This window comes from Camelina sativa, chromosome 3 (genome assembly GCF_000633955.1).
Source record: "Camelina sativa cultivar DH55 chromosome 3, Cs, whole genome shotgun sequence".
In the NCBI taxonomy this organism is placed as follows: Eukaryota; Viridiplantae; Streptophyta; class Magnoliopsida; order Brassicales; family Brassicaceae; genus Camelina; species Camelina sativa.
The window spans coordinates 24,622,349-24,692,597 of NC_025687.1; the positions used below are offsets into that span (position 1 = coordinate 24,622,349).

The 70,249-nt window shown below is 36.8% G+C and overlaps 11 protein-coding genes across 16 annotated transcripts in view; 4 read left to right on the forward strand and 7 right to left on the reverse strand.

Annotated features, from left to right (window-relative positions):
• On the reverse strand, positions 62 to 840 carry LOC104777992 (stigma-specific STIG1-like protein 4). The gene has a single exon (XM_010502340.2). The coding sequence runs from the start codon at positions 810 to 812 to the stop codon at positions 282 to 284; it is 531 nt and encodes a 176-aa protein (XP_010500642.1). The 5' UTR covers positions 813 to 840; the 3' UTR covers positions 62 to 281.
• On the forward strand, positions 10,761 to 14,666 carry LOC104777993. Its single transcript, XM_010502341.2, has 3 exons — positions 10,761 to 11,523; positions 12,040 to 12,168; positions 12,751 to 14,666. Exons 1-3 carry the CDS (start codon positions 11,053 to 11,055, stop codon positions 14,356 to 14,358), a joined length of 2,208 nt encoding a protein of 735 aa, XP_010500643.1. The 5' UTR covers positions 10,761 to 11,052; the 3' UTR covers positions 14,359 to 14,666.
• LOC104777994 (ubiquitin thioesterase OTU1) lies at positions 14,755 to 17,132 on the reverse strand. 3 transcript variants are annotated; one of them, XM_010502342.2, is made up of 9 exons: positions 17,020 to 17,132; positions 16,418 to 16,504; positions 16,279 to 16,324; positions 15,866 to 15,974; positions 15,668 to 15,759; positions 15,525 to 15,587; positions 15,322 to 15,440; positions 15,153 to 15,228; positions 14,755 to 15,059 (listed from the first exon to the last, which is right to left on the reverse strand). In XM_010502342.2, the coding sequence occupies exons 2-9, from the start codon at positions 16,480 to 16,482 to the stop codon at positions 15,003 to 15,005; spliced, it is 627 nt and encodes a 208-aa protein (XP_010500644.1). In that variant the 5' UTR covers positions 16,483 to 16,504; positions 17,020 to 17,132; the 3' UTR covers positions 14,755 to 15,002. The 3 variants fall into 3 exon arrangements, with proteins under 3 accessions (XP_010500644.1, XP_010500645.1, XP_010500646.1); XM_010502343.2 differs by lacking the exon at positions 17,020 to 17,132 and adding an exon at positions 16,825 to 16,947; XM_010502344.2 differs by lacking the exon at positions 17,020 to 17,132 and adding an exon at positions 16,667 to 16,805.
• On the reverse strand, positions 21,251 to 22,213 carry LOC104779278 (AP2/ERF and B3 domain-containing transcription factor At1g50680-like). The gene has a single exon (XM_010503638.1). The coding sequence runs from the start codon at positions 22,211 to 22,213 to the stop codon at positions 21,251 to 21,253; it is 963 nt and encodes a 320-aa protein (XP_010501940.1).
• Positions 30,935 to 31,930, reverse strand: LOC104779279 (AP2/ERF and B3 domain-containing transcription factor At1g50680-like). Its single transcript, XM_010503639.1, has one exon. It carries the CDS (start codon positions 31,928 to 31,930, stop codon positions 30,935 to 30,937), a length of 996 nt encoding a protein of 331 aa, XP_010501941.1.
• On the reverse strand, positions 32,641 to 33,778 carry LOC104779280. Its single transcript, XM_019240877.1, has 4 exons — positions 33,710 to 33,778; positions 33,405 to 33,633; positions 32,838 to 32,994; positions 32,641 to 32,737 (listed from the first exon to the last, which is right to left on the reverse strand). The coding sequence occupies exons 1-4, from the start codon at positions 33,776 to 33,778 to the stop codon at positions 32,641 to 32,643; spliced, it is 552 nt and encodes a 183-aa protein (XP_019096422.1).
• LOC104779281 lies at positions 39,998 to 46,073 on the forward strand. The gene is made up of 3 exons (XM_010503641.1): positions 39,998 to 40,112; positions 45,582 to 45,628; positions 45,735 to 46,073. Exons 1-3 carry the CDS (start codon positions 39,998 to 40,000, stop codon positions 46,071 to 46,073), a joined length of 501 nt encoding a protein of 166 aa, XP_010501943.1.
• Positions 53,055 to 57,080, forward strand: LOC104779284 (calcium-dependent protein kinase 33-like). The gene is made up of 6 exons (XM_019243914.1): positions 53,055 to 54,104; positions 54,192 to 54,335; positions 55,323 to 55,475; positions 56,498 to 56,613; positions 56,702 to 56,869; positions 56,949 to 57,080. The coding sequence occupies exons 1-6, from the start codon at positions 53,423 to 53,425 to the stop codon at positions 57,078 to 57,080; spliced, it is 1,395 nt and encodes a 464-aa protein (XP_019099459.1). The 5' UTR covers positions 53,055 to 53,422.
• Positions 57,659 to 60,812, reverse strand: LOC104777995 (AUGMIN subunit 4). The gene is made up of 12 exons (XM_010502345.2): positions 60,549 to 60,812; positions 60,393 to 60,440; positions 59,796 to 60,254; positions 59,538 to 59,634; positions 59,357 to 59,402; positions 58,912 to 59,005; positions 58,654 to 58,725; positions 58,520 to 58,578; positions 58,368 to 58,436; positions 58,222 to 58,273; positions 58,035 to 58,112; positions 57,659 to 57,931 (listed from the first exon to the last, which is right to left on the reverse strand). The coding sequence occupies exons 1-12, from the start codon at positions 60,681 to 60,683 to the stop codon at positions 57,869 to 57,871; spliced, it is 1,272 nt and encodes a 423-aa protein (XP_010500647.1). The 5' UTR covers positions 60,684 to 60,812; the 3' UTR covers positions 57,659 to 57,868.
• LOC104777996 (stigma-specific STIG1-like protein 3) lies at positions 63,155 to 63,761 on the reverse strand. The gene has a single exon (XM_010502346.2). The coding sequence runs from the start codon at positions 63,741 to 63,743 to the stop codon at positions 63,279 to 63,281; it is 465 nt and encodes a 154-aa protein (XP_010500648.1). The 5' UTR covers positions 63,744 to 63,761; the 3' UTR covers positions 63,155 to 63,278.
• Positions 68,971 to 70,249, forward strand: part of LOC104777998 (UPF0505 protein-like) — a 7,857-nt gene continuing 6,578 nt past the window's right edge. For all 4 annotated transcript variants that reach the window (XM_010502347.2, XM_010502348.2, XM_010502349.2 and 1 more), the window contains exons 1-3: positions 68,971 to 69,161; positions 69,912 to 70,112; positions 70,227 to 70,249. The exon at positions 70,227 to 70,249 is cut by the window's right edge and continues 8 nt beyond it. In XM_010502347.2, coding sequence (XP_010500649.1) covers positions 69,045 to 69,161; positions 69,912 to 70,112; positions 70,227 to 70,249 — 341 coding nt within the window. In that variant the 5' untranslated portion in view covers positions 68,971 to 69,044. The remainder of the gene's footprint in view (positions 69,162 to 69,911; positions 70,113 to 70,226) is intronic.

Genomic DNA, 70,249 nt, shown 5'->3' on the forward strand with positions numbered 1-70,249 from the left:
ACGAAACAGTAAATTCAACACTTGATATTATAATATATGACTGTTATAATTGGACCGACGAGGCGACGACTTAACATTACAAATTAAATGACACCATACAAAATACCGCGAATCCTAAGCATAAACCACTCATATAACCAAAATTATTATCATTACAAAATAAATTTCATCAAAAAAAAAAAATGAACTCGAAATTACACGATATGATCAATCAACGCAGAACAACAAATGTTAAACTCAAAGACTCGATCTCATCAGTATCTAACCACGTTATGAACGATTCATTCATCATCACGATCATCGTAAAGTTTACTGTCCGGAGAAGAAGGAGGACATGGCCTATGAAACTTAGGACGATGATGACGTTTTCTAGTTCCAGGCTGTGACGACGGAGCAGCATAACCACACATACCAAACTCACACGGCGCACCCGACTCACACTCGTTCCCGCACTGTCCGCAATTAGACGGATCATCGTTTGTGTCCACACAATCTCCACCACAACATGATAACCCGAACCGACAACTCCGGAAACAGAACCGACAATGGTTTGGATCGGACAAGACATCGACGCATTGGTTACGACAACATTTCATCCGAGCCATTGGTGGTCCGGATAGTTTGCAAGTCCTTGGTTTACACATCGGTGGCTTTGCCCTACCACAATTTGTTGTTGTAGCTGCTTTGGTGTGGCTCTTAAGCCATGAAGAGGTTGTGTTAAGTTGGTAACTTTGACCCCGTACTTGATGAAGAAGAGAGTTTAAGAGGACGAAGAATACGGCACATAATAATTGCTTAACGGTGATCATCATCGAGGAGAGTTTGGGATGAGATTAGTTATCTAGATCGCTAATTCAGATGTGTAATTAATGAAAGGTTTATATTAGTCTGAAGAAAGAGGGAGAAAGATTGAGGAGTGCTCATGATTTTCGTGCATGGATGATGATATTTTATTATGCATGTTACTCATTCATCATTTTATTCATTAGTTAGAAACTTTAATATATTGTTTTCTCTAATGAAATCACCTTTGGACCGCGAGGGGTACGTACATTTATATAAATTAGTGTGAAGAAAAGAAAAGGGAATCACATGGCAAAGTAGTTAAAAGAACAAAAAGTGGGTTTACAAAGCCCACATGAATTTTGCTAAGTTTTATTTTCTTTGGGAGTTACAAAAGGTTGTTAAGAAAATATTGGGGTTACAATTTTCTCTAATAAAAAAGTTACGTTGGTCTGTCCTAATGGCATGCGAACACATGCATATTTCTATGGAGTTATTTTTTGGTCTTCTTATTCTTTCTTATAAAGTTAACAAATAACAACAAGGTAATGAGACTAGCTAGCTAGTTGGATCTCCTTGAGCACAATTGCACAAACCTTTCAAGCGTACAGAGAGAGAGAGAGAGAGAGAGGAGTTCAACATAATGTCTGCATGTTTTCTAGTTCGAAAAAAAAAAACGAAAGTCAAAAGTGTGTCTGCAAATAACATTCCATGCCAAGAACAAGAAGAACTAAAAAGAAAAGAAAAAAGAAAGCAAAAAAACAAACCAGAAGTGGCATAACAAAATTGTATGGGTAAACTTTAATTGGGCCACAAGGCCTGTAACGTGAAGGCTTGTTTCTGAGGCAAGAAACACACATGGAAAATACATATACGTGTGCTTTTTTGTTCATTACAGTATGTGGAAATTGGAACAGGTGGATTCGTTGACTCATGGACACTACAGTAACCTCTGTTCTACTTTATTCTGCTTCTCTTTCATTACTTGTCCTCAGCAACCTCTCTCTCTTCTCCTTTTTTAAAAAAACTGTAGCAACTAGTTTGCTGTGGAAGTTCTTACGTGTTGGATATGGGCTTTGCCCCATCTGCCAACTCGGTCCAACAAATACTCACTAAAGATAACAAGAAATGGGCCAATCTCGAAAGACAATCTCGGGATTTCTCGCAAAAACCCTAGAGTGCCCTAACTCCACACTCACCTATAAATAGCATCACATTTATTGAGAAGAGGATTCTGACTCCCGGACAATACCTAGAGAGCAATACTTTGCATCGAAAACTGTTATTGTCTTTTGTATAATCCTTTCTAGCTTCCGAGCTCGTCATTATTGACTTGTTAGTTCTCCTGTGAACTGACGAGCTCAATCTTGATTCGTGTTAGTGACGACCTCACGCTTTCATCGTTAATAAATAACTAGCTTCATTCTTTCTCCGTAAATCTTGTTTATTTAGTGTTGTGCAATCCCCAGTACAAACAATTGGCGCCCACTGTGGGACAAGAGTATAGCGCTTCTTTTTGACGAATCAAGACTAACGGTCGCCGTTTCCACGAAGACTCCAGATCAAGACATGGCGAACTCAGGAAACTCCAGCGAAGAATTCAACACAACTTACGAACAACCATCGCCTTCAAAACAACGATGGGGACGCATAAGAAAATGCACTCTCCCACCTCCACCTTCCCCGACAACCACAGTCGAAGGCACTGCGCCGAACAACACAACCTCTCTACCAGCGCCCGACGTGTCCTCGGAACCTCTCGCTGCCATGCATGCCGAGCACGAGCCTGCCACTGACCAGACCGTCGTCAACATGCCGCCCTTCCAAATGCTTTGCCCAAAGCACAAAGGAGCAGACTCGACGAACTGATGCATACCGTACTCGACGCGCCAATCCCACCTCTTGCTACCGCACATGACGAGCATCGTCAAACCATGGCTCCAGCTGTCACTGATGGTGCCGTGCTCCCAGCTCCATTGCTTGCTGGACAGACGAACAACTTCGACGATATGATGCAGACTATCCTTGACAAGCTCAATAGTCGGGACAGATGAACAACTGAGCAGCTCGACGCACTCGTTGAAACACAAGAAGGATTGCAAGACCAAATTAACAGACTCCAGCAAAGAAGGCACGATCGTCGACACACAAGTTACCCTGCCGACCTCGACACACTACCACCCATGTCACCGCCAGTCGAGGAACGCTCAGAGAGTCACAGACGCCAACCGTCGTCCATCACAAATGACGACCACACCACGGATGGGGTGCCCACCGCAAGACCAGACGCACCGTCGTAGCAACCGTAGTAGGAGCCAACCGACTCCAACATTGTCGAACCACCATCCGCAAGACGACCTGAAAGATTATAAGGATTTAAAAATCCAGCGACTCGAAGCGATCGTAAAAGACATCTCGGCCAAGATACATCGAGCAACAAGCGCTGCCCCCAAATTGGAGAAGGTGCTCGAAGAGGCTCAACGCTCACCCTTCACGACAAGAATCTCTAGCGTTCGCGTTTGTTACATCAACAAGTTCAAGTTCATCTCGTACAACGGGCTAACCGACCCAAAACCTTTCTTAACATCGATGAGTGTTGCAATCAACCGAGCACACTTTAGTCCTGAAGAATACGATGTCGGATGCTGTTAGATGTTTGTGGAAAACTTAGCCCTTGACGCACTAAGTTGGTTTTCTCGTCTTGAAGCCAATTCGATAGATAGCTACTACAAGCTCACCGCTGCTTTCCTGCAACACCACTCAACCTTTATGATAAAGTGGGCATCTAGCGCCGATCTCCGGACGATGTACCAAGAAGACGACGAATCGCTCAGAGTGTTCATGGCACGATTCAAGAAAGTTGTTTCAAAGCTCGCCATTGAAGACGATACTGAGATCTCCGCTCTCCGAAATGCTCTCGCATATGGGTCTAGATTTAGGGACGATATTATCATATATGAGCCTCTGACTCTCAACGATGCACTGCACCGGGCTAACAAGTATATCGAGGTAGAAAAAGAGAAAGACGCAAGGTCAAACCATCCATCAAGATAACCGGTCGTGGAACTCAACCAAATCGAAAAATAACAAGACGCCTTGGGTCAAAAAAAAAAAAAAAAAAACAGAACGCTCGTCATACCAATCTTTTTCTTCACAAAATGAACTACGAATGGCTTGATCCCTTTTCAAGGGTACGTAGGCAGCTTTTTACAAGACACAACTATAACAAAACATAAAAATAAAAATTACACTCGCAAGAATACATTTGATCACAAACAAGCTCTCTCGAACGAGTAATCACACACAAGCTCTCTCGAACGAGTCCGTTTTAACGAGTGTCCAGCATCTACATTGTCGCCCTGGCCAGGTGTACGATTTAAAACGCGTTCCACATGGATGCAGCGGTGAAATAATCCGCACAAAAAAAAGCCGAGCCTAGTCTCACATTCAGCTAGCAGGCGGTCAAGTTTGAATAAGCCAAGTTCTTACTTGTACACTCTTGCCGACCTCGGGGCACCCACAGGGTAAGCCAAACACCAGTGCCGCACCTAAAAGGTACGACGAGCACATCTCAACTACCAACCTAAAACTTGGTATTCGAAACACGTAACAAGATAAGCCGAGAGACGTCTCGCCCCGTAAAATACATCTCAAAACTAAGCAAAAAACCGAGCAAGCCTCGCACTAGCTTGAGGGCGCCTGAACTAATAAGCCAAGCTCAGGCTTGCAAGTTCTTGCCAACCCCAAACACCCATATGATAAGCCAGACACAAAAGCCGCACCTAAAGGTACGGCGAGTCCGTCTCGCCTACCACTTTACTCCGGTAAAGCACAAAGCCTTGTTGCATATCAAACATACGCTCACATGCATGTCGCCCTCATGCTCGACGCCCTCACAGTCGACTCACTCGCGCTTGCCACTCTCACACACTCACTCACGCTTGCCACTCTCATGCTCGCAGCCCTCACAGTCAACACTCTCACGCTCGACTCTCTCGCGCTTGTCGCCCTCACAATCAACGCTCTCATGCTTGCCGCCCTCACAATTGATGCTCTCACGCTCGACGCTCTCACGCTCGACACTCTTACGTTCGACGCTCTCACGCTCGACGCTATTACACTCGAGTCTCTTGGCGCCAATCTACAGCTTGGTGCCGACTTCAAACTTAGTGCCTACCTCAATATTGGTGTCGACCTCTAGCTTGGCGCCTACCTCAAGCTTGATGCCAACCTCCAGCTTTGTGCCTACCTCCAGCTTGGTGCCGACCTCAAGTTTGGTGCCGACCTCAAGCTTGATATCAACCTCTAGCTAGGTGCACACCTCAAGTTTGGTGCCTACCTCTCCCTTGGTGCCTACGTTCACTCTTCTACCCGATGCCGACCTCCAGCTTGGTGCTGACCTCTAAACTTTCTCCCGCACTATCACAAGTGCCGACCTCAAATTGAAAATTAAACCTCTTCTTACCGCTCCCATGAGAGGATTTGTCGAACTCTAGGGCATCGCGCAGCGTCCCGCCAACCTCAATCCGCTGATCTCGCGAGAACCAACCTCAACACTCATCAATTCTTGTCCGCCGACCTCTCTTCACCTCTCGACCCCGCTCGACGACGACGATCTCACTCTTGCCGACCTCAGTCTCACTCTCGGTGGCGACCTCAGTCTCATTCTCGATGGCGAACTCAATCTCACTCTCGGTGGCGACCTCAATCTCACTCGCCGATCTCAATCTCAACCTTGATGACGACGATCTCACTCTCGCCAACCTCAATCTCACTCTCGGTGGTGACCTCAATCTCACTCTCGGTGGCGACCTCAATTTCACACGCCAATTTCAATCTCAACCTCGACGAAAACGATCTCACTCTCGCCGACCTCAATCTCACTCTCGCCGACCTCAATCTCACTCTCGCCGACCTCAATCTCACTCTCGGTGGCGACCTCAATCTCACTCGCCGATCTCAATCTCAACATCGACGACGACAATCTCACTCTCGCCGACCTCAATCTCACTCTCGGCGCCGACCTTAATCTCATTCTCGATGGCGATACCCACTCTTCTACCCGGTGCCGATCTCCACTCCAAGCTTGGCGCCTACCTTTGCTCTCAAGCTTGGCACTGCCATCCACCCTCCTTCTCAGTGTCGATCTTCACTCTCATTCTCGGTGTCAACCTCATAACTTTCTCCCACACTTTCACAAGTGCCAACCTCAGGAAGTGTAGACAAGCCACCCTTGCAAAAATTGACCTCGCCTTGCTGAGCTGTTTCCCAAAGCATCAAGCCGACCTTGTCTTGCCAATCAGCATTTCTCCTTTTTTGCCGCCCTTGCTGGAAGTAAGCAAGCCGACCTCTATCTTGATGAGGGTCGACCAAGCTTGTGCCGCTTTCATGAGAACCAAGCTCTTTGGCACCTTGCTTGCTCTCACAAAGCCTCACTTCATCCTCTCGATTCTTCGCTCTAACCTGGTGCCGACCTCACTGCAACATCACTTAATCGGTACGTCGACCAGTTTCTCTTTCTACCATTTTCATGAGAGCGACCTCACGGAAGCCGATCTTGCGAGCCTCTTAGGTGTGAAACCTCGCAATCAATGACAACTTCCATAGGACCACTAATTTGTGGAGACCATGGAAATCACCGACCTTGGAACTATCAAGAGGAAGCTCCACCAATCTAACTCTCTCACAGCGACCCACCGTTAGCGCCGATCTCTTCTTGCCGACCTCCTCCCTTGCCCGCAAGGCTGGTCTCAGTCACTTTCAACGGGCAAGTACCGACCTAGCTAACAGGCGCCCTCACAAGGACGAAAGTTTACTCTCATTGATCCATACTCGCTGACCTCCTCGTGATGCGCTGCTCTCGATGTCGAACCAAGATGTGCGATCTTGCATGATGTTAGCTCAGATCTACGCCGACCAACCATGTTGCAAGTAAGAGACGAGCTGACTATGCCGATCTCAACCTCTCTCACCAGGCCGACCTCGTCAACCCTCTCCTTTCCTAGGCCAGTAACGCGCACCTGCCGACCGTCGACCTTACAATATCTCGCCTTGATCTCGTTCGACGATCAACATCCAACTTCGCGGATCTCAGTTACCACTCCGATCTCGATCTCACCGGCTGGTCGCCAAGCTCCGCCTGAGCCATCGAGTCTGCCGACCTCACTTGTGCCGCCCTCTCTGCCGACATCTTTCGATATCGTGCGATTGCCGACCTTAGCTTCGCCGCCCTCATGAGGGTGAGAATCCACTCATCAATCCTTCCTCGCCGACCTCGACCTTGCTCATCGGCGACCACCGACAAGAACATATGGACGAGCTCCATACTCCATGAAGACGTGCTCAAGACACGTAACATGTTTAACGTATACAACATCTTAACGATCTCTGAGCTTAGCAGAAACTATCGCTTTAAACATCACCATACAAAGGTAGATCATCCCGAGGCAGTCCAAAACGCCCAACGCCGAGCAGGCATATGTGAAGACTCGAAATACGCCCGCCGATCATAGAAATACCTCACTCGCCGGACTAAGGGGGGGAACTATTGTTGGATATTGGCTTTGCCCCATCTGCCAACTCCGCCCAACAAAGACTTACTAGAGATAACAAGAAATGGGCCAACCTCGGAGGACAATCTTGGGATTTCGCGCAGAAACCCTAGAGTGCCCTAATTCCACACTCACCTATAAATAGCATCATACATTTATTGAGAAGAGGATTCTGACTCCCGAGCAATACCTAGAGAGCAATACTTTGCATCGAAAACTGTTATTGTCTTTTGTATAATCCTTTTTAGCTTCTGAGCTCGTCATTATTGACTTGTTAGTTCTCCTGTAAACTGACGAGCTCAATCTTGATTCGTGTTAGTGACGACCTCACGCTTTCATCGTTAATAAAGAACTAGCTTCATTCTTTCCCCGTAAATCTTGTTTATTTAGTGTTGTGCAATCCCCAATACAAACATTACATTCTCAAAGAGAAAGTAGTAATACTAGGAAACTAAGTTTTATCTATTTGCCAACATTTGAGAGAACTAACTAAATCACTAGAGAAGGAGGAATCAACTAATTTGGTTGTTAAAGATTTAACCAAACATTGGATTTTATTATGATACACAATAGGGTGATAGTACGTACACATTAAATATATACTTATTCGGATTATGACAACTGAGAAGTCTATAGTACAGGTTGTGAATGAACCTGACAAATGATTCAATTTTATTTATGAGGTGTGAATTGGAGGAACAAATTTTAACAAAGTTTATCGATGTGGCGACTGATATACATGGATGTGGTTTATATTGGTCTTTACGTGCATGTTTGCCGATTGCTATTATTAACCACGTTTATACGTTATGGTTAAAAAAAATGTTGGTAAGAAATACAAAGTTATTTATGAGCGTTTACATTGAAGGATTATAAAATAAATAAATATTAAAATTGTTGCGATACAAACCAAGTCCCACATCTGATGTTTAAAGAGACTACCATTAATATATAAAGTGTTAGGGTTAATCCACTAATTGTTAATTGGTTTTTAGTTAGAAGCCCAAGATAAACCTAAATTTAACATGGTATCAGAGCCCAAAGTTAAAATTCTGGTGGATCTAGAAAAGTGGATATGGACATGCCTCTTGTTAACCCGAGTAATGGGGGTCCAAAAAGGGGTTTATTATCGGTCCAAGTGAGATCGGTTCAAGATGAAGTTATCATCTCGAGAAGGCATGTTAAAATCCCATATGTGGTTCTTAGTTTGAAGGGGAGATTGTTGGGATACAAACCAAGTTCCACATCTGATGTTTAAAGAGACTATCATTAATATATAAAGTGTTAGAATTAATCTATTAATTACGAATTAGTTTTTAGTTGGAAGCCCAAGATAAACTTAAATTTAACAAAAATAAATGTGTTTGCATTTGAAACAGTTTTGCCATAGTGATGATACAAATAATAGATCTACAAGAATACAACAGTTTTGGGTAAAATAATAATATACACATACAAAAGTACAAACAAAAAAACTTGCAGATCTATAGGTCTGAAAACCAAAAAAGAAAAAGAAAAGAAACAGGTAATCTACTATAATTGAACCATGCAGATTGCAGTGATCAACAAATAGAGCCAAGATCTGTTGCGCAGGATCTAAGTATCTATATACATTTTTACATGAATTACAAAATAAGTTAACTTTGTTTTACAAAAAGATAAACTGATCATTGATTTCTGTTTACATTTTCCATCTTTTTGATCAAATTTTAAAGAAGACTGTTTTCATACTTGACTGCCGAGTTTGTGTTGAGTAGAAATAGCTGAAAACAATAATATAAAAACAGTATTTTGTTTTAAGAAAATACTAACATAAGTAGGAGATATCACAACAATTTTTCTAAAAATTATAATATAATAATAAAAATTATTGTTATATTTTTTTAAAAAGTTATTTTGTTTGAGATAATATTTAATTTTAATATTGCAATTGTTCTATAAATTTATATATATATATATAAATATATATGTTTGAATACTAATTATTTTAGAATATTATAGTATTTTAATTTGTTTGATGTATATTATACTTTTATATTGTTTGTTGTATTTGCATCATTATTTTATAAAATATTTTGAAGTAGTAATTACAATATTGTAACTGTATGTAAATAAAATTTATTAATTTATCAACCACATAAATTTAGTTTTACCAACCCGCCAATGTGTAAAATTAAAACAACATTTTTTCATAAATTGTGTAATATATCTTTGTTTTTAAAAAATCAAATCACAACATATGCAGAAAATTTCTACATATTTATTAATCATAAATATCATATGATAATTCAAAACAATTTGTAAAAAAAAAAAAGATGATAGGAGAATCATAATTTAAAATCATAACAAAATCTTTAAAATTTAGTTAACAAAAAAAGAAATCATATTGTCTACTTGGATATAATCTTAGTTTTTGAAATTCTGATTGGTTTTTATTTTTTTTTAAAAATTATTTATATTTTATAAAATTAGTTTCATATTTGTATTTTTTTTTTGAAAAAGCTTCATATTTGTACTTTTCAATTAGTATAGTAGGATACAATTACAAAAGTATCATATAAAAGTTTCCAATTTCCATAAATACTTCAGAAAATATTTATTAAATGCATTCTCAAAGTATATATTTTTATATAACATATCTAACTTTACTTTAACAGAAAAATAAAAATATCAGACCAGATAGAGAAATCCGTAATTAATCAAGAATTAAAAAACCTAAATCTATATTTAGAAACGCCATGTATCATATTTTTTGGAACACGGTATATTTAATCTCGAATCAGTCAAATGTAGTAAAAAATTGAAACTATTATGGTATACTGTATTCTTATAATTAAGTTTTGTTGAAAGGAAAAAAAAGAAACATATATATAGATCATGTGTATGTAGTAAGGCTGGCTTGATGAATCCAATGAGCCGACAATATTCACTTAGGATACCCTTTTGATGTCTTCGTCGTCTCTTTTGTTTGTTTTTTAGTCATAACCCCATAAAATAAAAAAAGAAATCGAGATCTATTTGACTTAAATTATAAAGCTTTATGCATTGCATGTTCAATTCAATACATTTTCTCATTAAAAAAAGAATTAAACTGCTATGTTAACATCAGACAATACAATATCCCCATTCCACTCTTTTCTTGATACTTATACATACATAAATTTATTTAGTAGAATAAATAATAAACACGTACAACTTTATTCAATTATTCATTTATTGAAACAAAATGTTTTTTTTTATATTAATAAAATCATATATTCCCAACGTCTCTCTGCAACACGCACCACCAAGCTACTGACTAGAGAGGACCTCTCCCCCCCCATGTAGTTTAGGGATACGCTCCCACACGCGCTACAACGCGAGTGTATTTTTTGTCATACGACATCGTTTTAGTCTTATACCGTTGACTAATAATACGCTTGGGTTTTAACAAATACATACGTATTCATCTCTCTTACTCATCTTCTTCTCTTCTTCTCTTCTTCTCTCTCTCTCTCTCTCGTTTCCACTCACAAGACTCTCGGATACATACAACAAAGCGAACTCAGAGCTCTCTCTCCCTATCTCTCTCTTTCTCTGAGTCACGCATTTTTTCGTCTGTGATTCTCGAGCTTTTCTTATTTGCCCCCCGAGGTTTTTGGTCGGTTCTTCACGGTTGGTCTGGAGATACTTTTTTTTGTGTGTGTATGGCGTTGATTGAGTGGTTGAGGAGGAACAGATGAAAGTCACCGGAAAGCCGTATCCGACGGCGACATTACCGCCCTCTGAGCTACAGTCGAAGCTATTCACTAACCCTCCAGATCTCAGGGCTATTCAAAGAGTCACTAAACGCAGAGCAAGGAACCCGAGTTTGACTCGTCACCGAAGATCCGGCGCTTCTGGTGGTAGACGAAGCAGACCTGAGACTCCTCTTTTGAAATGGAAGGTTGAGGATCGGAATAAGGATAGAGGCGGCGGCGTTGTTGAGGACGATGATTACGAGGATGCTGGATGTAATAATCATGATAATAATAATAACCAGGTTGAGAGGTCTGAGACTATTGCTCCTACTACTCGCCGCAACGATCGGAGGAAAATCTCACGGCCTGTCTCTGTTAGGAAACTCGCCGCCGGTCTATGGAGGTTACAAGTACCTGACGCGAGTTCCAGCGGCGGAGAGAGGAAGGGGAAAGAGGGGTTAGGGTTTCAGGTACCCTTTTTTTTTTTGGAATCTTATGGTTTTCTTGAGATCCAGTAGTAGCTTTTTGTGGCTCTTTACTTAGGAATTGAAGTGCATTGAGGTAGTTGTTGTTGTGGATTTAATGGAAGTATTGAGAGAGATGATGATCTCAATTTATTACTCAATTGGTGATTGCTTCACTTTGAAGTTCAAGTTCAACAACCACTGCTCTGTGATTACCTTATATCATCTTTTGTTTCCCTTTCATAATTATATCATCATTAAGCCTACATATGTACAACTCTTAGTCAGTGGATTGATCATTAGAAATTCATTGACTTAGTAATTATGATTTAGTCCAAACTCGAGCTGATTATAACCATATACAGTATGCAGTTAGAATACTGAGAGCGTTTCCTATTGTTTGTTTGTTTCTCAAACTGCTGGATTTAGTGAAAGATCTGATGGGTGCTGCTCATATGGAGAAAGAAACTTTATGATCATTTAGCTTTCTGTTTTAAGCTATATTGTTGTTCCCCCCTGCAGGGAAATGCTGGGTACATGGGTGTTCCGTATCTTTATCACCATAGTGACAAATCTTCTGGTGGTCAAAGCAACAAGATTAGGCAGAATCCTAGCACTATTGCTACGACGAAAAATGGCTTCTTGTGTAAGGTGTGTTTATCTTCTCATTCTTCGTAGTGTATATGATACTAGCTAAACAATAGATGTATGTTTACTCTTCCAAAGACTTAACGTGCTCTTTTACCATAATTGTGGTTGAGATTATATTTTCTCCTCCCTATAGGAATTACCAAAAAGGGGTATTCTTGTCGATTGGCGTACTTGATTGTGTATTTTTGCTGGTATTATGGTTTCTTTTCATTTTCAAATCAGATTAATATTCAAATGTAGTATTATAGAAGAGGTCCCAAAAGTTTCTCTTATATCCCCAAGCTGCAGAAAAGAAAAACTTGAATGAGATTGAGAGTAATAATCTGAGAGTCCGAGTTGGTTCTTATCTAGTTTATGAGGTCTTGGTCATTCTTACCTTTTTGGGAAATGGGTTTGATAAAAGCTACGAAGCTTTAATGTATAACTTTTAACTTGGGCATCCTAATGCATGGAACCCTATACATTCTTCTGTTGGGCTTTTCTTGTTTGATTCCTAGAAGGTTTTTATTGTGATTAACTGATCATTTTGTGTAAATTCTTTATGGTTTCTTGACCTCAAGTCTTATATTGTTTTCTTGTCAGCTCGAGCCTTCAATGCCATTTCCCCACTCGGCGATGGAGGGGGCAACAAAATGGGATCCTGTCTGCATGGATACAATGGATGAAGTACATCAAATTTATAGCAACATGAAGCGTATTGATCAACAAGTGAATGCTGTTTCATTGGTTTCTTCCCTTGAAGTAGAGCTGGAGGAAGCACATGCTCGCATTGATGATCTTGAGAGCGAGAAGCGATCTCACAAAAAGAAGCTTGAGCAGTTCTTGAGAAAAGTTAGCGAGGAGAGGGCTGCTTGGCGGAGCAGAGAACATGAGAAGGTCCGAGCAATCATCGATGATATGAAAACTGATATGAACAGGGAGAAGAAAACCCGTCAGAGATTAGAAATCGTGAATCATAAATTAGTCAACGAGCTTGCAGATTCAAAGTTGGCCGTGAAGCGTTACATGCAGGACTATGAAAAGGAAAGGAAGGCAAGAGAATTGATTGAGGAAGTTTGCGATGAACTTGCCAAGGAAATAGGAGAAGATAAAGCTGAGATTGAAGCATTGAAGAGAGAATCCATGAGCCTCAGAGAAGAAGTAGACGATGAAAGAAGAATGCTGCAGATGGCTGAGGTCTGGCGTGAGGAACGTGTCCAGATGAAGCTTATTGACGCCAAAGTAGCACTCGAGGAAAGGTACTCACAAATGAACAAGCTTGTAGGAGATTTGGAATCTTTCCTCAGGTCCAGGGATATCGTTACAGATGTCAAAGAAGTGAGAGAGGCGGAGTTGTTAAGAGAAACTGCTGCATCAGTTAGTATCCAAGAAATCAAGGAGTTTACATATGAGCCTGCAAATCCAGATGATATCTACGCTGTATTTGAAGAAATGAATGGCGGTGAAGCTCATGATAGAGAGATGGAGAAATCTGTTGCTTACAGTCCAATCAGCCACGGTTCTAAAGTTCACACCGTAAGTCCAGATGCCAATTTGAACAACAAGAAAGGTAGACACTCGGATGCTTTTACTCACCAGAATGGCGACATTGAAGAAGATGATAGCGGTTGGGAAACAGTGAGCCACCTCGAAGAACAAGGATCAAGTTACTCACCAGATGGGAGCATTCCTTCTGTGAACAACAACAATCACCATCACCGAGACAGCAACGCCTCGAGTGGTGGTACAGAGTCCTTAGGCAAAGTTTGGGATGAGACAATGACTCCAACCACAGAGATAAGTGAAGTGTGTTCCATTCCAAGACGCTCATCCAAAAAGGTTTCATCAATAGCAAAGCTTTGGAGATCATCAGGTGCAAGCAATGGAGACAGAGATAGCAACTACAAGGTAATATCAATGGAAGGTATGAATGGAGGAAGGGTTTCAAATGGGAGGAAATCATGCGCGGGAATGGTGTCACCGGACAGAGTCTCGAGTAAAGGCGGATTCAGCCCAATGATGGATTTGGTTGGACAATGGAACTCTTCACCTGAATCAGCGAATCATCCTCATGTAAACCGAGGAGGAATGAAAGGTTGCATAGAATGGCCTAGAGGTGCACAGAAGAATAGTCTGAAGTCAAAACTCATTGAAGCACGAATCGAAAGCCAAAAGGTTCAGTTGAAGCATGTTCTTAAACAGAAGATTTAAAAGCCGAACCGGTTTTGGTCACAGCTGAACCATATTTTAATACCCGGGGGCACTGCGTGGGGTTCTCTGATCTTTCACCGGTTTCTGATTCTGTATGAAGTAATAATGTTCCGGGGAAGCAGTCAGAGCCAACGAGCAGTTTAGACCGGAGTTTGGATTACGCATGTCATTTGGTCATTAGCAATTAAGCAATGTGTACTCTAATATTATTATCTCCTCTCATGGATGAAAAACCTGTAGCAGAGTAAGAGACGCTAATGTTCCGTAAGAGACTTTGTTCATCAATTTATATGATATAGTTCTTAGTTTCCTGCAAACTCACCAAATTTGCGAAGATGCGCATTTCATTTCGTTATGATTTGCTTTGATTTTTGTTTTCGTTTTGTTATGGTCAAAGGCTAAAAGCAGCTCTGAACTATTATGTATAGTGGAAATTTTCGTTTTCAAATATTCATGACATTATAGAACAATTGTCCTCTTAGAGGGGATGTAACCAAAGAAAGAAGACAACGTAAGATAATAGTACAACAGACTGGATTTGAATTGTTGACAACAGAAAAAACAAAACTAAGCACAGCACATCATTTTTTTATAATATACTTTTCCCCTTTCTTGGAATTGTATGAATCAAATCAATCATTCTCTTATTTGTATTCTTGAAAGTTAACGTGACCAGTTGCTTGAGCATGCTCCACCGCTTCCTGTTACAGTTTCGATTATATGTTTCACTATCAAGCTCTATGGTTGATAAAAAGCATACCAAATGAAGAACTTAAGGAGACAAAGCAAATGACCTTTTGTCCAATAACTCCAATTTGGCATACACCGCAACGCAGAGTGAAGTTTGCAGTATCTGTGTAACTCCTTTTCCTGAATCAAATAAACCAAATCACAGGGTTTATTCTTTTTTGCTTAAGCAGTTAAGCCACATATAACAAACTATAGTTAACACATATATATTACCTTTGTTGGTCCTTTACTAAATTTAGTACAAGCCCTTCGATTGACCCGATGGATCTATCTTTACCAACTGGAAATATAGTCATATCGAAATCTTCCTCAGCTCCTTCAAATGGAGACAACTGGAAAATTCATAGCAACGAAGTATTTGAGCCACCAGTTTTGTAATTCAGTTCAATTTTTCAATGCAGAATATATCAACTTACAGCGAGTGCATCGTAGTGAAGACCGTCATAGATTAGCATAACTCTTTCGTTGTAGTTTCTCGTCTGCAAAAGAGAAAACTACTGTTTGATACTTTTGAAGTTTTGTTTCTTTCAGAATTTGTATAGTTTGATTTTGATGATACCTGTCCATACAAGTCACATCGACTAGTTTGAATATCGTAAGCTGCAATTTCTCGACCATAATAATCTGCTAATATAGAAAGCTCAATCGCACCTACACAAAAGAAAACAGAAAGACACTTATCAATACAAGATGATGAAACCTACAAGCATCGAGGACATGATAGTATGGAGATATTGAACAAATTAGGCAAAGATACCTCCCCACTTCTCCGGATTGAGAATCCAAGCACAATACTCTTCATTTAGCTTCCCTAGAAATGCTTCGTTATATTTCTCCTTGTTGCTTGCAACTGCTGCTGCTATCACCTTTGCAAAATAGTACCCAGCTAATGTCTCAGAACTATTTAATAATGATTGGATAATTCACTAAACGGTTACTGGAAATACTCAATTCATTTGGTAACATTCTCTTCCATAAACCTACCCCAAGTATTGCTACTTTTCGACTGTTAGGAATTGGATATTAACCATATCAAGAATGATTAAAGAACGGTATCAGTAACCTCTAAGCTTAATGAAGCTGATAACTACAAGGTAAAAGAAGCTAAACATAGAATGCAGCTGAACTAACTCTTAACAGATCAAAGAAGCTTAAGATAAATGAGCAAACCTGTCTCAGCTCAGGAGCTTTTTTTTGGTCCTTGTCCATGACATAGCTGTAGAAGAGAAAGAAACCTCAAAGATAAGAACACAAGGCTCAAAGGCAAATAACTCTATAAACTTCTTATTAACTCAAAAGAGCTGATTACCCAATTGCGTTGAAGAGACAACTGTTGTCAGATGGTATAACTCTTCTCACAATGATTCCTTCCATGTTAATAATAACCTCAAACTATCTGCATTCCAATTTCCAAAATCAGCCAAAAGACATTTTCATATTCCCAATCTTAAGCTGCTCGTTTAACCAAGAAACATATCAAGAGAGAAACATAAAACAAGATCTTTACACAAAGAAGAGACATAATTGGATAAAACAAACGACTTGAGCTAGTAAAGACCTATGCAACCAAATCCGATCTAATCAAACGTAGCACCAACAATTGCAACCAAATCAGATATATGAATCACAAGAAGGAACCCAACCCAATCGAAAGCAAAAGGGTTCTACAAATTTCGAAACTTTTTAAGATATAAAGTTATGATTTTTGAGAAATACCCAGATGAAGATTAAACACCAAACGGAATGAAAGCACCAAATAAAGAAAGAGTTGGTTGAAGAAAGAACTAAAGATTTTAAAGAAAGCAATAGTTTTTAATAAAAAAATTGGATCCACCGAAAGAAGCATAAACACGTAACGTGTGGTGGGCATTTTCATGGGTCAGTTCGATTACTAAGGAAGGAAGAACTCACCGGTTGGGCAAACAAAAAGATGTTGTGATTCTGAGAATTGAAACAAATAAAAATGCAAAGGTGTAAAGGTGTCTGATGTCTCGCCATTATTATAAGCCAATGACTTGGATTTTTTTGCTTTGACGGCGTCATCCTCCTCCTTACCGAAGACAACACAACCAAGACCAAATTATTAGGTTTTGAACCCATGCTACGCATGAGTTTATTTAATATATTTTGATAAAAATTATATATGATTAGTTACGGTAATAAAATATTATCTCTTAAAAAAATTAAAATTAGTACTAAGGGAAAAATTAAATTTCAGATACACAATTTTTTAAAATATAAAAATCAATTGTGTTATAAAATCAAATCTGATTAAAAAAATTATAAATTTAACTTGATGTCCAGGCGAGGCAAATCAAAATGATGACCTCACATATCCTAAACCATTTTATTTGACCACCAAAAAAACGAAACAATTTTATAATCATGAATTTAACTCGTTTTCATATTTAATTGATCGCTACCACCTATGTTTTTGTGTTTTTGTTCAATATTTTCTTATTCTTCATATTCTTTCTTGTCATTTTCATTGTCAAATTTTGTGTTAATTGTCATCATAACTTTTACCGTTTGGTTATTCGGTATACTCTTTTTCTTCTTCTTCCTCGTCAACTTCTTCACATTCTTCCACTGAAAATATTTTTTTAGACTACCACACAACTTGTTAATTCATCAAACTCCAAGAACAAAATCATTTCTTTTCTCATAAAATTTGCAAAATTCATGATTAACTGCATAGTCAACACATGCACCCAATTATTGACAATTTTATCCATATACTTATTTGGTTTTAGATCCACCCGTTTAGAAACTTCTCAAACCAAAATCCTTACTTGGTTTATAATATTTTAAAAACATAATAAAATATACTAATAACTATTTATTTAATATGAATCATATGATATATAGAAATATGAGTACACTATAAGAACATATTAATTATAAATAAATAATATCAATTATATTATATCATCAAATAATATCAACTGTATCATATTATCAAACAACCGTAACCGTAAATAACAGTAACCGCTTGAACTGTAACCGTATTTAAACGTAACTGTTTAACCGTTTGTTAAACGGTTCTGGTTAAGGTTACAAAAATTTCTAACCATAACCGATGGTTAATAAACCTTAACCGTGACAACCAGAACCCTGGTCATGCCTATGTATAGCTAATAAAACGTGTGTGTTTGTCGTCCATCTTTCTTCTTTAAACCTCAAAATATGACTCAAACATCAAATTAAGGTCTTGCGATGTCAATCCTTCTTCCTTAGACCCAAAAATAAAAAACTAATGAAAGAATATCAACTCATCTATAAAATCATACACAAAAATATGTTTTGCATCAATATTTATAATATTTTAAACTTTTAAAAGGTTTCGAAATATAAAATTTGAACCTTTTAATTTTTTTTAATATTTATAATATTTTAAACTTTTAACATTTAAAACTTATAATTTTTAAAAACTTTTTAAAAGTTAAGAACTTTTAAACGTTTCAATATTTATAATATTTAAACTTTTAAATTTTTTAAATATTACAATATTTTTTTGAAACTGTTTAAAGTTTTAATTTGATCAAATAAAAAACCAGATCAAACCAAATAAAACTTTTAAACTTGGACGCCTGATAAATCAAGCTTTCCTGCTAATTCGTTGTTGGTAGCATATTAATCTTATTTATACTGGTTCTGAACCATTGTCTAAAAAATTTCTAGCCGATGTGGGATATTGTGCTTAGTTTTTTGATTTCCATAAATTTAAAATTTTCCTTTTTCTAAAAAATTCAGTAAATTTAAAAAATGTTAATGAATGACATGTAAAATCATGATAGATTGTTTAAAATTATTCTTAATATAGAAAATTCTGGAAATTGTATAAAATGTTAATAAGTGATATGTCAAATTTCTATTGGTTATTTAAAATCCTATGTGGACGTCTTCAAGGAGATTATAGCTCCTACTTTTTATTAGTATAGATTAATAACAAAACCAGGTACACTGAATTTAGAAAAAATTATATTTAGATTTAATTTAATTTTCTTAAACTACTGAATTTAGAGAAAATTCAATTTAGTACTTAAGATTTCTTCTGTTTTTTTTTTCTCTGTCACCAAAAAAAATAAAATTCCAAAGGCAAATAGAAGATAGCTTAACAAAAAAAAAAGCTAATTTATATTGTTAAATTTATTCTTACACAAAAAAAAAAGAAAAAAAAAACTACAATTGATTATATATATCTTTATTCTTTTTGTTTCTCCCCTCTCATCATGCATCCTCCCACACTAATTGCAGAGAACCCTAAAAGTTTGAAGAAATCAACAATAGTTAGTAAAAAACTCTAGCTTGATTTTTGAAGCTATATATATTTTTCGTCATTTTTCCTCTGTCAGCTATTTCTTTCAATATTTTGTTTGATATATTCGTAGTTATTAGCCTCTTTGTCTTCACTAATGAAAATATTAGCAATTTGTTATAGATTCGAATTTCTTGGTTAACTATAGGAATCTATCTGTTTGTTTTTGGTGTTACTGTTTTGTTTTAATGAGTCTACAGATGTTAACATGGCCATGGTAGAAATCAGTTAGTTCCAGATTCTTTTAAATATCTAGACCAGGTGACTAATGGGTATGTGACCACTAGCTGTAGTGTATTTATTATTATTATTTAATATTTATTAATTAAAAAGGAAACGGGTCACGTCCTTTCAACCAGATACTTTGTTAAGAACAAAAACCATTGACACATATCTTACCTGCTCACGGGCATCATCACTTTGAGAAGCCAATAGTTGGACAAAAATCGGAACAAGACCATGTTCAATGACCACATAAAAATGTTGACGTTTGATTTTTGGTGGTGTGAGGTGTCTGATGTCTCGCCATAATTATAAGCCAATGACTTATTTTTTTTGCTTTTACGGTGTCATCCTCAACACAACCAATATCAAATAATTTCCTTTTTCATTTTTGCTAAATATATTTATATATTTTTTTGGATGATTTTACTTGTGTTATTTTCTTTAAAAATTATTAATAACAAAACCAGGTTCTGAATTTAGAAAAAATTATATATTGATTTAATTAATTTATTTAAAACTACTGAATTTAGAGAAAATTCAATTTAGTACTTAGTATTTCTTCTTTTTTTTTCTCTCTGTCCCCAAAAATAAAATTCCAAAGGCAAATAGAAGATAGCTTAACAAAAAAAAACAGCTAATTTATATTGTTAAATTTATTCTTACACGAAAAAAAAATAAATAAAAAATAACTAGAATTCTCTTGATTATATATATATATATATATATATATATATATATATTTTTGTTTATCCCCTCTCATCATGCATCATCCCACACTAATTGCAGAGAACCCTAAAAGTTTGAAGAAATCAACAATGGTTAGTAAAAAACTCTAGCTTGATTTTTAAGGCTATATATATTTTTGTTATTTTTCCTCTGTCAGCTATTTCTTTCAATATCGTTTGATTCGTATTTATTAGCCTCTTTGTCTCCAGTGATGAAAATATTAGCAATTCGTTATAGATTGGTCTCACAAGGCCAAGATATTCGTTTTCATGATTAATCTAGTATTTCTTGGTTAACTACAGGATTTGTTTGTGTTTCTGTTCTGTTTTAATGAGTCTATAGATGATTAACATGGTCATCTAATCATATTGGATATATTGATAATGGTGCAAAGAAAGATTAAATTTTTAAGAAAGGCTCTTTTGGGGACTTAACGACGTATCAAGCAGAACAAGGCACAGTTTGTTGTAATTATCTCATGATCCCTTGCTTCATTTGTTAATATCTATTAATTTCAAGGTGTTTTCAGAAGAAAACTGCTACTTGTTTGTGCCTTTATCTCAGTCAAAGATCGAAGATAAGCTAGGTCGACCGCAACATCCGCGAGACCATCAGTGTACAAAAAGCTACTCAGACTCTTTTTATGAGTCAAAGAGAGTTCAAAGAGAGTTCTAGTCTTGTCTTACTCTTTTTGTTTTCATTAAAAACAGATGATATGATTTCATTAAAAACAGATGATATGATATAAAGAGAGTAATTGTTACCAACTGAATCAGTATTGTATTATATTAGTTACTAAATCTTTAAAAGTGTTGCAGTTCAACAGAATTGACAACTTCAAATCTAAACAGAAAGAAAGAAAAAAAATCTCTACTAAGAACATTGGATCCTTACACCAAACAGCATAAAGCTTCCTTTGCTCTCCTCTGTTTTTGATTCTTCATCTTTTAACTTGGAGCTCACGAATTTTTCAGTTTTTTCCTCTGAACTATCATGAACCGTCATGTTTGCTTCCTCAGGGACCACGGAACCGTTGTCTGAAGAGTAATGAACACCAATCATAAAGAAGTTCTTGATTTGACCTTCTAATGTCTTAACATCGCAAGTGTAAAAGCTGATGACATCCTTCTCCTTGAGTTTCTTCTCCCTCACGAAACTCTTCCAACCGCTGGTGATGACAAAGCTCTGGCTACTTTTCCAGTAACAATACCTAAATTTCCATTGTCTCAATTCTCTGTCGTAAACCACAATCTCCACACCTTCCCCTATTTCAACCTCTTCTTTCTCCTTTGGTCTGCTTATGGAAGGCATATAGTTCACAGCGTGCCTCTTAGGTATCACAAGCCTATTAAGTTTCCCTACATCGCTCGGTGTCAACTCCTTCTGAAAAAGCTCCGTGCGAGAGAAACCCTTGTTCGATTCTTGATCTGCTTCTCCTCTGTTGATACCCGCCACAATCTTAGATCGGCTCCTGAGAAAATCACTGAATTTTTGTTGGTAAGATCCTTCTCTGATAATGTTCAACAAAGATTCTGTTGTGAAGCGATCTTGGAATTCCGGTTCGTGTTTCTTGACATCAGACCGAGGGAAGTTCCGGTACGAGTTGACATCGAAGCGTCCAAGTTTGATGGATGCGCTATCGTAAGCCATGGCCGCTTCAACAGCGGATTTGAAAGTTCCAAGCCAAATCCTTTTGTGGTCTGTGTAGATCTGAACCCCCCAATGACCGTTCTGCAGTTGAACCACTCCTTTGTACTTGACGTTGCCTCGAACGGCAACCTTCTTTGTAGCAGACGTAACCACTTGGGCTTTTTCTGGTTCGTAGTTAAGTCTCATGCGTTTCTTGGGTGGCAAGAAAGTTTCGGTCTCTGTCATTGCGTCGTACGTCGTTAATTGAAAATATTAGAGAGATATCAGAAGCGAAACAAAACGATCAAGAGAAACAAAACGATCAAGAGAAACAATTCCAAGATCGATTCTATTATGTTTAGGTTTCTTATTGTTGAGTATTTATAAAGTTAATATTTTCCATTTTTATTTTGTTGTTGTTTCTATTAATTAAGAAAATTATGAAAAAAATATGGAATTTCCATTTGTTAGTCGGTTTATTCACTTTTTTATATAATCTGGTTGTGCAAAACAAAAAGGAAATACATGAGATAAAAACGGCAGGAAAATCTCAAGTAAATTAGGGGTTTTTTTGATGTTTACCCCCAATTTAATCATTAACAAAACGTTTCTCATCTCATGCGGTTGTGTATTTTTTCTTTCTTATTCCCTTTATTATTTTTTTTTAATTGACTCGTCTCAATAGGTCAACTTAAAAAAAACAAAAGATAAATCAACAAAAAAAAATTTCTATGTAAAACCTAGAAATTTTAGCGTTGAGAAGGGAAAAGAAAGGAAAGACTCAACAAAACGTACTATCAGTTTCTCTAGACCGAAAAGAGAAACAGAATTGTAAAATATTTTCATTCAAGTGTTAATGAACTGTACATATGATATCTAATAAATTAATAATACTCTTGGACATGAATAACTCCACATGTGTAAGTCTTCCATAACTTCCTTAACGACAAAAGCGTTTATGTGAACTTGAGGGATATGTGACTGAGAACAAAATCAAATCTGGTGGTCTGGGTCTTGAGACGCTTCTTGTCCAATAAAGCAGCTACCATCACCAAGAGGCAACAAGGTTAAAAGGTCTCTCGAATAACAATTCCACAGTGATCACTATCGTCTCCCCCTATCTTGGAACACAGCTTGATTAACAGGAACACATTTTGAAGAACTGGATTAAAGAGAACTGGTTCCACTGAAATGAAGAGAAACCCATGGAGTCTCCATGTGCTAGTAACACTGAGGTCAGCTCCACTTTCTCAGTGGAAACAATTATCAACAACACCTCAACACCTCTTTTTTTCCAAACATTTCCCTTGTTCCAGATTCTTTTAAAGTATATAGACTACTAACCTAGGTGCAAATAAAGATTAAGTTTTTAATTAAGAAAGGCACTTTTGGGGACTTAACGACGTATCAAGCAGAACAAGACACTGTCACTATAAGAAATATGTGTATTCTTAGCACACTAAAAAACGCTATTATATCGTTTCGATAGCGATTTCGTAAATGGTGTCTTTGCTGCTATTAATTCCTTTATAACTTTGTTCAAAAAAAAAAAAAAATCTTTCTCTATAATAGCGGTATGTTATCACTATTTTAAGTTTATTAATAGCATTTTCTATTTGCCACATTATAATTAATATTAGCCAAATATTTGTATTATAATTTTGTCAACTGTAACTATATATTGTTGCTATAATATATTTTCACACCAGCTTGATTATGCTCATATCCATAATTTATACATATATTATATACAGCTTTTGCAAAAAACATAATATATAAATAAAACTTTATAGAAACTTCAAAATACAATACATATCATCTTGAACATTTCCAACTACAATACACTACATCTATATATACATTTTTGGAGACACTTATAAAATAAATATATATATATATATATATATATACATTTTTGGAGAAACTTATAATATAAATCCTGAAGTTCCAACTTATTTACAAAGAATGTCATTTGCTTTAATTATTAATTTAATAAAAATTTGTAAAACTTGGGTTTGTCTAAAGTACTCTAATAAAAATTTGTAAAACTTGGGTTTGCCCAAAGTACTCTCTCTTAGGAAGACCCAAATCCATTGTTCTCCTAAAATTTTGGATCCGATATTTTTAGGAGTTTTTGATCCAATATTTTAGCACTAAACATTAATCTATATATACATTTTTGAAGTACATTTTGGGTGCTACCCTTTTAGTTTTGCTTATTTAAAATTTTATTTACAAAATTGATCCCTACGTATTTGCAAAAAAATCCATAATCAATTTATGGGAAATCGTTTAAACAAAAAAATTTCTAAATTAAATCACCAAAATCGACACTATCAAAACACTTCCTAAAATATCTCTATCATCTTCCTTAAAAAAAACACAGTCAATATAGTTACTAAAAACCTTCTACCATCTATATACAAAATAAATGTCACTTCTAAAATCAACAAATTATATATATATATATATAGAAACAGAGTTTTAATTAAAACCATTTCCATAAAAAAATCAAACAATTGTATGTAATCATTAAGATTCCTAAAATCTCTCTCACAACTCTCAACCAAATTAAAACAATACGATACTATTTTTGAGTCTTTCGCGTCAAGAATGCAAGTAATATTCTCAAAATATTGTATCATAATTTTGGAAATACATTAAATTATGGATCTCTTCTTTGGTAAGATAATATTATAAAATAACGAAGCTAAAAAATCTAAACGAATATTATATGGATTGTAATTTTTTTGCTCATCATGTTGGCTCATATATAAATAGTCCTTACACCCGGGAATACGCAAACCAAAACACAGAAACCACATACCTACAAAGCAATTGATAGACATGGCTGCTTCATTTGCATTTTTGAGAGATATATGTATTCGTCCTTACAAGACTTTATGGAGAGTTGATCTTGGCCGATGAAACTTTAAGAATCTTGGTAAACTAATCATAATTTTCGTTACTCTCAAAATATATTGACTTAACTCGCCATTTACAGGTACATGCTTTATGTCAAAGTGATGGACAATACTGGTGAAACAAAGTTTCTTTTGTTTGATAGCATTGCTTTAGAAATCATTGGAGAGTTTGGAACTTCTATGCTTGGGGGATCATTTGATGTGGTAATCTGATAATCTCTCTATTATTTAAGTATTTCACTATATCATCCAATTATTATAGGAAAAGAAATCATTATTGCAATATTATCCGCAAATTACAGAACCTGAAAAACTTGCCAGAACTTCTCAAAAAGTTGATTGAAAAGATTTGGGATGGAAAGGATTCCTATAGGGTGAGCAAATAACTCCCTAAGGATGAACTACTAGCAGAACAAATCATTCAAGAAAGAAATAATAACATTTTAATTTCATATGCAAATCATTCTTTATAAAAATTATATGATCGCGGGCATACAATTTCTATTATAATTTAATTATAATAGATTTTAACCCGCGGTACACCGCAGACATATAATTTCTATTTTATGTTGTATCTATTTGTTAAATATTGAATGTTTTGTAAATAGATGAATAACTAAATTTTCTAGTTGTTGTGCAGCTAAATATTTATATTATTTTTTAATCCGCAATACCCTTCATGACCATTTGTTTGTTATATTTTGTTTGTTTTGTTTAGTGTTTGAGATTCTATTTTGATTTTATTTATTATAACAAAAAATAAGGGATCTAAATACATAATCAGTAATTATACGCTGTGATTAAGTCACATTTTTCTTAATGATTTAATTATTTTATACAATCTTAGTTAACTCAACTTGATTTTATGTCAAATATTCTAATTTTAGTAGTGTTGATAAATAAATAAATGAGGATTTAACCCGTGTTAACACAAATTTAATAATATTTTATTAATTTCAACATGTTTTCTTTATAACTCATCTAATATATAAACACATTATATAGTATTTTAGAATTTTTTAATTTTACATATTCGTAATAATTAAAATTTTTATTAAGTTTATATATGTTAATTATAATATTTAAATAATTGTCAATCGAAGTTTTTCTTACGTTAAGAATCAAAGTTCACAAATTTTGGAAAACAAAATGGGAGTCAAATTATCTTCTTCTTTGTTTACAAAGGATTCAGATATAGAATATCTTCAAAACACAACATAATATATTGTAAAATATATGATAGTTTATGTTTCCATATTGATTACTGTTATTTTTTTAATTGAAATAAAATGTAAAATATTTAGGAAACAAAATCTGGAGTAATGTTAGTTTTAGAAATTTTTTAGGGGTTAATATTTTAAATAACTTTTTAAATAAACAAAACTAAAATGACATACACAAAATGTACTTCAAAAATGTTAAGAATGTTTTTTAAAATACGTATATTATAAACCATAAGTATTTATATAATATAGTCCCGTGATCGCGGGCATATAATTTCTATTATAAACCAAATTATTAGTTATGTAAATTGAACCGCAGTGTATATACAAATTTCTATTATAATAATAAATCATTCTTTATAAAATATAATAGAAATTATAAGTAGGCTTTTTAATTACGAATATATAAAATAAAAAAGTTTAAAATATTATATAATGTGGTTATATAGTAGATGAGTTATAAAGAAGACATGTTTGAATTAATAAAATATTATTAAATTTGTGTTAACACGAGTTAAATCCTCATTTAGTTATTTATCAACACTACTAATATTAGAATATTTGACATAAAATCAAGTTAATTGTAACTAAGATTGTGTAAAATAATTAAATCATTAGGAAAATGTGACTTAATCACAGCATATAAATGACTTATTATGTATTTAGATCTCATATTTTTTGTTATAATAACTAAAAATCAAAATAGAATCACAAACACTAAACAAAACAAACTAAATATAACAAACAAATGGTTATGAAGTGTATTGCGGGTTAAAAAGTATTATAAATATTTATCCGCACAACAACCAGAAAATTTAGTTATTTCTCTATTTACAAAATATAAAATATTTAACAAATAGATACAATATAAATATAAATTATAATAAAAATTATATGCCCTACCAGCAGAACAAATCATTCTCATTTTGTATCACAAATCTAAATCGGAACGAGACATGTCCGAATCAGTAGATACTTTAGGCATTTCAGAAAGAAATGACAAAGACAAAACAACCAAATTTTCTATTTTTTTAATCCTTTTCCTATTTTGTTAAATGTTTGATAGTCATTTCTTAAATCATACTAATAGGCCTCAAAATAAGTACCCTGGTGTATATTTTTTTGTTTAAAAGTCCTTAAACATTTTTCCAAACAAAAAAATCAAACTTATGTTTTTGTTTCTGTTGTTGTAAGCTTGAAGTAGCTTGGAGACCAGACAGAATATATTTAGGAGGATCTAAATATATATATATTAAATTATTAGTTTTACTTTCTTTAGGAGATATCTAGAGTTAGTTTTCCAAAAATATTTGGAAATAAAGTCTATATATAAGAGGTGCTAATATGTAGCACAACTTATGAGATTAGAGAGATTAAGGTGTTTTAGTTTTGAGAAGTTTCTAAAGCAATAAACAAGAGTTATTTGTTTAAACTTTGTGTTTGATTCAATATTTGGTATCAGAGCTTTATTGAATCTTTGAAAAAAAAACACAATTTGTTTGTCTTTGAACTAAGGCATCTTTGATCAAGAGAGATGGGAGATATCATTGCTGTGACATCCGCACCTAAGGAGACCAGCACGTCAACCCTTCAATGTCCGATGCTTACCACCACTAATTATACGGTGTGGACGATGAAGATGACCGTGATGTTAAGGGTGAACAAAGTATGGGAAATGGTTGAAACATAGGAAGCTGATGCAGACAAGGTGGATCTATCTAAGGCTCTTTTGTTCCAGTCTATTCCGGAGACACTAACCCTACAAGTCGGTACTCTAGCTACACCTAAAGAAGTCTGGGACGCAATCAAATCGCATTACGTTGGAGCTGAGAGGGTGAAAGAGGCGAGACTACAAACTCTGATGTCGGAGTTTGAGAGGATGAGGATGAAAACTACTGATACAATCGACGATTTTGTGGGAAAATTGTCTGAACTTGCGTCAAAGTCAGGAGCCTTAGGCGTAAGTATAGAAGAACCTAAGTTGGTTAAAAAGTTTCTGAATAGCCTGCCAAGGAAGAAGTATATCCACATCATTGCAGCTTTGGAACAGGTCCTTGACCTTAACAAGACAAGCTTTGTGGATATAGTTGGTCGGCTTAAGACTTATGAAGAAAGAATTCGAGATGAGGAAGATCAAGAGGATGATTAAACCAAGCTTATGTATGCGAGTACTTACCAGGAGGGTTATGATCAAGGACGAAGGAGAGGTGCAAGAGGAGGACGTTTTACAGGTCGAAGTAGAGGACGAGGTCGTGGCAACTATCAGAAAAGAGACAAGTCCTTGATTGTCTGTTATCGATGCGACAAACATGGTCATTATGCCTCTAACTGCCCAGATAGTTTGCTTAAGCTTCAGGAGATTCAAGACACAACTGATTTAGAAAACCAAGACACTGAGGATTTGCTGATGCATGAGGTGGTTTTCCTCAATGAAAAGAAGGTTCATCCAAAGAAGTTTGAAACAAAAGTCCCTGGAGATGATGTGTGGTACCTCCACAACGGAGCCAGTAACCATATGACTGGGAACCGGATCTACTTTACCAAACTCGATGAGACTGTTACAGGTAAGGTCAGGTTTGGTGATGATTCGCGAGTCGACATTAAAGGGAGAGGATCAATTCTCTTTGTCACCAAGTCGGGTGACCGGAAGATTTTGGCTCAAGTTTATTGGATACCAGACCTCAAGAGAAATATTCTCAGTCTTGGACAAGCAACAGAAACGGGGTGTGAAGTTAGAATGAAGGAAAATTATTTGACGCTACATGATCGTGATGGAAAACTTCTGGTAAAATCAATTAGATCGCAAAACAGGTTGTACAAGGTTCGTATGGAAGCTGAGAGCAACTTACTGCAAGTTAGTGAAGAGGATCCTCCCACAAGGTGGCACGAGAGACTTGGTCATATCAATGTTAAGACAATGGAATCAATGGTTAGAAAGGAGCTCATCATCGGAATTCCAGATATGAATTTTGCTAAGAAGACTTGCTCATCATGCTTGCTTGGGAAGCAGACTAGGAAGACGTTTCCACAGGCAACACGGTTCCAAGCTGAACGACCACTTGACCTGATCCATGGAGATCTATGTGGTCCTATCTCGCCTGCAACAACAGCACAAAATAAGTATATTTTTGTGCTCATTGATGATCACTCTGGTTATATGTGGTCTCTGCTTTTAAAGAACAAGAGTGACGCCTTTGATGCTTTCAAAAGGTTCAAAGCTCTCGCTGAGCAAGAAAGTGGAACAACGATCAAAGTGTTCAGGACTGATAGGGGAGATGAATTTGTGTCTTTCGAATTTATGAACTATTGTGCAGAACATGGAATTCAACGACATTTGACTGCTCCTTGTTCACCACAACAGAATGGGGTGGTGGAAAGAAGAAATAGAACCCTACTCGAGATGACAAGAAGCATTCTAAAACACATGGAGGTTCCAAATTACTTGTGGGGAGAGGCAGTGAGGCATTCTACCTATCTAATTAACAGAGTAGCTACGAGATCCTTGTATGACAAAACACCGTACGAGATGTTTAAGGGAAGAAAGCCAAACCTAGAACACTTGCGTGTGTTCGGATGTATTGGCTATGCACGAGTGCAGTCACAACATCTAAGGAAGTTAGATGATAGATCACGTGCATTGGTGCACCTTGGAACTGAATCAGGAAGCAAAGCGTATCGTTTGTTCAACCCTTCAACGCGTAAGATTGCAGTAAGTCGAGATGTAACCTTTGATGAAGCTAAGAAGTGGAACTGGAGTGATACACATGATACAATAGAAGTAACCAGGTCCTTCACTGTAACGTTTGGAGATTTTGGTATCAATGGTTTAAGAGAAATTGAAGTAGATTGCGTACCAGCTAATAACTCTGAGGATAGAGTCGAAGTAACAATGGAGACTTCAGAACAAGAACCGGAAGCAGCTCCACTTGTCTTAAGAAGATCAACTCGACCTAGTGTAAGACCGAGCTATTTGAATGATTATGTACTGTTTGCAGAAGAAGAAGCAGTACGACTCTTGTTAACCTTAGATGATGAACCAAGAAGCTATGAAGAAGCAAAAGAGCTAGACGTATGGAGAGAGGCTTGCAATGAGGAGTTGAGTTCGATTGAGAAAAACTAAACTTGGATGAGAGAAACCTAGCAAGTCTCAGATATTTTTAGAGTTTTATAACTTTTTTATCAAATGATTCTTTTCATAACTTTGCAAATCTCCTCTGCCTCTTTATGCTTCAACGTCGTCAATGGTCAACAACACCAATGCACACCACGTCATTGGCTCCTTTTCCTTCAATCAGATTCTTCAAAACATCCAAGCGTCAGCCACATCCTAAGTATGTTCTTCTTCTCTCCAACTAACCCTTGTTTCCTGTATCAACCTAGGTGCTAAGAAATATTACTTTTTAAGAAAGATACTTTTGGGGACTTAACGACGTATCAAGCAGAACAAGGCACAATTTGTTGTAATTATCTCATGATCCCCGATTAAGTAATTGGTGGTCTGGTTAACCTGCATTGTGTAGGAGAAAACTAGAAGTCCCCTTGCTTCATTTGTTAATAACTATTAGTTTCAGTTGGTTCACAAGAAAACTGCTACTTGTTTGTGCTTTTATCTCAGTCAAAGATCGAAGATAACAAAAAAGCTACTGATCAGACTCTTTTTATGAGTCAAAGAGAGTTCAGTATTGTATTGTATTAGTTACTAAATCTTTAATAGTGTTGCAGTTCAACAGAACTGATTATATCATCTAAACAAAATGAAGAAAAAAATCTCTTAAAAGTCGCTAAGAACATTGGATCATTACACCAAACAGCATAAAGCTTCCTTTTTTCTCCTCTGTTTTGGTTTCTTCATCTTTTAACTTGGAGCTAACGAAGTTTTCTGTTTTCATGTTTACTTCTTTAGGGACCACGGAACCGTTTTCTGAATAGTAACGAACATCAATCATCCGGAAGTTCTTGTCTTGACTTTGACCTTCTAATGTCTTGACATTGTCGGAGACATCACATATGTAAAAGCTGATGACATCCTTCTCCTTGAGTTTCCTCTCCTTCACGAAACTATTCCAACCTTTGGTGAAGACAAAGCTCTGGCTACTTTTCCAGTAACAGTACTTAAACTTCCATTGTCTCATTGTTCTGTCGTAAAACACAAGCTCCACATCTTCCACAGCTCCTCCTATCTCGCCCTCTTCTAATTTCTCGTTGGGATCATCGTTTATGTAAGGCAGATACTTCACTGCGTGCTTCTTAGGTATCACAAGCCTATTCAGTTTCCCTACATCGCTCGGTGTCAACTCCTTCTGAAATTGCTGCTGCGTGCGATAGAAGCACTTGTCCGATTCTTGATCTGCTTCTCCTCTGACTTGTTTTGATCCACCGTCGTTGATACGCTCCACCATCTGAGATCGGAGTTTGAGAAAGTCTCTGAATTTGTTCTGGTAAGAACCGTCTTTGATCATGTTTAACACAGCTTCTAATTCGTAGGTATCTTGGAATTCCTGTTCGTAAGCAGTGACATCAGACCGAGGGAAGTTCCGGTGCGAGTTGGCATCGAATCTCCGGAGTTTGATGGATGCGCTATCGTAAGCGGTGGCCGCTTCAGCAGCGGATTTGAAAGTTCCAAGCCAAATCCTTTTGTGGTCTGCGTAGATCTGAGCCCCCCAGTTACCGTTCGGCTGCTGAACCACTCCTTTGTACTTGACGTTGCCTAGAACGGTAACCGTCTTTGTCGCAGACGCAACCACTAGGGGTTTTTCTGGTTCGTCACTCAGTCTCATGCGTTTCTTAGGAGGCAAGAAAGTCTCGGTCTCTGTCATTGCGTCGTCGTTAATTGAAAATATTAAGAGAGAAATCAGAAGCGAAACAAAACGATGAAGAGAAACAATGAGGAACAGAGAGAGAGTAAATATTAGGCGAAAGTTTCCATTTCTTGTCGGCTCATTAACTTTTTGATATATCTGATTGTGCACAAAAAAAGGAATTACGTGGGACTAAGAGCCGCAGGAAAATATCAAGTAAATCATCAATTAACAAAACGTTTCTCATCTCATGCTGTTGTGTATATTTTTTTTTTAATCATTCCCTTTATTTGTTTCTTGTTTTTTATTGACTCTTCCAATAAGTCAACTAAAAAAAGACAAACGGTAAATTAACAATATTTTTCAATGTAAAAGTAAAACATAGAAATTTTAGCGAGTTTTGTGAAAGGAAACAAAAGAATTGATTAACAAAACGTACGTTTTATTAACCTAAAACAATTAGGGTTTTGCAATCACCACAATCGGACCAATTAGGGTTATATGCATCTGCTTCCGTGATTGGCAAATAAGACATCTAAGGGGGGTGTATTCAAAACAGGATTTTGGAAGATTTATAAATTTTTGGATTTTAGGAGATTTTGAGTTAGATTTTAAGGTAGTTTGGTGGATTTGTTATTATTTTCCATTTTTGAAAAAAAAATTGTGATTTGATGGGATTTGGTGAGATTTTAAGTGGGTTTTAAGAAGATTGTCAAGTCCATAAACGAGAATTCATAACAAGAGGACTTTCCAAAAGTAAAGCTTTTACACTTGCCAAACGAATGACTACGATCGCATAACTCAAAAGATTTTTTGATATAACATAACAAATTGAAAGGTACAAAACAGAATTAAAGATAAATTAAAGCATTCTATTGTATCATGCCCCATATTCATAGCATCGGTCCACATATCTGCAGCTATTGTTGCTCTCCAGTTATTAGCATGAACTCTTTGTTGTTCTTGAGTACCATGAATCTCTTCATCTCCATTATTTTCACCATCATCTCTTTTGTCAACACCACTTTCTTCAACATCGTTTTCTTTGGGAAGAAACACATCCGAGCGACATTCTTTACGAAGATAGTTATGTAAAACAACACACGCAAGAACTAACTCCGCTTGTGCTTTATACGGAAAGGGTGGTGCATGTTTGAAGATAAGAAATCTTGATTTGAAGATGCCGAAAATCCTCTCTGCTACATTTCGCAAACTCGAATGACGATGGTTGAACAACTCATTTTGATTTACGGGATCTTTTCCTTGCCCTCTAAAGTCTTGGAGCTGATACCGAGTACTTCGAAACAGAGCTAAAAAATTACGACGATTAGCGAATCCACAATCAACTAAATAAAACTTTCCTGAAATTTTATAAAGCACACAAATATAAGTGAGATAAATATCAAATAAATAACAAAGTCTTGATTTTAAAATCATAATGTAAATAACATACCTTCAGGAACTTTTAACTTGTTAGTGCTTCTTGTTAAAGCATCATGTAAAACTTTTGAGTCATGAGCTAAACCTTCCCATCCGCTAAGAACATATATGAATTCTAAATCAAAATTACATGCAGCTAAAACATTTTGCGATAATTGTCCTTTTCGGTTACGATAAGGAGCTGTTTCTTTTCCAGCTATCATTGCAGGGATATGTGTTCCATCAATAGCTCCCACACAATCCTTAAATAAATGAAAACAAAATATTAAAATTTTGAGAGTTATTAAAAAAAAAAAAGGAGAACAAGAAATTGCATACCTTAAAATAAGGATAAAATCGTTTGCTGTCTTTTATTTTTGTGGGTACTGCAAGCCCGGGTTTTGCCATGTAGCTTTGAGCAAGTGCGTTTAACATCTTCATAATTGTGTTAAAACTCTTGCTTATTGAGAATCTTGACCTTTCGAATATAGCTTCAGCATTGATATACCTCGCATTTTGACCAACAATAATCAAAAATGTTGCAAGCATTTCTTCAACTGAAACATTTCTTGTGTCTCTTAAACCCATCTTCACTCTAAATATGTTGCATAGTTTTAGGAATGGCTCCGGATACATACAATATAGCCGTCGGAATTGGTCACGATCTTTAACTAGCGCATATCGTATGTATTCATGACCAAGTTTTGTTGTTGGTTTTCTGATTTGGCGTTGAATCTGTGGATAAAAATATCGGATCTTTGCAATGATGGACAAAAGCAATAACATTATGTCAACATCCGATTCGAAATTCCTCATTCTTTTTCTTTTTCTTCTTGCTTGTATCTCTTCACTTTCTTGAACAATATGACCCATTATTAAAAGTCTACACAGTAATACAATCAAAACAAAAAACATTGGATGAAAACCCAGAAAAAGTCACGACTTAAAACTCTGATTTCTATTATGAGTACTACATACAAATCATACAGGGAGGCTAAAAGGCACATGATCATTAAAAGATATTAAGAACTACGTATTTGATATTATAAAAAAATGGAGTACCTCACAGTAAGCTAGCGGCGGTGATGATGTAACTCTCGAGAAGAATAAGAAATGAGGGATTATACAATATCATTTACACATATATAAGAGATATATAGCCTCCAGATTTTTACCCTCCAAAATTTGCCTCCAACCTTTTTTTACCCGCCAAAAAAATATAGGGGAGTACCATTGTTTATTTATTAATTTGATGAGGGATTATACTCTTTTCAAACGAGTCAACACAACTCAGTGACTCTTCTCTTTTGTAATCTAACATAATATATTTCAAGTGATCATGGAATGAGTTGATTATACGTAGAAGAGAAGAACAATTGACTCTCAAACTGAAAATATCATTAAAATAAATCTCATAAAATATTTTAAAGTATTATTTAAATGTTACCTAAAACCATAATATATTTTTAAATTAATGCAAAAAACCAAAAAGAAAGAAAAAAAACTCAAACTTAAATAAAAAAAACCATCCTCACTCCGTATTGATGCATAAAACTTCATTGGCTTGGTTTATGAAAGTTACGTATAATCCATCCTTTACGCTCTTCTATGGACATATGCACGAATCCATATTTCATACCTAAGCTGTGAACCAATGTCATGGCCTCATACCTCATATCATCGGTCAAATCAGGAATTTCTTTGATAGCATCCCACACATTATTAGCTTTGTCATCAGCTTCTTTTTCTTCTGTTTCTTTTTCCCATCTTTTCCGTATCATACCAAAAATTTGATGACCAAATTCTGCCACCGTATTCACTTCATCGAAAGCCTTGTTTGAACTACTTGCATCAGTTCTAGCTTTCTTACGTGAAGGAAGCTTTCCTAACTTGCTTTCATCTAAAGCAGAAAAAACGTCATGCACAGATCTTTCTTCATATGGTATATCGTCTACATCATCCATTATTTGGACATGACTTAAATCATGTATCCCATCACTCTCTCTAACTTGATAAGAACCTGTATCAACAACATCGCCTAAACCCACAGCATTGTGTCCAGTTGCAGTTCACTGCAAATATAGTTCTTAAGTCTCCAAAATCTTCAAATGGTTCATCACGCAAAGCTGTTTTAAGTGGATGAGCCTACATATATTAAAAAAGATGGTGTAAATGTTAGTTTTATACTTAAGCGTCCCTGCTATACTCGAGTTTAAGTTTAAATTTTTTACCTTCAAAAATATATCTCATACTTTATCTGTCGCAGTAAATTGAACCTCGGTGAACAAAGCAAAGAGATTTCGTCGCCTATATGATTGCCACAGGGGAGAGGTATTATGATTTAGTTTGACTATTTTAGATCTTCCGAATCTGGATTTGTTAATTTTAATCTATGTTTATGTTTTTTTTAAAAGGGTTACGATTTTGACTTCACCAAAGTAACAAGAAATGTTAATATAATATGAGAAAGGTTTTTTTCAAACTTTTGCTAAAAAGATGACATTTGGTTTGCTATTTTTCTGACACATGTATTTTCTTTTGTTTGGATCTAATTAACTATAGTTAATTAGACCCAATTAACTAGAAGTCCATCAAACCAAAAAAAAAATATCAACATTTTCTTCTTCCCTTTTTTAATCAAAAACATATGCAGCCCTCAAGAATCTAGAGTCCTCTTTTATCACTAGCAATTTGCGAGAAACAATTTCACTCGCAACTCTGAAGCAATTTGCGAGAAACATATTGACTCGCAACTCTGAAGCAATTTGCGAGAAACTGAATTCATCGCAAATTGAATTGAAATTTAATTTTAGTTGAAATTGAATTCAATTGAAATTGATAATAGAGTTGAATTTAAATTAAATTAAATTTGAATTGGGAATAGAATTGAGATTAAATTGAAATTAAATAAAATTTTAAATTCAATTCACAACTGTGAATACAATAAAATGTCTTAATAAAATCCCAAAAAATAAATTCCAATTGAAATTGAACTTAAATTGTCTTAAAAAAAAATTACATTACAAGGAAGAGTTTAAAAAGTTTCAGAGAGAGAGGTGATGTTTCTGGTTCCGGTTCCACTACCGGCGTTAACTGTATCATCGGTGTTGCGCCCTTCTCCGGCGTCTGGGTTGGTTGTTGTCGGGTTTCGAAACCTAGCAGCAAATTCCGGATCCTTTTCAGCGAGATACTCGAAGTATATATCAAAGCTTTGCATCCTCTCTGCACTTTGTTTGTTTTGAGTCGCCTGAGTTTGAATGCATTCTTCAGCTGCAGCTAGCTTCTAAGCTAAAAGAACCGGATCATTAGCCGGAGAAGACGACGGTGGTGGACCACTACTGCTAGAGGATGCTTCAAATTGCAAAGAACCAAACCCATAGATCCTGTTTTTCTTCTTGGGAGCAACCTACCAACAAAACAATAAAACACAAATGAACTTCAAAGAAAGACAAACACAAAACTCAAACAAAAACAAAGACATTCAAAGTATATAAAACAGACAACTTACCGATGTGTAAATTTTGTTTTTGATATGAATTGGCACCCCACCAGAAGCAGTGCTCTCTCCATTCTCCCCCGTGCAAAGATCAGATTCCAACTCTTAGATCTTCGACGATACCTCATTGAACAGAGACTCCGACTTTCCATCCGTAAAAGACCCATCAAGATTTCGATGAGTCTCTTCTAGGATGCATACAAAATCAGGAGTTAACTCACCAATTAGCTCAGACTGAAAAAGAGAAACAGAGAGACGATTAGTTAATATGAAAAAGAGAGATGAAAATGAGAAAAAGAGAGATGATTAAACACTTACATGTTTTCGAGCACTGGCTTTAAAAGAGGTTTGGCCTGATCGGTGCTTATATATGTCGGTGCCATCAGGATCATGATATCGAGCATTCCGGCTGTTGGTACTCTTGACTTCTGATTTGGGATCAAGCCAATATTTAACAAGACCACTCCATACCTGAGGATCAATCCACTGTGGCTTTGCCTCATCACCTTTGAGTTTCCACTTTAACTTCCACCTAGACACTTGATCACACATCCTATCCTTAAGCTTGTCTTCAAACTCCTTCCTAACTCTATCATTGATGGACCGGTCCCAATTGTATAGTTGCTTCCAAAAAAAAAGAAAATTAGTATATGTTTAAAAATAACAAACAAAACATATTGTGTGATTGCAGACAAATTAGACTTACCGCAAAAGATTCATACCAACGGTCTACCACTTTAGTCGGCGTATGTGTCCAATTGGCATGAGGCTCTTTGAAATCTCTTTCAAAGATGCTTTGTACAGTAGAAGCAACAGAGGGATCTTGGTCAAACCTTCAAACAAATTACAACATGAAAGGAGTGAATGATTCAGATTCAAGATGCAACTATGATTCCTATTCAATGGTTACACAAGGTTCATGAAACTTTCTTACCAGAAAGTTCCTGGAGGTCGACGCAGGTCTAGCTTCGGTAAACCTCCACGCCCAGGACTATCGAGTAATTCTTCGAGGGTAAGATTGTTGAGACGTGTAGAAGCTCCTGTAGAAGATGAACGAGCGGGTGGAGACTCCTCTTGATTCCCATTAGAGGGTGAAGACTAAAATATTTACTTTCTATTCCATCCTCGATTCAATCTCCAATAAACAACAAAACACCGGTAACAATAGTATCATTGTTCGGATCATCCGTTTTTGGAAAGTTCCTAACTTTATATTATCTTACCAAGTCTTAAATATTTTTTTCACAAATGTAAATTATTTTTACATTGTTCATCTTTTGATGATTTATGCAATCATTTAAAAATACTTATAAAAGAAAATAAATAATTTCATGTGTATTTGATTTTTAAATAATTTTAATATATAATTATGTTGGATGTCAAATTCTTAGAGTAAGAGTTGAAATTAAAGAAACCTTACTATATTATATCATCTAATAATAAAGTAATGTTTTCTTTTGGAAAGTTACAAAAGATTGTCATTTGATGCTCTCTTCTTTCACAAGTGTCATTTTGTTACTTTAAATTTATAGTATAACAAATTTATTCCATTAACAAATAATTTGATTATTAAATAGTTTAAGGATATATGATTATTATATTTGGGTTGTATAGGATAATGTCAAGTAATAATTGGCTGTTTAATTTCCACACTTTAATATAAATAATTCAAATGACCTTGATATTACATTATTTTATTTCATTTTCAATCCATTTAAAATCAACTAAAGTACATTTTAATATATAATTTCTAAATAACTAAATTAAAATTGAATATTTTTTTTTTGATAAAGAGTTAACTGAATATATTTCTGTTTAAAGAGAGAAACGAATATATATTTAAATTCATGATTTGATTAGCTATGATGTCCGTTCATAGATTTATATTTATAATATATTTAAAATAATAGACAATTTAGTTATTAATTCACAATAATGTATTTTTATAAACCTGACACGTTTTTATTAACTTTTCTATCCATCTCATCAATCCCATACAAGTTTGTACTAACTCTCATATTTGTAACTTTCATAATATTTATAGCAATGCAATGAATGATTAATAATAGTATTTTAAAAATATTATATATATAACAAAAAGTTTAATATGTAATGATTGCATATATATAACTTTCACATAGTTTATGTGACTCCTATAACAATAAAATACTCTCTTTGTTTTGATTTAGTTGTTGTTTTAGGTTTTCAATGAAAATGTTTGGTGAATGTTCCAGTTTTATCCCTGCTGTTTTAAAGTTTTGACCAATGAAATTTTTATAAAATATAATAATAAAAGGTAAAACAGACAATTTAATTGTTTTTTTTTGTTTGTGTGAAAAAACCTTAAACGACAAGTAAAAAACCAGAAAAAAGTATAAATTATATTTACCTAATTGATATAAAGATTAGTGTATTTATTATCCAATTAAATAATAATTTTTCATATGTTCTTAACTACAATTTCTCTTATAAATAGAAAGATACACATATTATTTTTATTTTAAATCTTACATATTATTATTATTTTTATGTAATTAATATTTATTCAACTAACAATCTTCAAAATTACAAAAAATATCTAAAAACTATGTAAACTAAATCTGTGCGTAGCACGGAGTGACTCCTAGTAACAAATATAATGATGATAAGGTTAATATGTTAATATATAAATGATCATCAACTAGGTTTGCTATGTCTTACCATGAATCCTCTCATCTTAAGTCTTATGAACAAAAATCTTTAGTTTTTGAGAACTAGTTGGAATTGCTGCTAATTAAGTACGCTTTCTGATATATATATTGATCAGCCTAGACCTTTTCAAGCTCAGACTCTCTACTTGTTAAAAGAAATCATCATATGTGAAGCACCCGAAACTATGAACATAAAGAAAATAAAAGTTTGAATATTTGTGGTAATTCTAAAGTAGTAGCCATTGTAGAGGAATTGAAAGAAGGGAAAAATCACTTATCAAGTATCTTTCATATCATGTAATGGCATGTGTTTAGGGATATAACTGTTTATACTTTCACGCAAAGTTGTTAATTTTGGTTTAGAGTTGACCCTCGTAGGCTTCCAAATAAAAAAGTGACCATTCTCATAATTAGGGTTTGGAGTGTCTCTCTGCCTTGGTTATGGATCCACAGGTCGTCGACGATAAGAAATCTCAAGAGCCTAATCTGAAGCGTCATAAGCGGGAGGAGAAGTGCGAAGAGATATCGTCGTCCAGCGACTCGACGTGTAGTTTTGATAACCATAAACGAGATTTTATTAGAAATTATTCAACCAAAATGAATCAATGTTTGTAAATAAACAAAGATTCAGTTCCCAAGCTTACAAGAGTTTGATAAAGAAGAAACCACTCCAATAAGCAAGAGCAACAACACCGATACAGAGAAAAGAGAGAGACGATTACAAATTCAACTTTCTTAACAAATTTCGTAATAATCCAAAACGATGACTCTTCACTCTTCTTTAAGCTTCTTCCTACCTCACTCTGATCATGTGCTCACTCCATTCCAAAAACACCAACATTACGTGTCATTATTCCACTGAAGAAACGTGTCACCACCTTATTCACTCTTTATACTTTATTAAACAAACCTCCAAAAACTCCTTTATTCGCATAATACCCTCCAATTTATTCAACTAACTTATCTGGGAATTTCCTGTAACAAAACTCCCCCTTTCAAAGAACCTTGTCCTCAAGGTCGAAAGGATGGGTAGCGCCTCTGCAAATCGAACAGGAACTCCCAGGTAGCGTCTTCCTCCTCTTCATTAGTCCATTTAACCAAAACCTTAGTCACAGCTCGGCCCTGGCATTTGACCATTTTCCTTTCGAGAATCTTCTCCGGTTCCTTGACAAACACATCACTCACTAAAGTAGGTAACTTAGTCGAAGTATGGAAGTTTCCCACCAGCACTTTAAGTTGAGAGACATGAAAGACTGGATGCACCAGAGATCCCTGCGGCAACTGCAGCTTATACGCAACCTTTCCACAACGATCGATCACCTTATACGGACCATAATACTTTGGAGCCAGCTTATCATTTCCCCGCATCACCACTGACTGTTGTCTGTACGGTTGCAGCTTCACAAACACATAATCTTCAATTTCAAAACTCCTCTCTGAATGATGCTTATCAGCAAATTCCTTCATCCGGTTTTGAGCTCGCATCAGATGAAACTTCAACAGCAAAATCATGTTCTCACGTTCCTGCAAATTGCGAGCTACCGACTCCACTTTAGACTCCCCCGGTAAATATGGTAGATGAATGGGAGGTTGTCTACCATATACCACTTCAAATGGTGACACTTGGGTAGCAGAATGATACGTGGTATTGTACCAGAACTCCGCCAAAGGTAACCATTTGCTCCATTCCTACGGTCGATCACTCCTCATGCAACGCAGATACGTTTCCAAACACCGGTTCACCACCTCTGTTTGTCCATCGCTTTGAGGGTGATACGCACTAGAACACTGCAATGCCACTCCCTGCAAAGTGAACAACTCCTTCTAGAAACTGCTTAAAAATACGGTGTCACGATCACTGACAATGGACTGAGGGCATCCGTGAAGCTTAAAGATGTTATCCATGAAAGCCTGAGCCACTGTAAGTGCCGAATAAGGATGAGGTAAAGCAATGAAGTGTGCCGCCTTACTCAACCTGTTAACAACCACCAAAATAACTGACTTCCCCGCAGAGACTGGTAGCCCTCAACAAAGTCCATCGAAATGTCTGACCAAACGGCTTCCGAAATAGGAAGAGGTTGTAACAGCCTAGGTGAAGCCACAGTCTCGTACTTGCATCTCTGACACACTTCACAACTCCGAATAAACTCCTGGATATTTTTAGACATTCCCTTCCAGTAAAACAAGCCTTTGATGTGATGATGGGTTGCGTCTCGCCCCGAATGACCACCACTGCCAGAACAATGAAGCCATTGCAGTATCTTTTCCCTTACTCCACCCGTTGCAGGGATTACGATCTTATTCTTTCTCCGCAAAATGCCCTGCTCCCAAGAATAGTGTTTCCGTGAATTTCCATCCTTCTTTAGGTCGTCAATCACTGCTTTAAGGTCACCATCTTCCCCATACTGCTGTTGTATGGTCTGTAATAAGTCACATTCAACCACCGTCATGGCCATGTGCAAAATCTTCGAACCCTCCATGCGAGACAATGCGTCTGCAGCTAAGTTCTCCTTACCTTCCTTATACTGGATCTCGTAGTCAAATTCTAAGAGCTTAGGCAACCACTGCTGCTGAATAGGTGTGTTCAACTGCTGCTCAATGAGGTACTTAAGGCTGCGTTGATCAGTTTTGATTACAAAATGACTTGTTAACAGATAATGTCGCCACTTCTGCACCGCAAACACTACTGCCAACAGTTTTTTTCGTAAATGGAGAGGTGTAACTGCTTCCCCTTTAAGTGACGGCTTATGTAGGCCAGCGGATGACCGTCTTGCATCAGCACAGCCCCTATCCCCTGCGAGCAAGCATCAGTTTCCACCACAAAAGGTCTGTCAAAACGTGGTAACAACAACACTAATGCTTCACACAAAGCTTTCTTCAAACTGTTGAATGCACTATGCGCCTCATCCGACCACACAAACGCTTCTTTCTTAGTCAATGCTGTTAATGGTCGTGCTATCGAACCAAAATTTTGAACAAAACACCTATAGTAACCAGCTAAGCCCAGGAATCCACGAAGCTGTTTAAGAGTAACAGGAACTGGCCAAGCGGACACTGCTGCAACCTTACTAGGATCAGTCGACACCCCCTTGCCTTCAATGTAGTGCCCCAAATATTCGACCTTGTCAACCGCGAAATTACACTTGCTTCTCTTAGCAAACAGATGATTCTCCTCCATCAACTGAAACACTGTTCGCAAATGAGTTATATGCTCCTCCATTGTTGCACTATAGACAAGGATGTCATCAAAGAAGATAAACACAAACTTCCTTAGATAAGGTTTGAACACCGAATTCATTAAGTTCTGGAACATAGCAGGAGCGTTCGTAAGGCCTAACGGCATCACCAGATATTCATAGTGGCCACTATGCGTCTTGAAAGCCGTCTTATACACGTCTTCAGTCTCCATTCGCACCTGGTGATAACCAGCCCTTAAATTGATCTTCGAGTAAATACTAGACCCACCCAGTTCATCCAACAGGTCCTCAATCAATGGAATGGGGAACCTATCCTTCACAGTTTGCTCATTCAACCCCCTATAATACACACACAATCTCCAAGTACCATCTTTCTTTTTCACCAATACCACTGGAGATGCATATGGGCTAGAGCATCCCTGAATGATTCATGCTTTAAGCATTTCTCCAACCAACTGATCTATTTCATTCTTCTGTTGCACCGCGTAACGATAAGGACGCTTATTCACCGGGTCCACACCTTCCTTAAGAGGAATCTTGTGGTTATGATTCTTCCTGAAAGGTGGTAGTGTCGTCGGCTCCTTGAACAATTTGTCAAACTCCTGGATTACTACTTCAATCTCACTCACTTCTTCATGTTGTTGTCTATCACTTGCCACCATACCCAAACTCATTTCATCCAACTGTCCTGCCGCAGTGGTGTAGATCATGGATATTTGTGCCTCACTCTCCCGTATCTTCTTAATTTTTTAGCATGTATCTCCCTGACCGACCCCGATTTAATGCCGTGAAGCATTACATGGTCTCTTCCATACTTGAAACTCATCTCCAATTTGTTAAACTCCCATGATATGACTCCCAGAGTTTGTAACCACTGAATACCGAGTACCATATCACAACCACCTAGCGGAATCAGCATGAAATCGTCAGTGAAAGTCGTATTTTGCAGCTTCCACTGAAACCCATTGACTGCTCCACTCACGTCTAACCTTCTACCATCAGCCACCATCACACGAGACATCAAAGAAATATCAACTGCACAACCTAACTTTTCTGCAGATCTAGGATCCATGAAGTTATGAGTGGATCCCGAATCTATCAGCATAAAGATTAACTTCTTCCTGTAAGTACCTTTAACCCTCATTGTATCATACTCTTGAACACCCGAAACTGCACTTACTGATACACGAGGAGTAACTCGCCCTTCAACATCAATCTCGTCTTCCTCGGAGTCAGACTCGTCTCCATCTCCTACCTCAATCAGAAACAGCTGCTGTTTTTTGTGCTTCAAGTAGTGATCCGGTGTATACTTTTCATCACAGAAGTAACAAAGGCCCTTAGCTCTCCTTTCACTCATCTCAGCATTGGACAAAAACTTCTTAGCACCCAAGTTATCCCCATTATCTCCCGCCTTCTTCTCTGAGTGATACTCCTTCTTTGGCGCAGCGCCCAGCAAACCTTTGTTGTTATAATTCTGCCCCCTGGAAGTTTACTCACCAAACTACTCGGTTGATTAGTCTTGCAGGGATGAGCTTTCTCATAAAGCCTACCCAGCATCAAGAAGTGATGAACAGTTTGCGGCTGAAACATCCTGACATGCATTTATGTGTCCACTCGGAGCCCTGCAAGATAAGCGCTTACCAAGTAATCTTCTGAAATGTTCACCCTCATACGCAATAGCTCAAATTTTTGATGATAGTCGACTATGCCATCAGTCTTATGTAAACGTTTGACCTCAGCTATCGGATCCTCCAACACATCATCAAACCCCTCCTTAAGCTTCATCTTGTACGAATCCCAATCTCGAAGCAAATGGTAGTAAAGATTCGACTGTACCAACGCCTTGTGCCAGTGCGCGGCATGACCGTCAAAATGCACCGCTGCAGTTCTTATCTTCCTCGACTGTGGTGTATTATCTAGCTCAAAAAATTATGCGACCTTGAACAACCATTCCTTAACTCCACTACCATCAAACCGGGGAAAATCGAGCTTACCGAGTCGAGTTAAACCACCATGGGACTCCGGAGACTTGTCTCGTTCATCTTCCACACACTTCCTCGTCTCCGCTCCAACATTCTGAGAAGTCGAAGCCCGTGGTGGACTCAGATCTCGCACCAGATCAACTTGAACCGGCTCCTTACCCAAATCCTTGGAACTCGACAACAAGCGAATCGCTGTGAACATTTCCTCGATATTCTTGTCGATTTTTCTGTTTTGATCCATCAGCTTCTCCTCCAGTGCCTCAGTTTTCGAAATCACACGGCAGATCTGAGAACTGAGCTCTTCCTCCGTCTCGTGAACTACAACTCCAGCTTCGCGAGCCACCGTCTCCTTCAGAATCGACTGCGAACGATTTTCCGCCATACATCCGAGGTCGTTTAGCTCTGATACCTTTGATAACGATAAACGAGATTTTATTAGAAATTATTCAACCAAAATGAATCAATGTTTGTAAATAAACAAAGATTCAGTTCCCAAGCTTACAAGAGTTTGATAAACAAGAAACCACTCCAATAAGCAAGAGCAACAACACTGATACAGAGAAAAGAGAGACGATTACAAAATCAACTTTCTTAACAAATTTCGTAATAATCCAAAACGATGACTCTTCACTCTTCTTTAAGCTTCTTCCTACCTCACTCTGATCACGTGCTCACTCCATTCCAAAAACACCGACATTACGTGTCATTATTCCACTGAAGAAACGCGTCACCACCTTATTCACTCTTTATACTTTATTAAACAAACCTCCAAAAACTCCTTTATTCGCATAATACCCCCCAATTTATTCAACTAACTCACCTGGGAATTTCCTGTAACAAGTTTCCATTCGGAAGATGAACGATTGGTCAATGAAGAACACAAAAGAAACGGGGTATGTAACAATGATCCAATCTCTCCTCCATCCGCTTCTCTTTTTCTTTGTTTTTTTGTGGGTTGTGTGATTTTGTCTGTGTTTTATTTTTTCACAAAAAAAAAAGGATTACGACTTTGACACCACAAAACAAAGAAACCTTGTGATTCGCTATCCTGTTAACGTCGAGGATAACGACGTTGCTGATGAACCCGAAACCGACGGAGACTTGGTCCACCGGTTATCCAAGATGGCTCTTGAGAAACTCAATGCTGATAATCTGATAAATCTTGAGTTTGTGAAAGCTGTCAAGGCTAATTGGCATTATGGCGGGGAACGCACTTTGTACATCACTTTTGAGGCCAAAGATGCTAATTCTCTAACTGCTGACCCCATATGTTTTCAAGCTACCGTTAGCAACCTTCCATGGAATGTAACGGTCTACCGTCTACCGTGTCAACCGTAAACCATAATCTTTATTAGATTGGTAATTATTTAAGCTATGAAATATTTTTGTTATGTTTATAGTTCTATCTAGCTAGTCTCCATGAATGTCACTGATGCTTCCTCTATCTTCCGTATGTTAAGATGCATATCATCTAACATCTCTTGCTAGTATCGGTTTATAGAATCATCCATCAGTAAGTATGTACAATAAGCTGTCATTGATATGTGTTTTGGAGTAAGAGTTGGTTTTGGTTGTGTTTAGGAGGAGCAACTAGAGGCCAATATGTATGGCTGCATTTTTGTGGGAATCTCCCATTATGTTCATAATTCTTGTAACTATAGGAGGAAATCAAGGGAAATGTCATGGATTATATATACCTCTCATTTTGGTTTAGTTTCAAGTATGTAACATTATCTACCTACTCAGCACAGACCTAACCTCTATCTCAGCAAGTCATCTACTTGAGTACTCATATTTGTTAGGTCCTCTATCTCAGCAAGTCATCTCGCAATAGAAGTTTAATTGTTTACTTAATTGGCTAGCTTTTGAAAAAAAGTCTTTTGGTAGCTTGTATCTTTTATTTGGTTATATATACCTAGCAAGATTTCTACGTTAAGGAACACAGTGATGATGAGCAGACATAACTTGAACTAGTGAGAGCTAATTGGGGGATATACTTTTCAATGTCACGTTCTAAGGCCAAGGACGCTTCTCACAGTGAGATACCTTTCCAAGCTAAACGTTTGTTGCCTACCTTACATGTGAAACTGATAAGAGTAAGGAACAAAATGAAAGGCAAAAGGAGAATTTATCTCTTGCACCCTCGAAAAAAACAAAACTTATCAGCAGCACTGCGACAGCTCCGACTTCCACAGTCAAAATCACAGCTCCAACTGTCCAGATCTCAAGTGAATTAGAATTGGTGAAGAAAGAAGATGGAAAGGCTTCTTCGAAGACTGAAGGAACTAAAGGGTTAATGGGCTCTGTCTTCCACAAACCCATTAAAGAGCCCATTAACGCCAAGACCAACAAGGCTTCCTCAAATCAGCCCAACAGAGAGAAGCCCACTTCGGATCCATCTTCTCCAAAGCTCCAACGGCTAACTCCACCTGTGCACACAGACAAAACAGTCAACAAAGCAAAAGGAACAATGGACCGTACGGAGCCAATACAACTGCAGAACAGATTTCAGTGTTTGGACTCATGTGACTAATGATTGGATTGATGATGTGTCCCTAGAGAAAACCCTAGGACTATAGTGACTATAAAAGAACAAGTGATGTAACCTATCAGGTTAAGGAAATAAAGAGTGAAATGTTTCTTACCTAAAGAGCCGCTGAGCTCAATCTTTATGGTATCAGAGCCATGGATCAAGCTATCCAACTCTACTCACCTCTTGCGTTTCATATCTCAAATTGTGTTACCATGCAACTAACAGAGAAGAACTATCTCCTTTGGAAAACTCAGTTCGAGTCCTTTCTCTCAGGACAAAATCTTCTCGGCTTCGTCAATGGTGCTTTCACTCAACCGCTAGCATCTATACCAGTTCCTGATATCGATGGTCAAGTCGGTTATGTCCCAAATCCTGACTTCCTGTCATGGCATAGAGCAGATGAGGTTGTTCGAGCATGATTGCTTGGATCTCTCTCTGAAGATATTCTTCGTGATGTTGTTCATACCACCACTACAAGAGATCTCTGGTCAGCTCTAGCACAACACGTCAATAAGGTATCAGCTTCACGACTATTTGAACTGCAACATAAGCTTCAAACTATTGAAAAGTTAGACAAGTCGATGGATGATTATCTTAGGGAGATAAAGAGAGTTTGTGAACAACTTGCCTCAATAGGTAGTCCGGTTAGTGAACAAATGAAGATCTTTGCCACTTTGAAAGGTCTAGGTAGAGAATACGAACCTATCAAGACCTCAGTGGAAGGATCCATGGATACTCAACCTTCCCTGACCTTAAATGTTGTGGTCTCACGCCTTACCAGTTACTCTGACCGTCTTGCAAGTTACAATAGTAGTTCAGAGGTTTCTCCACACATGGCTTTCAACACAATTGCCCCAGGTTCCTCAGGATACTACAACAACAACAACAAAGGAAGGGGTAACTCAAGAAATGGTGGTAATCGTGGAAGAAACAACTTTACAACAAAAGGTCGTGGGTTCCATCAGCAAATTTCTCAAGATACAAGTGGACTTACCAAGGTTGTGTCAAATCTGTGGGAAACCAGGTCACCCTGCTTCAAAGTGTTGGCACAGGTTCGATAACAGCTATCAGTTTGACAACCTTCCTCAAGCGTTAGCTGCCCTTCGGATAACATATGTTACTGATCAAAACGGAAGTGAATGGGTGTCTAATACATGTGCAACTTCTCATGTGACTAGTTCTCCTCATCATCTGCACCAATCACAAGCATATGAAGGCAATGAAGCAGTAATGATGGGAGATGGTAGTTTCTTACCAATCACTCATACTAGATCAGCAAGTCTCCCTTCAACCTCTGATAATTTACCTCTTAACGATGTACTTGTCTGTCCTGGTATTGCTAAATCATTGTTATCTGTCTCAAAGCTTACAACCGATTACCCCTGTGGCTTTCAATTTGACTATGATGATGTGCGTATCTATGATAAGGCAACAAGGGGGTTGTTAACAAAGGGCAGACACAGTAATGGGCTGTATACATTGGGAAAGGGAACATACGTGGTGGAGCTTCACTTCAAGTCAATTTCTCGTCAAGACAACAAGCAGCTACTTGCGATATTTGGCATAAGAGATTGGGGTATCCACACATGCAAGTTCTCCAGCAACTATCTGCAATAAAGGCTATTGTTATCAACAATAAAAGCACAACCAAGATCTGTGAAGCTTGTCAACTTGGGAAAAGTGCTAAATTACCTTTTTCTGCTTCAACTTTTGTATCAACTAGATCCGTGGAAAGAATACATTATGATCTATGGGGTCCTTCACCAATAATGTCAGTTCAAGGTTTCAAATATTATGTGATCTTTATTGATAACTACTCAAGATTTTGTTGGCTCTATCCTCTCAAGCTCAAGTCAGATTTTCTACAAACATTCTACGGTTTTCAAGCACTTGTGGAAAATCTATATCAACGCAAGATTGGTACCTTTCAATGTGATGGCGGTGGTGAATTCACTAGCAAGCAGTTTACGGCTCATCTGCATGCAAACGGAATCCGACAGCTCATATCCTGCCCACACACACCACAACAAAACGGGTTAGCTGAAAGAAAGCATAGACATATTGTTGAGTTAGGATTGTCTATGATGTTTGAAGGAAGAGTACCTCAAAAGTACTGGGTAGAAGCATTCTACACGGCTAACTTTCTCATCAATCTTCTGCCTACCTCTGCGTTGAACAAGAATCAGAGTCCTTATGAGGCCTTGACAGGTCGAGCTCCTAACTACACGGCTCTTAGAGTATTTGGCTGTGCTTGTTACCCGATGCTTCGAGACTATGCTACAACAAAATTTGATCCAAGATCTTTAAAATGTGTGTTCTTGGGATATAATGAAAAATATAAAGGATACAGGTGTTTGTTACCTTCCACTGGGCGTGTTTATATCAGCAGACATGTCATTTTCGACGAAGATGTCTTCCCTTTTTCAAACTTGGTTGGTAACTCTCAACGTTGTACTCCTCTCATGGACGTATGGCACAAGAGTTATCCTCAACAAGATCAAAGTACGAATCAGATATAGGAGTCAGTGAAAACAAGTGATGAACAACACAAGAATAATTCACTGTTCTCACCACAGGATTTTCCACCATTACCAAGCACAAGGTCTCAGGCTGTGTCCACTGAAGGAGTAGAGGATAGAACTGAGTGTACGACAGGCTTTGATCCTACTTCTATTGGTAACAATTGTCCTCTCTCTCCCATCAGGACGGATACTCCTCTACAAGACATTGCTAGTTTTGATTCAACAGTGGATCATACTTCTTCTTCAGTGACTCCAACTTGCAGCTCTCCTGTGACTTCAACTCCTTTTTCAACACCTGCAGTCAACAACACACCAGTTCAGATTCAGGTATCCACAATAGGTACTCATGCAATACAAGACTCAGCAATAAAAGACACATCTACCTCAGATGAATCTGGTTCAAGTACTCCAACTCAACTATCAGGTGAATCCTCCACTTCTTCTGTGTCATCTGATCAGTCTCCTCAGGTCTCTGCAAAATCATCACAAGCAGAACCTGTTAAATAAGTTCAACCAACTCACAGAATGACAACGAGGCTAAAAGATGGGATACGAAAGCCGAATCCGAGATATGCTCTATTGTCTCATAAAATATCTCATCCAGAACCAAAAACTGTAGCTGAAGTTCTTAATCATCTTGGTGTGAATGGAGCCATGGGAACAGAAATGGGCAACTGCAAAACAACAAACACTTGGGATTTGACACCTCCTACACCAAATATGAATGTGTTAGGAAGCAAATGGGTGTTTAGAACAAAAAGAAATGCGGATGGATCACTACAGAAACTCAAAGCTCGATTGGTTGCTCAAGGTTTTAATCAAGAAGAGGGAATTGATTACCTGGAAACATATAGTCCTGTGGTTCGCACAGCAATTGTCAGAGCCGTATTGGATATGGCCACCAAAATGGATTGGGACATAAAGCAAATGGACGTTGAACATGCTTTCCTTCACGGAGATCTCACAGAGACAGTGTACATGAAGTAGCCAGCTGGTTTTGTTGATCCTAAAAAGCCAAATCATGTGTGTCGACTGAGAAAATCACTCTACGGGTTAAAAAAAGCCCCGCGAGCTTGGTACGACAAATTCAGCACTTTTTATTGGAGTTTGGATTTACCTGTAGCATACCAGATCCATCTCTGTTCGTCTACAAACGGGATGGAGCAGTCATTGTGCTCTTACTCTATGTGGATGACATGCTCATCACAGGAAACAGCTCCCCGGCTATGACAACCTTCCTAGACTCTCTCAACACTCAGTTCCGCATGAAAGACTTGGGGCAAATGCATTACTTCCTCGGCATTCAGGCTCATTTCCATCCTTTAGGTCTCTTTCTATCTCAACAAAAGTATGCTGAAGATCTGTTGATTGTTGCAGCTATGAGTGAGTGCTCTCCTGTTGCCACACCCTTGCCTGAACAACTAGAAAACACAAGAGCTAAGAACAAGGAACCATTCACAAATCCATCATATTTTCGAAGCCTGGCAGGAAAGCTACAATACCTGACACTTACAAGACCCGACATTCAATTTGCGGTGAACTTTGTGTGTCAAAAGATGCATGCTCCGACGTTTGCTGATTTCCATCTTCTCAAACGGATCATGCGTTACATAAAAGGTACAGTCACAATGGGGCTTAACTTTAACAAGAACACAAGTATTACCTTAAGGGTTTACAGTGACAGTGACCATGGTGGGTGTGCGGAAACAAGCAGATCAACTGGCGGATATTGTTCTTACCTTGGTACCAATCTGATCTCCTGGGCATCTCAGAAACAGGATTTTGTGGCTCGAAGCTCCACTGAAGCCGAGTACAGAGCGATGTCCGACGCAGCTGCTGAGATCTCCTGGATCTGTAACATTCTTAAAGAGCTGGGAATTCCTCAGTATCAACCTCCAGAGTTATACTGTGACAACTTATCCGCTGTGTACCTCACTGCAAATCCTGCATTTCATAAAAGGAGTAAACACTTCTCGAATCACTATCACTATGTGAGAGAGAAGGTTGCTCTTGGAACAGTTTTGGTGAAGCACATACATGGTCATCAGCAGATCGCAGATATCTTCACGAAGTTGCTCCCTCTCCGACCATTCAACGAACTCCGATACAAACTCGGTGTGGTCCTCCCTCCCACACAAAGTTTACGGGGGAGTATCAGCAGCACTCCGACAGCTACGACTTCCACAGTCAAGATCGCAGCTCCGACTGTCAAGATCTCAAGTGAATTAGAATCGGTGAAGAAAGAAGATGGAAAGGCTTCTTCGAAGACTGAAGGAACTAAAGGGTTAATGGGCTCTGTCTTCCACAAACCCATTAAAGAGCCCATTAACGCCAAGACCAACAAGGCTTCCTCAAATCAGCCCAACAGAGAGAAGCCCACTTCGGATCCATCTTCTCCAAAGCTCTAATGGCTAACTCCACCTGTGCACACAAACAAAACAGTCAACAAAGCAAAAGGAACGATGGACCGTACGGAGCCAATACAACTGCAGAACAGATTTCAGTGTTTGGATTCATGTGACTAATGATTGGATTGATAATGTGTCCCTAGAAAAAACCCTAAGACTATAGTGACTATAAAAGAACAAGTGATGTAACCTATCAGATTAAAGAAATAAAGAGTGAAATGTTTCTTACCTAAAAAACCGCTGAGCTCAATCTTTAGCTTCCCCTACTGTCTCTCTCACTAGAGACTTATTTAATAAAAAAGAGAATACTAGAAATGTAAAACTCCGACAATCAATCTCTCAGTATATAAATCCCTAATTTATCTTGCGACATGATACAAGGGTCTACGATGTTAAACCTATACCATGATTGTTAGATATATAGGTTAGGTCTGTGCTGAGTAGTGGCCATTAATGTAGGAGCAAAGACATTAAAACGTTACTGATCACCTATCTCTCATGTTGGTCATAGTATCATCAAGTGTTGAAATGTATTTAGCCAAGTTTTGATTATATACTTTTCTGATCATGGCATTTTTTTTCCTTCATTATGACAATTTCTAGAATAATGCTAATTTTTAAATGATTCCAACTATGTCGTGCTATGCATAATGCATTGTTATGGATTATGGATGAAAGCCGTTACTGCTTTGAAGCCAAATAAGCTTTTTAAATTAATCATCACCTTCATCGTGGTCAATGTTGCTGCTTCACATGGAAACGATTGAAAACTTGAGAATGTTCAATATTAAAGAAAAATCGATAAAATCAAAGCGGAAACAGTTGACTTGTCTTATTAAATTTGATGTCACACCAACTAACTAAACTCCACAGTCCACACACAGCTGCCCAAAAAGCCGACCTTTTAGGGGATCCCTCCACTACTTTCTTCTTCCCCAACCTTTTTCATGATTCTTCTTCTGCAATTCAAGTTTCCAATAAATCAAATCTCACAAAATCATTGCTTGATGAAACAAGTTCGTTGCTGAATTGATTATACAGTACTCGCTCTTCTTGTAGTATATAAACAAACCCACCCAAAAAAAAAAAAAATCAAACCTTTGCATATATTTCTCTGTTTTATTTTCTTGATTCTCTGCAAAAAATTTCAGGAAAGTTTCCATCTTTGGTCTCTGGGTCGTGATATTTTGAGCTGATCTAAGCTATATCAGAGACGAGAAAGCAATGGGAAACTGCTTAGCCAAGAAATACGGATTGGTGATGAAACCACAACAAAACGGTGAGATCGAGAACAGAGGAAGGAGTAGTAACCACCAAGATCCGCCTGAGAAACCCACCGGAACGAATCAACCACCGCCGTGGCGTAATCCGCCGAAGAAACACACTGGTGGTGCTGCTGCTTCTATACTCGAGAAGCCGTACGAAGACGTGAAACTCTTGTACACGCTGAGCAAAGAACTGGGTCGAGGCCAGTTCGGGGTAACGTATCTGTGCACGGAGAAGTCGACGGGGAAGAGATTCGCTTGCAAGTCGATTTCGAAGAAGAAACTGGTGACTAAAGCTGATAAAGAGGATATGAGGAGAGAGATTCAGATCATGCAGCATTTGAGTGGACAGCCTAACATTGTTGAGTTTAAAGGCGCTTACGAAGACGAGAAAGCTGTGAACTTGGTGATGGAGCTTTGTGCTGGTGGCGAATTGTTCGATAGGATTCTAGCCAAGGGACATTACAGTGAGAGAGCAGCTGCTTCTGTTTGTAGACAGATTGTGAATGTTGTCAACATTTGTCATTTCATGGGTGTGATGCATAGAGACTTAAAGCCTGAGAATTTCTTGTTGTCTAGCAAAGATGACAAGGCTCTTATCAAAGCCACTGATTTCGGTTTATCAGTCTTTATCCAAGAAGGTATATATATTATTACATCTTTTGTTGAGAATTGATGAAAGGAAGAGATTGTTGTTGAATGAGTCATGTTGGGTTTGTTTTTTGCAGGGAGAGTGTATAAAGATATAGTTGGGAGTGCATATTATGTTGCTCCTGAAGTTTTGAAGCGTAGATACGGTAAAGAAATCGATATATGGAGTGCTGGAGTTATACTCTACATTCTACTTAGCGGTGTACCTCCATTTTGGGCTGGTAATAAGATACTGTTATCGTCTTTTTTTAGTTTCATGTTATATATTTGAGAAGAGTGTAGTTGGTGATGTATATATGAGTATGGTTTTGTTGGCTTTTGGGAATGTAGAAACGGAGAAAGGGATATTTGATGCTATATTGGAAGGTGAAATCGACTTTGATACCCAACCTTGGCCTTCTATTTCCACTAGTGCTAAGGATTTGGTACGTAAAATNCGGGGTAACGTATCTGTGCACGGAGAAGTCGACGGGGAAGAGATTCGCTTGCAAGTCGATTTCGAAGAAGAAACTGGTGACTAAAGCTGATAAAGAGGATATGAGGAGAGAGATTCAGATCATGCAGCATCTGAGTGGACAACCTAACATTGTTGAGTTTAAAGGAGCTTACGAAGACGAGAAAGCTGTGAACTTGGTGATGGAGCTTTGTGCTGGTGGAGAATTGTTCGATAGGATTCTAGCCAAGGGACATTACAGTGAGAGAGCAGCTGCTTCTGTTTGTAGACAGATTGTGAATGTTGTCAACATTTGTCATTTCATGGGTGTGATGCATAGAGACTTAAAGCCTGAGAATTTCTTGTTGTCTAGCAAAGATGACAAGGCTCTTATCAAAGCCACTGATTTCGGTTTATCAGTCTTTATCCAAGAAGGTATATATATTATTACATCTTTTGTTGAGAATTGATGAAAGGAAGAGATTGTTGTTGAATGAGTCATGTTGGGTTTGTTTTTTGCAGGGAGAGTGTATAAAGATATAGTTGGGAGTGCATATTATGTTGCTCCTGAAGTTTTGAAGCGTAGATACGGTAAAGAAATCGATATATGGAGTGCTGGAGTTATACTCTACATTCTACTTAGCGGTGTACCTCCATTTTGGGCTGGTAATAAGATACTGTTATCGTCTTTTTTTAGTTTCATGTTATATATTTGAGAAGAGTGTAGTTGGTGATGTATATATGAGTATGGTTTTGTTGGCTTTTGGGAATGTAGAAACGGAGAAAGGGATATTTGATGCTATATTGGAAGGTGAAATCGACTTTGATACCCAACCTTGGCCTTCTATTTCCACTAGTGCTAAGGATTTGGTACGTAAAATGTTGACTCAAGATCCTAAAAGACGGGTTTCTGCTGCTGAAGTTCTTCGTAAGTACAACGATCTTTTTCCACAGAGATTTACCTTTCTTAGTTATGATAACTTGAATGTTGAAAATGTGGTGGTTGGTTTGCCTTTTTTGCAGAGCATCCATGGCTAAGAGAAGGTGGAGAAGCATCGGANTTGAGTGGACAGCCTAACATTGTTGAGTTTAAAGGCGCTTACGAAGACGAGAAAGCTGTGAACTTGGTGATGGAGCTTTGTGCTGGTGGCGAATTGTTCGATAGGATTCTAGCCAAGGGACATTACAGTGAGAGAGCAGCTGCTTCTGTTTGTAGACAGATTGTGAATGTTGTCAACATTTGTCATTTCATGGGTGTGATGCATAGAGACTTAAAGCCTGAGAATTTCTTGTTGTCTAGCAAAGATGACAAGGCTCTTATCAAAGCCACTGATTTCGGTTTATCAGTCTTTATCCAAGAAGGTATATATATTATTACATCTTTTGTTGAGAATTGATGAAAGGAAGAGATTGTTGTTGAATGAGTCATGTTGGGTTTGTTTTTTGCAGGGAGAGTGTATAAAGATATAGTTGGGAGTGCATATTATGTTGCTCCTGAAGTTTTGAAGCGTAGATACGGTAAAGAAATCGATATATGGAGTGCTGGAGTTATACTCTACATTCTACTTAGCGGTGTACCTCCATTTTGGGCTGGTAATAAGATACTGTTATCGTCTTTTTTTAGTTTCATGTTATATATTTGAGAAGAGTGTAGTTGGTGATGTATATATGAGTATGGTTTTGTTGGCTTTTGGGAATGTAGAAACGGAGAAAGGGATATTTGATGCTATATTGGAAGGTGAAATCGACTTTGATACCCAACCTTGGCCTTCTATTTCCACTAGTGCTAAGGATTTGGTACGTAAAATGTTGACTCAAGATCCTAAAAGACGGGTTTCTGCTGCTGAAGTTCTTCGTAAGTACAACGATCTTTTTCCACAGAGATTTACCTTTCTTAGTTATGATAACTTGAATGTTGAAAATGTGGTGGTTGGTTTGCCTTTTTTGCAGAGCATCCATGGCTAAGAGAAGGTGGAGAAGCATCGGATAAACCTATTGATAGTGCTGTTCTCTCAAGGATGAAACAATTTAGAGCGATGAATAAGCTAAAGAAACTTGCTTTAAAGGTTTAGATCCAAGATTTGATGCATTGTTGCTAAATTCTGACAGACCTTTTGTGTTTTTTTGCTTCTTACTGCTTAAATTTTGAAACAGGTGATTGCGGAGAATATTGACACGGAAGAGATACAAGGCTTGAAGGCGATGTTTGCTAATATAGATACAGACAATAGTGGTACAATCACATATGAAGAATTGAAAGAAGGATTAGCCAAGTTGGGATCAAAACTCACTGAAGCCGAAGTGAAACAGCTCATGGATGCTGTAAGTTTGGATTAAGATAAAGATATTTCATTTTCCTTGGATGTTTAAAAAGTTCATATTCGAGTTTTATGTGATTCAGGCTGATGTTGATGGAAACGGGTCGATAGATTACATCGAGTTTATTACTGCAACGATGCATAGACATAGGCTTGAAAGTAATGAAAGCCTCTACAAAGCCTTCCAACATTTTGACAAAGATGGGAGTGGGTGAGTGATCTTTTTATTTGTTTTTGATACGAACGGTAAATAGGTTTGTAAGGATGATGGATGAGACTTTTTGTTGGAATTGTGTTTGTTAGATATATTACGATAGACGAGCTAGAGGCTGCTTTGAAGGAATATGGAATGGGAGATGATGCTACAATCAAAGAGATTTTGTCTGATGTTGACTCCGATAATGTAAAGCCAAAAAAGTTCTTCACTCATACGTTTTTGTTTTCAATCTCTAACCTCAAATTATATTTCTTGTTACAGGACGGTAAAATCAACTATGACGAGTTTTGTGCTATGNGTTGAGAATTGATGAAAGGAAGAGATTGTTGTTGAATGAGTCATGTTGGGTTTGTTTTTTGCAGGGAGAGTGTATAAAGATATAGTTGGGAGTGCATATTATGTTGCTCCTGAAGTTTTGAAGCGTAGATACGGTAAAGAANCACATTTTACACTTCTTCTATGTCGGAATCGAAGCCAAAAAGACAAAGAGTTGTATTATTTGTTCAGGCAGTTTAGGGAGGGCTATTCGTTGGAAAAAGAGATTTGTTTCATTTCTTTTGAGGTTTTGGTTTCGTACTGTTAAACTGGTTGGTTATCTCATTAGTTTGTAAGGACCAATATAAGTATATAACAAAGGAATATAGCACAATTTAAGCATATTACATTACATGTAGTGGATCACATAAACTGGATGTATTTTAAATTAATACTGTTTTTTTCTCCCAGTCCAATCTTTCTGGAGGATCAGATTTGCTAATATGTCACAAGAGCTAACAAAACTACTGATCAGTCTTGAGACTTGAGGTCCATTTCTACTTGATGAATGGTCCACTGCATATTTTCCAGTTTCTGCAAAACATGAAAGCTCTCATCATAATTTTGCGTTATTGCATTCCCACAAGTCAAATCAACTCCAGAAGGTGAAATGACGTAATTGATGGCTTGCTTATACCTTAACAATGTCATGGTACTGTCTGGCAATTGTATCAAAATGTGGATCCACTCCTTGATATTCTCTAAGCCGTGTAACCTGTGCGTCATTTTGCAGGCTCGATTAATTAACCGGGAGTAAGATGCCAATGAAGACAGAAAAACAGGGTTTAGAGCTAAGCAATGGAAGAGAGGATAAAGACACAAACCGCTTTGTTGTATGCAGCTGAAGCTTCCTCGGTAGCCTCGACTAGATAATTCCTAAAAAATACAATAAGGGTTGCAGGTGAGAGACGGGGTAATGGGTTCATCAACTTCATGGCAAGAAACATGTCTGGAAAATAAATTTCCGCACCTGATGTTGTGGAGAGCTGATATGGAGTCAGGGGTGTATGTCTCAAGGAGGAGAACATTTTCTAAAACCCTTCAAGTAGAGACAAATAAGATATCTTAACTACTGCAATAGCCTGAAATTTGGATCCTAAACAGTAAAGGATGAGATGATACCTCAATTTGGCATTCATGGTCTCACACCTCTTACACAACCAAGTCTTCTGCATGTCATTCTGTAACAATATAAAGAGTAAGCTAAATGTGAACAGGCAGCAATTCAATCAATTGGGAAACACTGAAACCCTTACATATTTGTGTTGATGTTCTAACTTTAGATCCTTCACAAGCTTTATAAGCACCCCGAGTATTTGTTCCAGGACCTTGTTCAAAATAAAAACAAACAGTAATCAGAACTTACTAGCATTAAGGGCTACAAGGATAATTCACAAACAGTAGCATTGATATACATGTAGAAACTTATCTATAAAACATACTTAGAAAATATCATGTAACAGCCCAGTAACTAGATTTTCGTTTTGCAGACTAAGAGTTTTCTTTTCACCTACATTGTAATATTCTGCAAACTTCCTGTCAGCCGAATAGAGGTCCTCTCGTAGAGCTGCTTCATCCCTTTCAATCTCTTCAATTATAAACTTAACCCTGGAGATGCAAGAAAAAATTGTTACTGATTCATGTTAGAGACCATAAGAGGATAGCTAAGTGTGTGAAAGTCATCTGCTCCTTCAAGACTTCTGGACAAACTTTACAGAGAAACAGAATACCTATCACTAACATAACTTTTTCTCTTTGGGTATGATCCTTTCATCTAAAAAAGGCTTCCATTTGCAGTTTCTTGGCTTATAGCTACAATTTGTTTACATGTATATCAAATTATCAGGATATATCCCTAGAAAGGCCAGTTTGCCATCAGTCTTCACTAAAACAATCAGGTAATCAAGTTTTTCTTTTACATGTCTTTAGCCATAGTTAAACCATAAAGATAAAGCTAACCTTTCTGGGAGCCTAGCACTTGAATTTCTATTTCCTGTGGATGAATCTGTCATAAAATGTAGAACATAAGAAAAATCTGGTCATTATCCGCACCCAGTTTAACATTAAGGACAGGAACAAATGAATTTGGGTAAAGGAACGCAAGACCTCTTTCTCAGTCTGCTAGTAATGAAGATCTTACCCGTGTCATCAACAATGGCATCAGCCAACTTATCACATTTGTCCTTCAATCTACCTTCTATCTCACGGGCAAGAAACATTTGGTAGTCAGCCATGTCCTAAGCAAATTTATTTAAAAGAAAAAAATTAGATACCCAAAGATATCCATAACCCAATCTATCATAAGAGTTAGTGCAAAACTATTTTGCAATCAGCAGATGAAGGCACACAATATAGTCATAAAGAAAGCAATACGAGGCACAGTATGATCTCACATTACCATGGAAATAGTATTTTGGAGCTGAACATAGGATAAATAAGCAGGAGTTATTCCAAGAAAGCGATTTGGCACACCACCAACTACGTCAGTATCAACAGCACTAAGACTAGCCCCACCAGCAACGCTGTTTGCTGAGCTATTCAAATAGTTGACAGAGTTAGAAGTGGAGCTAATCGTAAAACTCGTGGTTGCACTATCAAGAGAGCTTCTTGATAGGATACTCCATTTCTCAATTTCTTCCTCATGGATTTCACCATCATCTGAGATAAGAGGTAGCCTCAGTTTCTGAGCGGCCTCAGCAACCACCAACCTATGCTCTAGAGTCTCATAAACCTGAGGAGAATTCTTTAAACCAAGTTGAGGGTATAGACTCTGAACATCCCGAATCCCACCATGGTTAGCCACTGAAATAGCTTGCTGATACTCTTCTACCATAGCTACAGCTTCACAATAAATAGCCTAAACAAACACACATATCTTGTAAGCTAATGAAACTACAAAATACTCAAAAACCCTAACTCAAATCCTGAAATTGAATGAAATCCAAAAACGATTCTGAAGAGATGAAGGCAAAGGAGAAGAGAAGAAGAGTGTTACCATAGCTTCCAAGTACCGAAGTCTCTCCCGAGACATCTCCTCTCTCGCCTGCAATGTCGGTACAATAACTTTAGAGTCTCACATCACAAAGAGAATAATTAGGAGATTGGGGAAACAAAACCGGAACCCAATCGTCGTAAGAGATGGATTACGTACGAGTTGAAGATCGGAGTAGGCAGATTTGGTAACAAGAGATCCATCGGGAGCTAAGCAGTGACGCTCTAACTGATCGATCAATTGATTGACATCGGCCGGCAGATTCTGAGCCGCGCCTTGCAGTGCCTTCACCATTTGATAAATATAATACGGCGGCGTGACGTTTCCGGCGAGAGATCTGATTCGATATCTACCTCCTTTGCCGCGACTGTTGGTTTAAAAATATACGTCGAGTCTCACTTGATTATTTTATCTTGTCTTCAATAAAATTGGGCAATGCAACCATATTGCTGAAGTAGTAACTGTTAACAATTTTGATATATTCGAGGGAATTTCATATGATTTTTTGTAAAATTCTTTTAAATTCCACAGAAAACATGAGATTTAGATTTCTGTATTTTTAACTAAAAGAATCCTCCAGAATCCTAAAAATTATTAAAATCCTAATCCACAAAATGTTTTGAATAACAGTGGACTTTAAAGTAGATTTTTAAATCATCAGTTCAATAACAATAGATTTTAAAGTAGATTTTTAAATCATCAGTTCAATAACAGTGGATTTTAATAGACTTTTTAAAATTCATGATTGAATAACATAGAATTTGTAAATTTCACACAAATCACTTAAAATGCCAAGTTGAATACACCCTCTTAGTTAAAGCAAAATTTTATCAATCAACCCAATCAGGAAAAAAATTGGGGTTTAGAACACATAACATAATTTAAAATAAACAATTAGACATGAAGTCCTTTAAAAGTTATATTTTCAAATGTTCATATTTTAATTCTTTTTTTTTTCTTCCTAATTTTTATTAATGTTGAGCACTTGAACTGAAGCAAAAGGTTCATAATACAACATGATATAGCTCGGTATGAGAAATATCCTGATTTGTCAGCTGACCATACCAATGTTTCATGTGTCTTCTGAGAACATCGGATGTGATTGCAAATGGGAGCCTCATACTAGTTATGTTTTTTTGTTGTTCCTTTGTCCGGGTGAGGTTAAAGTTAGTAGCATAGCTACATGTATTTATCTCTATTCACATGTAATGTAAGCTCTTTAGGTCTTGTCTGGCTCTACCTAGATGAAAGTCTCATGACTGTAATCTTTACTTAATGAAATGGTGCTTTTAATGTCCAAAAAAAATGAGGTAGGTGAAGGCGAATGGCGTCCAAGTCCAAGTCACTAGTGGTCGGAGAAATGAGGTCCTCTACAACCATATATATATATATGAACTAGCTTCCAAGGGAGGGCCAAAAGGAAGAAGCTAAGAGCATTCCCATCCCACATCCTGTCGGAATATCTTTTAATAAAAAAACAAAAAATAATAAAAAGCTGAGGAAAAAAAGAGACACTACGTTTGGTAGGTGATCCAGGGAGACACTCTTCTGACTCTCTCTCGCTTCTGTGTTACAATCTGATTGGTTTACTTTTTTTAAAAAAATAACTAATTAAATTAGATAATATTATTGTATTAAAAGATTAATAAAATAAATTTGAAATCCCAATTTTAAAGGATGTGGGATGACAATGCTCTAAGCAGTTCTTCTGTAGACATCCAAGGGTCTGACCAAATCCGAATAGAAGAACCATTCTCCACACTCCAACCAAGACCTTTTTCTCATAAGTTCTTGACCTGTCGAGATGCCTTCCAACCATGAGAAAATGCTTTTTGTTTTTCAAACTTTTTAAAAATTATATTTATGAACTAATAATAACATCTTATATCTATGTATACTTCTTTGACTTAAAGCGTCTTCAATCACCTCCAGATTAGTATAACGAAAATCAACTATAGTTAAGACTTAAGATCCCCGGAAAATGCCATTTAGCAAAATTTTGGCTGTTTGCTAACACGTAGTATGAAGATTACTTCTAGTGAGGAAAACTTGAGAGAGGTACTGCGTGTGAAAACTCGACATATTATACTATTTGACTTCATTTAGATCTAGACAAGTTTAGGATCTAGCGATTTTAACTTCGAATACAACAATTTTACTTTCTGTTATTCTATTATCTGTTTCTTGGATCGTGTCATTTGCTGCTTGTGATTTGTGAACTTATTAAGCATTTGCATGTGTTTTTGTTTAATACCCTCTTTGCTCGATAATCCATTATTAATTCCAATAATCATTTTTTGTCCCAGAATTTTTAAGATTTACTTCAAGATCTTCGTTTAACTTCATGCATATATCGTTTAGACAACTATAAAAGCACAAGGTCCAATATACATTTTAACTAATTTTTAAGATATTAAGTTTGTAGCAATTGTTATTGATGTTAAAATGACATTTATATTTGTTTTGATTTCATCAATAAACTTCAATGTTATTCGTTCATCCCTAACACACACTATGTTCTAGTTTTCGCACAAAACACTATTCTAACTTAGTGAATCATATATCTTGACCTTTACAATTACATAACTTTTTCACGATACTACATTCCAAAACAGATGATAACGTTTATCGTCGAAACTTATAACCTAGTTCGACGTATAAAACACCATCAGTGACCAGTGATTATGCTCTCCATTTCTTCGAACCTTTTCGTAATATCAAACCCAAATCAGAAAAAAAAAAAAAAAAAATCTATCCGTATTAAATTCTTGATTCAAATTTCTGAATCATTAATCAACAAACCTAAACAGTGACATTATATTATAAATCCATATTGGAATACCAGTAAAAATACCAAAGTTTAATATAGAAACTAACTAATAACATATATCACGCGTAATTACACAACCCATAGACACAAAACTCACCAACCAAACAACTATGGTTACACTCTCCACAATGCCTCTTATCATAAGCTAAGTAAACGCACTCTCCTCTACAACAAGTCTGCGTGAACGTGCATTTGTTCTTGCATGCGCCGCAGTTATCGTTATCGTAAGCCACATCAGCACACTTGTTGCTACAACACGACATTGTGGAGTTGTATGTTTCTTGACTCTTGCATATCTCCTCGTTCTTATTACAATGATCTGCAGCGTTAGGGTTACGACCGTTTTTCAAGTTCTGCGCCAAGAAACGGCTCACCCTATGAGGCTTCTGCGTAATGAGCGTCTGCGTTTGCGTTTGCATCTGTGTTTCCGTTTTGTTGTTGCTAACATACACTGTAGAGACCAGTACGATGATGGTTATGGCGATTGTAAGAGATATTGCGAAGATGATATTCTTAAGCCCCATGGAAACTTTCGTCGCTATAGAGAGATTTGGGGGGCGTGAAGTATATGTGAAGGGCGAAGGAAGTAGAGTTTATATAAAGTTTGAGGAGTCGTTCTATTTTGTAGTAGCTATACATGTGATGGAAAAGGAGTAGAGTACGTTCAAATAATTCTTCATTAATGTTGAATATTTTTATCACAAAGTCCAAAAATTTTGTAATTAGTTTTCCAAGAATTTGGCCATTTCAAGTTTATATTCAAACAACTATTTTGTTTGGTAGCGTAAGTTTGTACATTTGTTTAGGTCTTGCTTATTATTATTATCTGAGATCCAATTGTGAACGAAGGAAGCAGGAACCATATATGTATACTAATATATATTCTCTTCTTTCCTCTAATCGCTTATAATATTCTCTGTATTATTGGATCAATAACTATATACATATGTTATGCTTCTTGGGTTTCAAGCTTTAATCATATCTTACTGATGCATCTGACAGTAGCCACAAAAAAAAAGAATTGAATGAATGGTTATATAAAACCAAGCACGACGAGTTAGTTTTAGCCATAACATATTGTATCATATATGTTCGTATAATACAAGTTCGTAAGTGTCCATGATTATTCGTATACTCATCATATAACTCATCGTATGTTAAGACTCAATTATAATTACGATAAAAAATATTTAAACTTCTCCCTTATACCATTATTATAATAATCGTAACACTAATATGATCAACTTGATTTAAACATAAATCGCTTGATCAATGAAAAAAAATAAATTGATAAAGCGGTTATTAAGGAAGAGCCGGAATGTGACGTTAAAAGTGTGGCTGGACGAGAAAATAAAGGCATGCTGTATGGCGAAGCAACGTTAATTAAATCCCTAATCGATGGAGACTTTCGTTCCAAGTCTTTGTGCCCTCTCGTACACCGTCGGCCGAATAATAATAACATTACTTTTCACTGAATAATCATTTTATCACTTAACATCGTGGCAGTATATTTTCATTCAGTTAACAATGGTGGGAGATTAATCAACGAGAACTTGCCCACGGTTTTGGTTAAAGAAAACTAATTACAAAATTATGAAAAGTATATGAAAGAAATTAAATTAGGTTTTACTCATGATTAACATATATATATTGCGATCTATGTCTTTAATTTGTGAATTTTTCTTTTGTTTTGTTAATTTGATAGCCTATAATTACTTGGATTTGTTTATTATGAAATGAACGTGCCATTTGATATGAGCGTACATATAGGTTTGCTTGTCGTCGAACGTATCAGTTTAGGGCAAGATTATTGGTAGTATCTTAATTTGGGGTTGTTAAACACTATTTGAGTATTTAATGAATTAATTGTGAATGGTTTTGAATATAAGAGCCCTTGAGCTCTTAGGAAAAATTTAATCATCGAATGGTAGGTTCTAATTTTGGATCTCCTATTTTTGAAAATATTGTTTTTTTAAATTAAAAAATTGTAAATAGAATATAAATGGTATCATATTACAAATAGAAAATATTGCATTTATTTAATTTTCAAACATACAAAAGATAATAAAAACATTAATACATATTACAATAGAAGTGCAATTCATAAATAAAGAGAAGGGTTAATTTTAATACTGATTTGCTCCAAATTTTGCCCTAATATTCTCAACCAAATCAATCGGATGGTGTGCATCCTGTTCAGAAACCGAATCACTCACTCTTCCCCTTTTCACTCCATTACCTTTAATAGAAGTGGAGGCACACCATTTTTGATTGTATCTTAAGTCTCGCCATGCATGCTCCAAGGTAAATCGTGCTCCATGATCAGTGAAGTATATCTGATGTGCTAACTTCATCACATCATGTTCATTATGCCCACTAGACTTCTCTCTCGTGGCAGCATCGTAACAGCCAACGAATTTGCACACCAATTCGTTTATCCTCCCCCACCTCTGCTTGCAATGACTCGCTTCCCTCTTTGGCCATCCTACAACATTGTGACAGGATGCAAAGTACTTTGCAATCCTTCCCCAAAAGACACCTTGTCTTTGCTTATTTGATGTAACTGGATCCTTGCTCGTGTTGAGCCAAGCCGAGACAAGTATGATATCATCAGAAGGTAACCATGCATGCCTTGTCTTGCGGTTTTCTTGAGAGGATGGAAGTTCAGATGGACTAGGTGAAGGAGTGTATTCGAGGGTTTGGGTATCAAGCTGGCTTTGTGACAGATTTAAATAGCCCGAGGAGGGACGATATGGATCCATGTAGTCTTCTGAATCCATATCGAAAATTTGTTTGGTGTGTGTTAAAGGATGAAGGAGTTATGTGAGTTATGTTTAAGGAGAAGGTTTTGTGTTTTGTTGTATTATAAGTCTTTCAATTTATAAAGGTTTAGATGTAATTTACTTTCACAAATAGTTGGTTTAAATTTTGAAATTAAGTGTTTACCTACACAACACCAACCAAACATTTAACATCTTCACAACCAACTTACACAAAGCATAAAACAATCAATAACCAAACATAATTATCACAACCAACAAGCAAAAACTTTAACATCAATGAGTGACTCGACTTATACCTACACTAACACCATATAAATGAAGAAAGAAGAGGATAAATAGTTACCTTCCACCATCTCCGAAAATGTAGCATCCATCCATACACATCATTGCTCTGTTTCTCTCTGCACAACTATAAAACATGATGGACACTCAATAAGCTGAAACAGTAGACGAAACAAGGGAGAAGTTATATCAACCAATCACTATAAGAGATCATTCAAACAATATATATGACCAAATAGGACTATTGTTAATTGATCATTACCAACTGATGCATGCTCCATTCAAACAATATATAAGATATCTCCTGAAGCTTTGTAAACTGTTTCCAACTTTTTAGCAAATTGGTCCAACGTTTCCTGCAGTCTAAATCCATTGCAACACACACAAAAAAAGTCAATACACCGATCACTCACAGTTTCATCAAAGCCTCAATCAAACTCAAAAGAGATATGCTTTTTTAAAACCTGTTGCTTTGCCGGAAATCATAACCAAAACCAAAAAGGGTTTTCCCTTCTTCGAATCCCCATCCAAGCATCTCAACAATCATTTAACCTGTTTCCAAATACAAATAAGAGATTAACAAAGTAAAAGCTGATGACTTTCTCAAAACAAAACACAGAGAAATCAAAAGTCTGAAGTGTTTATATATGTATGTATACACAAAACTCAACTATTATTCGCCTCTAACAATATCGGTCAAACAGTTAAGGATTCACCTCTAACAAGAGTAAAAAGGGATCATACCGGAACACAAAATCACACCAAGAATCCTAATTTTATGTCTAACATCAAATTACCCAATTTTTGCCCAAATTAAAAGCACCCTAATCATAAAACAATAGGCGATTTCCTTCTATTGTACTGAGAACCTTCGGATACCAATTGAATCAATCTCTTCCTATTTAACCGACCCCAACTTCGTTTCGGATCCATCTCCAAATCGCGGATTTGATTCTGTCTATCGCGATTGGCCTCCGCCTTGTGCAATCGCCTAGCTACTCATCTCCAAATCCTTCGATTCCAAACCTCCAGATTCCAAATCCATCGATTACATATCACACGGCGTTTCCCCTTTTCGATCGCGAGAGAGAAAGGAAAACAAAAAAAATCGAGCTTCTAATTTTTTTCCTTTGTATTATTTTTACGACCAACAACAACCCGACACATATCGTCTCTTAAACCATAATCGAGTATATTATATTAGAGGCGCCCTTGAATTTTTTCTTTTATTCTTATTTATTTTTTTGAGTCAAAAGACTAAGAACCCTATATAATACTGCCGATAAAGAAGGTCTAACTACTACAAGTCTACTAGCTAGCCTAGTGTACTAGGTATATTATCACTTTAATGGGGTTTACGTAAGCCGTAAAAAGACGTAATACATAATTTTTTTAATCAAATTCAAATCTAATTTATAAATGTCATTGATTTAATATACCTTTTTAAATTATAGTTCATGATTTTCATTTTAGATGTCATAATAATTTAAATTGTAATTATTAGGTAAAAAAACTATTAATTTTGATTTTCTTTTTGTTTTGAAAAAAAATTATCTTGATTCTTGACATAAGAGTCAAATTTATCATCGAAATAGCTTTTGAAATGAAATTTCTCATGATTAGTAATAGGTGTGGCGATAAAAATTCACTATGTATATAATTAATGAAAAGTCCATTAATATTAAGGTCCTTAATATTATTATGCTATATATATTAAGTGCTACATTTAAATAGTGTTGCATGTATCCCACAGATAACATCAATCCGAATGACGATGTCCGAAATAATCTAACTGTCTAATTAAATGTCCAAAATAATTTAAACCGATCTAAGGCGTGAACAATCAAATATTGAAATTTTCTTTCGAACAAGTGCCAAGGCAGGTTCAGTGCTAAGAGAGAATTGGGGAATTGGAGAAGGGTTGAGAGGAACTAACCCATGTTCTAATTATTCTGGAAACAAAAATTACATTTGTGTGAGAAGTCTGTTAGTTGGGCCTTAGCCCAATTGGTTTATCTGGTAATCAGAAATACAGGTGGTTTGGCTATCCCTTAGCATTAGTCGGAAAACATTCCAAACTTGGAACAAACATTGTGGTGGCTCTTCGGAGAGAAGTCTACTTTGAAACACTTCGGTGCATTTCTACCAAGGCTGACCGGATCAGCCGATAGGATTTATAAAAAAAAACAAGTGCCAAGGCAGGCTTATTTGATCATTTTCTTTTGATACCAAAAAAAAAGGAAAGAGAACTGAGGTCAATGATCCCATCATCCCAATAAAAAGTGAAAGTAACAGCTATTTGCTATGTTATTATAACCTTTTGTTGTTGAATACAAAATAAACTACCTCTTTGAACACATCAACAATTGATTATGTTGCTCAAATGAGCTTACAATAAGATATCAAAATGAAATAGCTTTATTTAGTTCAAGGAAAAGCAAAAAAAAAAAAGAAAAAAGAAACTGAAATGAAGAACACCAAAATTAGTAAATCTTAGATTGCTATCATGCACTAATAAGTGGGCAACTTCCAAAATTAGTTACGTTAAACGAAAATAATTTGGTTTAGTAGTTTGGTTCGATTCGGTATGTTTTTGGGTTAGAATTTTGTTTTGGACACGTCAGTGTCTTACTTCAATTTGACTTTTCATTAAAACGGCATCTTTTGTTAGCGTTTTGGTGCGTCGTCTAAAAGCAGGATTGCAGATCGTCGTCTCTGGGGGAGACAACGACGACGACGACGAAGAGAAATCACAAAGCCATGGAGTTCGAATTCCGGCGTCGGGACTACGGAGCTACGTATGAATCTCAACTCCTTCCTCGATCACAAGCTCACAAGCATCCTCTCTCCTCTACACTTGTTTCCCGTCAACAACAGGTCTGCGATACGCTTCTTTAGAGTTCATTCCCTCATTTGGTTCCCTTTTCCAAATCAGTAATCTTCTTGCAGCGACTAATTTAGGGTTTGACTTTGCGAATGTGTGAAAACCTCAATGCATTGACTGTTTGGGATGATTATTTATGTATGTACATGTTTAGTGAACAATAGAGATTGTGTACCAATCAAAGTGGTGTTTTCCATTTCGTTGATTTCTCTCTTGAATCACTTAAAGTTTGTGGTAGACAGAATGCTAGTTTACTAGGGGTTTACTGTTTACTTGTGAGTTTACTTTTTTAGTGTACTTCTGTTATTGGGTTAAGTTTGCAGTGACTGAACTCAGTAATCAGTTCTTCTACAGGTGTTGTAAGAGATTTCTTGTTATTTAGTTTATGCGGTCAAATTTGTGTTCTAGTGATGATTTTTAGAATTTATGCGTTGAACATCGAGTAAAGTTTTGAACACAAGAACAAAAAAGGCTGATATAAGTATATTTGTTTACTGTTGCTACACATTTGTGTATATATATTGTGATGAGTACAAAAGTTCATAGCTTTTGAGTTTACTTACTTGTTTCAGATTTTGATCTAGACAAGATAGAACTCATATTTCCTCGACTTTTTTTTTGTTTTTCTGTATTGGTACAAAGTAATCATTTTCTTGATAGAAACGATTTTTCTTTTGATTTCAAGTTCTTGAAGCGGATTAATGCATCATAAGACTTGACAAATTGATTTATAAAATATGTAGGCTAACACTATCAGAGGTAGCGATGTTGACTTCTTTGATCCATTGAGGGGATTGGATGTGAATGCTTCTGCGGAAGAGAAGGTTGAAGAGACTTCTAAATCCATTGAAGCTGTGACTCATGATCTAATAAAGGAGTGGAAATCACTTAAAAGAATCTTGATGCAGCGTTTTCCTGTCTCCAAAGTTATTTCATTTTCTCCAGTTACGTATATTCTTCGCATAAAGTCTTTTGGTTAAAACTGATCATACAGCTAGAAAGATCATTTGTTGTTTCCCTAATTCATATTTTCTAACTTGTTTACCCATCTTCTACAGATATCTAATATAATAATGAAAGG

Coding starts and splice junctions, on each gene's coding strand:
- LOC104777992 (XM_010502340.2), bottom strand. CDS start 812: ATGATGATCACCGTTAAGCAATTATTATGTGCCGTATTCTTCGTCCTC.
- LOC104777993 (XM_010502341.2), top strand. CDS start 11,053: ATGAAAGTCACCGGAAAGCCGTATCCGACGGCGACATTACCGCCCTCT. Junction 11,524..12,039: donor AAGAGGGGTTAGGGTTTCAG/GTACCCTTTTTT, acceptor TCCCCCCTGCAG/GGAAATGCTGGGTACATGGG. Junction 12,169..12,750: donor AAAATGGCTTCTTGTGTAAG/GTGTGTTTATCT, acceptor TTTTCTTGTCAG/CTCGAGCCTTCAATGCCATT.
- LOC104777994 (XM_010502342.2), bottom strand. CDS start 16,482: ATGGAAGGAATCATTGTGAGAAGAGTTATACCATCTGACAACAGTTGT. Junction 15,975..16,278: donor AAGCTCCTGAGCTGAGACAG/GTTTGCTCATTT, acceptor TATTTTGCAAAG/GTGATAGCAGCAGCAGTTGC. Junction 15,760..15,865: donor CAATCCGGAGAAGTGGGGAG/GTATCTTTGCCT, acceptor TCTTTTGTGTAG/GTGCGATTGAGCTTTCTATA.
- LOC104779278 (XM_010503638.1), bottom strand. CDS start 22,213: ATGAGACTTAACTACGAACCAGAAAAAGCCCAAGTGGTTACGTCTGCT.
- LOC104779279 (XM_010503639.1), bottom strand. CDS start 31,930: ATGAGACTGAGTGACGAACCAGAAAAACCCCTAGTGGTTGCGTCTGCG.
- LOC104779280 (XM_019240877.1), bottom strand. CDS start 33,778: ATGGCAAAACCCGGGCTTGCAGTACCCACAAAAATAAAAGACAGCAAA. Junction 32,995..33,404: donor CAAGTTAAAAGTTCCTGAAG/GTATGTTATTTA, acceptor TTCTTCCCAAAG/AAAACGATGTTGAAGAAAGT. Junction 32,738..32,837: donor ACCGATGCTATGAATATGGG/GCATGATACAAT, acceptor ATGCGATCGTAG/TCATTCGTTTGGCAAGTGTA.
- LOC104779281 (XM_010503641.1), top strand. CDS start 39,998: ATGGATCCACAGGTCGTCGACGATAAGAAATCTCAAGAGCCTAATCTG. Junction 40,113..45,581: donor CGACTCGACGTGTAGTTTTG/ATAACCATAAAC, acceptor TAACAAGTTTCC/ATTCGGAAGATGAACGATTG. Junction 45,629..45,734: donor AAGAACACAAAAGAAACGGG/GTATGTAACAAT, acceptor CAAAAAAAAAAG/GATTACGACTTTGACACCAC.
- LOC104779284 (XM_019243914.1), top strand. CDS start 53,423: ATGGGAAACTGCTTAGCCAAGAAATACGGATTGGTGATGAAACCACAA. Junction 54,336..55,322: donor TGTACCTCCATTTTGGGCTG/GTAATAAGATAC, acceptor TTGGGAATGTAG/AAACGGAGAAAGGGATATTT. Junction 56,870..56,948: donor TGAAACAGCTCATGGATGCT/GTAAGTTTGGAT, acceptor TATGTGATTCAG/GCTGATGTTGATGGAAACGG.
- LOC104777995 (XM_010502345.2), bottom strand. CDS start 60,683: ATGGTGAAGGCACTGCAAGGCGCGGCTCAGAATCTGCCGGCCGATGTC. Junction 58,274..58,367: donor TCAGCTCTCCACAACATCAG/GTGCGGAAATTT, acceptor TGTATTTTTTAG/GAATTATCTAGTCGAGGCTA. Junction 58,113..58,221: donor CAGCTGCATACAACAAAGCG/GTTTGTGTCTTT, acceptor AATGACGCACAG/GTTACACGGCTTAGAGAATA.
- LOC104777996 (XM_010502346.2), bottom strand. CDS start 63,743: ATGGGGCTTAAGAATATCATCTTCGCAATATCTCTTACAATCGCCATA.